Below are 72,089 nucleotides of genomic sequence, written 5' to 3'. Positions count from 1 at the left end.
AAGGCCCGTGGGCCTGTTACTTCTCCAACATGAGGCATTTCTTTTGTGGACTCCAGTCTCTTATTTCTAAGCTGGAATTATCAGACCCAAACATAATCTTTTCATTCGCGGTCGATTATCGCGTGTGCAACAGAACTCAACTCGAAGTTATCCAAAAACAAAAGCTATAGTTTGTATATGGCTAGGCGAGCTTCTAAGTCCCAAACACAATAGGGATGGTCGATTAAAATTTTTAATCGATTAATCGTTAATCGTTCGTCGATTTAGCCTTTCATCGATTAATTGCTTTCTATGTGACGTTTTAATCGATTAATCGATTAATCGACATTTTTGATGGGTGCTTTAAAAAGGATATCTCATTGTTTGAGAGGCATTGTTTGTGTTTGATCTGACCGAAGTCCTTCTATCAGACGCGCTGATATCACATGTGCGCATTTGCGCCTTCGTGAGAATTCGCACTTTCGCCCAATGGTTACAGGGGGCCCGTCGTCTTTGGGTGATGTCACGGATTGAAGGATCAGTGGCCATCATCCATGGACGATTTCGCCGCAGGTCGTATTTCCTCGATGCCTGCCTCCTCGAGCGCACCGAAATCGGAGGCGTTGTCGGCTACCAGACTGGTCGAAAAGACGCACCGGAAACATGCAGCGTGGCGAATTCCCGCGAAAGGGAAAGCAGAGATGAGGAGGAAAAGAAAGTAAATAAGATGCTGGCACTCGTAGGGACGCCATCTTTTCTCCGTTTGTACGTTAGATATTGTGGAAGCCCTCGATAATACTATATTTGCAGACTGACGTGATCTCTTTTTTGAGGTCACCCATGTGAGATTGCACAGCATCATACTGGCCTGAAACGGACCACTTATAATAATAATAATAATAATAATAATAATAATAATAATAATAATAATAATAATAATAATAATAATAATAATAATAATAATAATAATAATGTTATTATTATTATTATTTGTAGTAGTAGTAATAGTAGTAGTAGTAGTAGTAGTAGTAGTAGTAGTAGTAGTAGTAGTAGTAGTAGTAGTAGTAGTAGTAGTAGTAGTAGTAGTAGTATCTGGTGTCTTACGTCCCAAACCACGATATAATTATGAGAGATTATGAGGGCTCCGGAAACTTCGACCACCTGGGTTTCTTAAATGTGCACTTAAATCTAAGTACACGCCCCTCAAGCATTTTCGCCATTCTCGCTTCCACCGAAAAAGCGGCCGCCGCAGCCAGGATTCGCGACCTTCTGGTCGCGACCTTCGGTGCTCGACTGCTGACCTTCTGGTCAGCAGTCGAGCACCGTAAACACTAGACCATCGAGGAGCCCGAACTCTGAGCGTGCCTACAGACATTAGAACATAAACACAAAAAAATGAGAACGTTAAGGGCTCGTTTTGCTTTGTTAAGCAAAAAAAGAAAAACATATATACCCCATAAAGCGGAGCGGGGGATGACCGCCGCTGTAGCTCAGTTGGTAGATCATCGGACGCGTTATTCGAAGGTCGCAGGGTCGGTCCCTGCCAGTGGCAAGTTACCTTTTCGTCCACTTTGCTTTCTTCACATTTACATCATAATTACTACAAATAACATCCCCTATACATTCCTTGGTTTTTTTGTCTGTTCGTTCTCATTAGAACTCGTTGTATTTCGCGACTGTCCTCCTTTCGCGTAACAACAGAGGAGGACGGAGGCCTCTATAGGCTGGCTGACGTGGGAGTACAAGCATTAGTTGAAAGCCGCATTTCTCCAGGGTCTGTTGGACTATTTTCATAATCCGCGAGCGCGCTTCCTTGCGCTGCATCTTCGCCGAACTTACGGCGGCACCTGTAGTGCTTCAAGTGGAGACGAGGTCGTAGCTGCACGAGCTGGGGTTTGTCTATTATGCGTGTTTACGTCCAGAGAGCTGCTGAGTCGACATTTTCCGCATCATAGCGCTGAAAACACAGGGACCAAGGAAGAGGTCCTGCAAAGAGGACGCAGCTTTTTGAACGAATACGAATTAACAACAGTCCAACATTTTGAAACATAAAAATCGCTTATGTAATTGAAGAGTGACCTGATTTTCAAGATGAGTTACCCAAAGGATCTTGGCTAAATGACGAGATAGTGACAACTTACCTGAAGAGGCGGATTCGTGCCTTTGGGAACGGAGTCTTTAACATTGTAATTTTAGTCATGACCATTTTTCTTTGGAGGACGACTCTTTGGAGGATGGCTCTTTGGCACATTAATAAAGTGGGTGAGAAGCATAGTGACATCTAAAGAGTTTCCGTCGCTGGCTTAAAGTAATGCTTACCACCTTTATCACACATCGCAGTCGTCGTTATTTATTCTTCTCTGAACAACGTCCACACCGCGCCCCTCTTGCGATTGCTCGTCATTATGACATGACAAAGGAAACAGTATACACACCAAAATGTAATAATAACGTAATATAGCAAGCAAGGATCACGTGCACTTTGCCGACTGTTAACCAGCACACGACAGAAGAAAGGGGGGCGAGAGGAGGTGAATGCAGTAGGCTGTGAGCGATGAGAAGCGGTCAAGTGCATCTCTGCCTCGTCGGGGTGCGGCCGCCTCCTGCCAGGGCTAGAAGCCTTGAGCAGTGCTTGGAGATAGACGCCGTACGCGACGGAGACCAGGGCGAGTTCATTTCTGCCTCTATGGGATACGGCCGCCGCCGGTTCGGGCTCCTTCTACTAGCGTACAAATATGCGCTGCAGTGAAAAAGAGTAGCTGCGCTCGACTTCTGCGTCTCGGAATCGCTCGCCTCGCACTCATGCGCACCGGCTAAGGGGCGGTACTGGGGGTGGGGGCGTTGCCGTAATCGATTAATCGAAGAGTTTTAATCGATTAATTCGATTAACTGAAAGACGGAGATCGATGACGACTAATCGATTAACAGTGCTCCTTTAATCGATTAATCGATTAATCGTTAATCGATTTTACCATCCCTAAAACACAAGGTTATCCTTTAAATCTAATGTAACAGCGCAAACAAACGTCCACGTTAGAGACACCACACATACATTACACTTAAATTTGAACCAACTCGCCCAGAAAGAAGTATCATTGAAGGTTATCCTGCGCGCGCTGCATGACGCGCCGCGCCAACGCGTTTTGTGCGCACGCCATTGATTTGTGATTACACGTGATGACTTGCTGTGTCTATCGCACGACAAAGCACTCCCCAATAACCTTCAAAAACTGAACAAAGACTGCCCTAAAAAAGAAAAAGATGCGTAGTTTGGGGCAGGAGAGGATACAGGATTTTTCAGAAAGGGCGGAAGGGGTGAGGTTCCGGGAAAACCTGATAGGTCCTCTCCTAGGCGACATAAATTAAAAAAATTAAAGGAATGCGGGGGGAGGGAGGGGCGAGGGGACAGCCGGACTCTGCCTCTGGAACCACCCGTGGTTAGGGGACCCTGAAATGGTTCTGACGATCATATACAACTCCACTGAGCTGGCAGTGTATACGTCAGTCGGATTGTTAACGAACCAATTTAGCCGCACTGCATAAACTGTGTAATTTATTGCAAGATTTTTTAGCATACTTTAAAAAATTGTTGGTCACACACACACACACACACACACACACACACACACACACACACACACACACACACACACACACACACACACACACACACACACACACACACACACACACACACACACACACACACACACACACACACACACACACACACACACACACACACACACACACACACACACACACACACACACACACACACACACACAAAGCAAATATATACTCAAAAGAAAAGTTAGAAAAAAGCTTGTAACCACGAGCAAATAGTTAGTAACAGCAGCTGTTACTATAGCTTTCTTGGACCACTTCTTGCTGCCTTTTTACTACCTACGTTAGCAGACACTTAAAAGTTGCAGCGGTCACTACCTCTTGCGTACCGTTAGTAACTTCTTGCCATGCATCTGTTAAACGAACTTGTCAAACGAATCTTAGAAGTCAATATTACGAGCTTTTTACGACCTATTTACTAGCGCGGGGAGCCATTCAAGTCAATGAGGCGATATTAGTAAGCTTAGTACCCCGTCTTGGGTCTTGTATATTAGGCTATGTTGAGGCGATATTACGCAAAATAGATATAACATTGTTTGTCTTAATATGCTTGATTAAAAGTCCTGCACTACGTTACCTCGCGCACCTAATAAAATTGCGCGCTATATAAATATGGGCGCATAACTTAAACTATATTCATCCCCCTAGCTGCTCAGCGGCACCAACTGCGTACCCCAGAGGTAGGGCTATAAATGCTCCTGGAACCGCTTATACACAGTAAACCACTTTACACCCTTAAGGGGGTTTTGCCGTGTCTATAACTAACACCCTTACACCCTAGGAAAAGGGTGTTTTCAGGTATCAAAACACCCATACCATAGGGTGTTGCCACTGGCCTAACACCCTTATCATGGGGTGTTTCCAATGGCCTAAACACCCTTATCATTGAAAAATGTGAAAAATAAAATCTACCAGTCAGGGATACAAGTAATTACAGATGACATCAGCACAGAAGGTGCACGCACACGCCAAACCGCACACACAACAGAGCGTATTGCGAAATACCACATGGACGGAGCGCTCGTACTACACAGCCTTACACTGACCATCTGGTATATATAGCCATAATATCTTAAGCCGCCGTTCAGTGCCGGTGGAGATATTCCTGTTCCGTATAAATTAACATTAAACATTAAGAGAATAGGCGTAAATTTATGGTACGCTTTTACATATCCCTAAAAGAGACATATCTTTTAATCTAAACTCGCCTAAGATCCAACAACATTTTAATCAGCGAGTCCCAGTTATCATCTGGCACGCTGTGGTGTGGGCCATGGGTGTTTCGATAACCCATAAAACAGGCCTTACCTCCTAAAGGGTGTTTAGTTAGAGCATTACCCCTTAAAGGTTATTTTGGGGAAGGGAAACACTCTTACACCCTATTTTTGCAAATTTTGGTTAAGCAAAAGGGTGTTTTGCTTGCTTGAAACCCCCTTAAGGGCGCAAAGTGGTTTACAGTGTATACTATACGTGTAGCGTAGCCTTGACGTCGTGTATCTGTGCTGCAAGGGCGTAGCCAAGGGGGGGGGGGGGGGCTGGGGGGGTTCAAACCCCCCCCCGAAATTTTTCAGTTTTGCTTGCGTATATAGGCACGCACACATACAAACGCACGCACGAACATACATAAAGTATGGTTGAACCCCCCCCGAAAAAAATTTCTGGCTACGCCCCTGCTGTGCTGTTCTCATTCGCGACATTCTGTGCATAATTATACTTAATGATATATCGCAATGTTGATGTTTGCGAATTTGACCGTTATAAAGACAAGCGATTCGTGAGGCCAAAGGATTAGGTTACTGTTTTTTTCTTGTAGTAACCGTTACTACCTCTATTTTACTAGTTAGAAACGAGAAGGGTAGTAACCGCTACTAATTGCGTTTGTAACGGCGAGAGTAGTAACGGTTCCTAACCTTCCCGTTACTAATCTTCCTTAATAACAGGGTAATAACATATGTGACAAGTAGTTAGTAAACAGAAGTTAGTAATTACTAAAACCTTTTTTTTAAGTGTATGTGTGTGCGTGTGTTTGCGTGTGTGTGTGTCTGTGCGTGTGTCTGTGTGCGTGTGTGTGTTTGCGTGTGTGTGTGTGCGTGTGTGTGTGTTTGCGTGTGTGTGTAGCCAAGAATTTCAGGTTTCCAGTGATATCTCGGCCATCACTGAGGTGCAACGGCACTAGCAACGCTATTCATCACACTATGGTTACGAGGTATCATGACCGTTTCCTTCTATCTGTAGCAGGAGTTGCATTGCGCGAGTCGTCGCGTCAACATGACGCATTTGCATATAGAACATCATCCGATTAGTTCGAGCGCTATGTCATTCAATTATGCTGTCGACGTCAATGCATCGCTTTGAGCGAAACTGTGAATTGGTCTGCTATATGTCCGCCTCGGTGGTAAAGCGGTGTTCGGCTGCTGACCCAAAAGTCGCGGGTACGACCCCGGCCGCGGCGGCTGCATTTCGATGGAGGCAGAATGCCAGAGGTCCCGTGCACTGTGCGATGTCAGTGCACATAAAAGAACGTCACACGGTCTAAATTTCCGGACTTCCTCCACTACGGCGTGCCTCATAATTATGTCGTGGTCTTGGCTCGTAAAACGCCAAAAATTATTTATACCGTAAATGCAAGTAAAAAAATTGGGGGACCCTTGAGCTTCGCCTTTAAGAGTTGAACGCGATAGCGAAATCCGGCCCCTAGTGCGCACTTCAACCACTAAGTGCATACTTATTAATGTGTATTGTTACACACACACACGCACGCGCGCGCGCGAATTTTACAGGCTTTCGATCTAAAGCAAGAGTCGCATGGCTTCCAGGATTAACGCCGCGCGCCGGCCCTCTCGGATGCCATGAAAAGTCGAGACATATTTCTCACAATGCCTCACAGATGACAGCACATTATCTAGCGTTTGTTGCATTGGCTTGATATGTTTTCCTCTAGATGGACATAGTTGTCCATTTTTAGAGCTGTTTGAAAGTTCGTGTGTGTATTTAGCGGCGATGGCTGCACTATCCCGGCGTTTTTCGACGTAGTTTGATGGCCTCGCGAATGCGCCTACCGTATGGGCTCGTTTTCGTCGTGACACCTGCCGAACAAAATGCGTCGAGACTCCTTTCACTACATGACATTTATGTAGTGTTTTTGTCCGAAGCAGCTGCAAGCAACATCGTGGCTTTGTGGTAAGACACCTGCTTGCCACGCGAACGGCCCGGGTTCGATCCTCATTGGGACCGAAGATTTTATCGTTTATTTTATTTGCTACTTTCTCGATTTTTCGCTCACGGATGATTTTCCGCTCACAACCAACGGTGCCGACGCCGACAGCGGAATTTCTGCGACACGAGCTCTCTAACGCTACCGCGTTAAAACACAATGATAAAAAAGCTGGCGGAATAGTTTATTTTTCTGAAGGCCCAAATCAGAGGTTGCGATACGCGACCACTTCAGCGAGTCGCTTTACGTATACTTTCGTCCTGGCGAAGACCCTTCTGTTAAGTGCCGATCTTTTTCTCTACGCTCCTTCGCAGAGTTCTTGGTCAAGCATGCCCCGCTGTCTCACTGAACATATCCTACAAATTAACTGTGGCTCCGCTCCCTCGCATCGTCACTTGGTTAGCAGAAGGTAGCGACGAGTATGCATAGTATGTATGAAAATTCTTAAGGCAAATTTCTTTCTCGCTTTCGTGGTGCCAAAATAAAACAAAACAGAACAAAAAAAACGTGTTTTATTTTACGATTCTTGCTCTGTTTTCATCTACACCTTACACTTTTAAATTAACGAACACCCGCTGTTTATATTTTTCTTTTTTCACATCACACGGTTCGCCGCGGGCAGAACGTTGTCCGTTTGCACAAGCAGATAAAGTTGGCTTCGCTAGGCATTGTTTCGCGCTTTACTGCACATCTGCGTATCTGTATATTGGTGTAGCCAGCCGATTTATCCTGCTAATTTCTTCCAACGACCATAAAAGATTGTCGCTTTTTTTTTTCTCAAACATTCGCAGCCATGCGCTTTCGCCACTGCTTCGTCGCGCGACAATGAAGATGTTAGTGTACGTGCAGAGGGGCAAAGGGTGTGGACGGGAGGCAATAATCATGATGACCTTTAATGACGTGCTGTTTCAAACGGAGTGGCAGCAAATAGCCATCTAGTTAGTATGATGTAATCGAAGATGGAGAAAGCTAGGAAGGTTAGCCAAATTGCCCGTTGGTTTGCCACTCTGTGAATCATAACGTGCGTGTGAAGCAGCGCACGGAGCATCTCGTCTGCCGTTCCTTTCTTCGTTAAAAGATAACTAAATTTTTTTTTGGCTCACGCTACAAAAGTTTCTCGTTTATTTCAACTGGTCAACATTTATTGCTTCCATCCGCATAGAATCACAGAGCTTATTCTAAAAGTACTCGTAAAGCGCAGCTGGTCTCGAGCGCTCCGCACAGTCATATACACTGTGCGTTGGCCCGCTGCGCCACCAGAACCAAACGGAACTCAAAGTTTTGGGACGCAAGTGAATACGCGTACATTAATTGCCCGCCGAAACGAGTTTTTGAGAGTGAAGTTTTGAATGTCCCAACCACATTAAAAATGTGGTTGTGACTTGTCTTTCAATATTTATTTTGCTTTTTATGCTACCTTTCGAGTTTTGAGCGTCGCGCGAACTAGATAATTCTTCGTTAGAGCCGATATCGCGGCGGCCGTCGCGTTTTCGGTTTTGTTATATAAAGAATAAACGCCACCGAAATGAAGCGTGGCCCGCCAATGTTCGTACTTAGTTCGCTATAAGCGATAATTCGCTATATCAGTGTTCGTTATAACGAGGCTCAACTGTATACAACTCCATACAGAAACGCGCGCGCGCATAGTATACATAACGCGAATGTTGTTCTTTCGGCTCCCACTGGCGGTAAGTTGTTCATTTCGTCTACTTCCACTTCTATTTAGCTTTTAATTCTTACATTTGGCTGAGCCTACGATTAAATTTCCCTAAGCAAATTCCTTCGGGTTCTTTATCTCTTGGTTTCACATATGGCTTTGTTTATGAAGCGTATAATTTAAAGCTGCAGTTGCACTCTGCGTTTCCTTTTCATCTATTTCTCTCTCTGCACTTAGGTGAGACACTATACTTGAAGGCTGAAAGCGAAGTCGCTTACTTTGTATATAATGCTTGCGTGACCACCTCGGCAGGATATTATTCGACTACATTAAGCAGAGAACGTATACCTGTCACCTTGAAGACATAGCTTTCCTGTATCGAAACACCGACGTCCTTCATCTAGCCTCCTTGTGGTCCAGAGGACGGTCAGATGGGTTAGATTGATTATATCGGGCCCCGCTCCTTAATTAGCCGTGTAGCGTGAGAATTAGCACACACATATGCAAAGCCGTATGTCTAACACGAAGACAGAAAGAAGGGCAAGCCTTCATGGCAAATGCCTCATCGCGTTCACAGTGAAACGGGATGTATATAGGGAACGAGATCAGCTACGCTCGGTCTTGTAATACGTAATATCATACAGGATGAAAGTGCATACGCATCATTTCATGAACACATCAGAATACGTAACAAAAATTGTATAGCAACATCATTTTAGAGTAAGAACAAAGAGGTAGCTCAATGCCGTATACCTAGAAATACGAGAATACAAATGTTAATGAACCCTTAAACGAGAAGATTACCTCACGATACATAGACCTATATTGGAGTGGTCACGTACCAATTAGAGAAAATGCAATAGACATATTTCATACAAGAACAGGCAGTTCAAAGTGAAATACATAAGAATACATGAAAAAGTGAAGAGAAACAACGAACTCACGAACAAGAGAGCTAACAAAACGCACACGTGTATGTACAGGTCGCCAAAGCCTTTGTCAAGCCGTTCTCGCGGCTTTTACACCGTAAACCGCTTTGCACCCTTAAGAGGGTTTCAAGCAAGCAAAACACCCTTTTGCCTAACCAAAATTAGCAAAAATCAAGGTGTAAGGGTGTTTTTCTTCCCCAAAATAGCCTTTAAGGTGTAATGCTCTAACTAAACACCCTTTAGGAGTTAAGGGTGTTATGCGTTATCTAAACACCCATGGCCCATACCACAGCGTGCCAGGTGATAACTGGGACTCGCTGATTAAAATGTCGTTGGATCTTAGGCGAGTTTAGATTAAAAGATATGTCTCTTCTAGGGCTATCTACAAGCATACCATAAATTTACGCCTATTCTCTTAATGTTTAATGCTCATTTATACGGAACAGGAATATCTCCACCGGCACTGAACGGCGGCTTAAAGGAGTACTGACACGATTTTGAGACATCGCAACCCATTTTCCGTTTCGTTGGTATGCAGTGTCAACGCTGTCCACACACCGGTGTCGGAGAACACGTATAAAATATTTTAAGTTGACTTTGAAGTTTTCGTCGCTGAGCATCTGTCAGCCAGCCCCACTGCAATGGACATTATCCCGACGAGTCAAGACAGTTCCCCCGAGTTTGCGAGTTCTGCGTCCTGCATGCAGCCTAAATCGTAGAAATCACTGTCATTGTCACTTGACGACAGTTCACTCATCGTTGTTTATGTGCACCACGAGCAGACGACGGATTTGCCGCTAGTTCATCGCGAGTTTCTGTAACCCCGTGACGTCATACTGACATGAAACGTCACTGAGAAGCCGCCCCCTCGATATCGAAACCGAAAGTGTCTTTTTAAGGTAGCGGTAATTAAAATATATACGATGCATTCACAGGCACCACAATACTCGTTTTAGGTTTCTCGACACCAGTATTTTTATTTAGAGCAACAATCCGAAAATTTTTAAAATTCGTGTCAGTACTCCTTTAAGATACTATGGCTATATATACCAGATGGTCAGTGTAAGGCTGTGTAGCACGAGCGCTCCGTCCAAGGTTCAGTGCTTGCACCAATATTTTTCTCATTGTACATCAACGACCTACCTTGCGTGGTAAAAAACTTTTCAATATTTATGTACGCTGACGATACAGCTCTCATATGCGCTCAAGATTCCTTGGACCATACCTTTGTGGGTGCGAACTCAGAGCTTGCCGATATCCATAAGTGGTTCTCTTTAAATAAACTAACTTTAAATACACAGAAAACCAAGTACATCGTATTTACTTCATCGCGCAAAACACTCGAGGGACACTCATGCACACTTACACTAAACAATTCAGCGCTAGAACGAGTACACTCGATAAAATACCTAGGCGTTCTCCTTGATGAAAATTTTAACTGGAAACCTCACATCGACGCAGTTTGGAAAAAACTCAGCAAAGCTTGTTTTCTTCTGTACCTGTACAAATGCCGAGACATATTTGACTTACCGACCTTCCGAATAATTTACTTTAGCGTATTTCATTGCCACTTAAACTACTGTGTGGTTACTTGAAGTCACACATATCGCACATACCTAGAACCAGTAATAAAACTTCAGAAAAGAGCGATCCGCATTATAACCAATTCACACTATACGGCACATACGCTGCCACTCTTCCGAAGCCTAAATATCATGCCATTCAGCAAGCTAATTAGTTATAAAACATCACTTATGGTCCATTCTAGTATTAACAACAACTATCCAATTTGCTCATCAAGCCGCAACAAAGTAAACGGAAACTATTTAACTCAGCAAACAAAAAACGTATACGGTAATATAGCCCTGGTGACCTTCCAGTTTATGTCTGGTAAATAAATTTGATTAGGTTTGATATAACGAGAGGTTACGCAGCGTGATATGAAATGATGAGCTGCCGAAATTTATCACGATTTTTTTCCGGAGATGATTGAATCAAGAAGGGTATTCAACAAGCGAATGGAACCAGGAAGCGCCGACCATTTGAACGCGTGAGTGCTTCCGTACACGCGAGTGAAACTGAGGAGATCATACATGTAATCTTGGCGATGTGCAAGGTGCAGCTTCAGGCCGCAAGGAAGTTCTTCTATCCGTATTAACGTATTTGTGGAGCAACGGTGAGCCAAATCGGCTACTTCACGACCTCATCTGGCGATGAAGTTTTCAGGCTGTAGCTCCATGACTACTTCTGGCTACTTTGATTTTTTTTTATTCCGGCGCCTTTACTCGCCATTTTTTCGGTTGTGTTTCGGTCGTAAGCAAACGCGTGGCTAAATATATGCACACGTGAGTATGCTTCAGACGCTGCCTGCCATTTATGCTAGGGAGCTGCGCAACGGTCTCTAATGCCGATGCACAGCGCATGTTCTCTTGTGCACTTAAAAAAAACCAAAGATCCGGAACAAGATGAAGCTGGACAAGTCATTTCCTACCAGATGCCGGAATGCCGGAACTTAATGCCGGAATGGTCCTATGGTAAATGCTCATAAGGTTCGGTCTACGGCTTCATTGAAAAACTGCTTCAGCGTTCAACGTTCCTGCTGAGTTGTTGGCTACAATATTCCAAGATTACTCTGGCAAGAACTTTGTCTATCCTATATAAGTTACTGGCGCACTGAACTTATAAATGATGCCTTTATTTGCAACTTACCTGTCGCTTGAAGACCAAGGAAGGGCGGAAGAAATGTGCTCTTTGTTCTTTGTATTTGCGGAGTCGTAATTATGTTATTGCATGTTAAATAATAAATACTCTATTCGTAGGTAATATCGCTTCTGGTCTTTTTTTTTTTTTTTGCCGAGATATAGCGCCACAGTCGGAGGCGCTGCCTGCTAGCACGCCACGGAAGCTTGTCAGCTCCGTTGGCATTCCACGTGGTTTTACGAGTTCCCTGTGTTAGTGTGCCTTGAGAGGAATGGCGTCTGCAAAATGAAGACAACTCAGCGACCGTGTGTTGTCCACGGAACATGCGTGGAAAAGGTGTCGCCTTTCCGTGCGCCGGCATGCAGACAGATAAGCAGTTTAGAAGCAGGCCATCCCAAAGGCCGACAGAGCTATACAGGAGAATTCGGCCATCTCAAAAAAAAAAAAAACATTTTGACTCAAGGTAAATGTACTGAACCCGTTCAAGTGTTGCAAAGGCTTTTACTTGCGTGTGTGACAAGCACGGGCAAGTGGAGTTAATAAAGGCTTGCAGCGCTCTTGAAGAACTTAGCAATTGCATTGATAAATGCATTCTTCTGAAAGTCATATTTTCTTGTTTGGTTTTATTTTATTGATTATATTTCGTCTATATAGAGCAACGCAGCGATGCTCAGCTTGTGTATTATATTACGGGCCACGTAGTGACAGAGCGATCATGTCATCGGGCTGCACATATAGCAAAAGTGCGTGCATCGTGCCCATATAAAGCACTGCAGGACATGTGCAAAGTCAGATAACTAGAAAATGCGATGTTTGAAGGCTGCTGTGTCCATCAAAGTCACTATACAACTTCACACAGATAATGTACAGTAAGCTGACACATGTGTTCAGCACAGTGCGCTTGTATTCAAAGATAGTAGGCAGCTTGTTACAGCTCTGTAAGCAGCGTGTTGTAGAAATTGGCTACGTCGAACATGTGAAGAAATATCAGTGGTCTAATTCTTTTGCATCGCGATCGAGGGTTCACTTTCTTTTGAAGCGGCTCAACCAGGCAGAAAGCGAGAACAAATTACAAAAAAATTGAACCCATGCATAACATCCAGAAGGACATCCACCAGTGTATTGCTCATAAAATGATGCTAAGTAAATTTTGTTGAAGCCACGGAACTAATTGCTGTCTCAATTTCTATACAACTTTGAGCATACTGGCTCATTGACGGCGCGCCGTCAAGTGTAATGCACATGCAGCATTGAGTAAACGGCAAGGAACAAACGGACAAGACAACTCGCACTATCAAGGTACATTTAGTATAGTACGAGTAAATACATGTATCAAATGTTATCGCGTGGTAATGCTAGAAAACGTCGTCAAAGATACAACGCCCCCGCTGGGAGAATCTTTCGTTTTTACTCCGTAAATGTGTAAACAAACTTTATGAAGATCAAGACAATTTTGCCTTCGCCAAACATGTAAACAGTGGTTCATTCGAAATAACACTTCAACGAAGAATGGTTGCATTATGGGAATTTCAATCATGCCAGGTAGTTTTACCTGTGAGCCAGGGGCGTAGGCAGAAATTTTTTTCGGGGGGGGGGGGGGGGGCACCTCCATGATCTAAAGTGGGGGCAGGGAAGGCAGATGTGGTCTAGTGTCATTTTGTGCTGAGTATGCCATGGCAAAAATTTAAAAAAATCGGGAGGAGGGGGGGCACGGGCCCGGTGTGCCCCACCTGGCTACGCCACTGCTGTGAGCTGCCGAGAGGTTCGCACTATTGTCGTCATCCTTGAGTGAGACATAAGTGTATCGTTCATTTGCAAAAATGTTGTTTATGTTTACGCTGACAACGCTCTTTCCCCGGCGAAAATCTAGCAACGTCCGACGCGAATGCATGGGCGTTGGCAGGGGGCGTAAAAGAAGCACTTTCACCCCCCCCCCCCCTCAAACCACACCAGCGTTCCTCCACTCCACCAGACACGATGCAACACGGGTTTGCATCCCCGAAGACAAAATCCTGCCGACGCCCATGCGCGAGTACACAGCGCAGGCTGGCGGCGCCTCCGACTACAGCGCCACCGCTGCCGGTTTTCGCACCTCCCAATTCTAGCCACCCTATCAGGGTAGAGTGGCTAGAAAGGTAAACCTTTCCAGTCACTATGAGCCCCGAGAACCAACACTGGTTGCTGCAGTCTTGCGAAGCCTTGGAACTGAGTAATGGTTGCGCTCTCCAGCGCCTTCTAGTAGGTCGTTCTCTCTGGCTGAGCCTGAAAGAAAGCCGCTCGCGCTGAGAGTCCGTGAGTACTTAACATCGTGGTTTAGCGCTAAAGAAAGACAGACACATGTGAGAGACAGGACAGGCGCTACAGGTAGCGCCTGTCCTGTCTCTCACATGTGTCTTTCTTTAGCGCTAAACCACGATGTTAAGTACTCACCAACTCGCCCAACAACAAGTTCTTATTGAGAGTCCGTGCTTTGCCTTTGACTGTCGCCATTGCGTATTGCCGCTGAGTGCCGTCAAATAAACGCCTTAACAGGTGCTATAGCTGCCAAACACCAATAAACATTGTGCAAGCTCTCTCATATCAATGTACAGTAAACATTCAACTACTTCTGTAAGGACACGCCAGGACACGCCGTACTTTCGTGTTATACCGATTCCTATGACGGAGGGACCAACCATGTTTTTCATTGATTATTGACCAACTATTTCGCAGTTATCGTGCAAGTTCCGTAGGCGCCTCTGCAAATAATCTGGGCTATTTGACAGAACTGTTCTTTCTGCTGCAGGCGGCTTTAGATAACTTTGTCTAAAAAAAATCGCTTAGCATATTTTAAAAATTCAACAAGGTACTCGTTATAACGTCAGCCACATAGTGCTTTCGGAGATACGAAGATATTGGTACTTGGAGCACGCACAGATTTCCTCTCAACAGTCGTGAGTGATTGTGCAGTCGTACCGCGCTTTGTATGAACAGCTAGTCCGATATAGCGCCACGTATAGCAAACGGCAATCTTAACTACACGTGGAACGCTAGCGCTCGTTTGCAAAACAAACCCTATAGTCGAAATGAGCTTTCTATAAACTGTTTCGACGGCGCACTGAACGACGTGGACCTCAAAAAAAAAAAAAAAAAGTCATTTTCCTCAGTGTGGCACAGGCTTCTGTCACACGCGTTGCCCCCATACCGGTTGATGCTGCTCAGGGGTAACGAACTGCAAGCAAAATTAATTTACGAGCTGGTTATCTAAACTGCAGTAGAGGTCTGACAGTATGCAGCTGCTACGATGCTGCACGAAGCGACAAGCTGACAGCAAGGAGGTTTACCAGTTAACGTCAATTTGTTTTTGTAGTAAACAGAAGCACTAAGACTATGATGTGACAAACGTGGAGCTAAACCACAAAGTAAGTGAACGAGTAGGCAAGAAAAGCTGACACTGCAGCCGGGGCGCTATTCTCGAGCGCTTCCGAGATATTTTGCGAGAATTGACACTGCATGCGTTTTTGCGACTGCGCGCGGATAGCAGACTTAGCACACCGCTACAGAGTATAAGGATGTCTGCAGGTACGCGGATGCGGCCGATGAAAAATAAAACTTGTGGAGGCGAAACCATCGTATCTCCCAAGGAAATCGCTCGAGAACAACGCAACCTAATAAAGTAAATGCGGTGTTTTACGTGTGAAAACCAGGACGTGATTATGAGGCACACCGTATTAATTGTGAACGCACGGGATTCTTTGAGGCGTGCACTCATATCTAAGTACACAGATATGTCTTGCATATCGCCTCCATCGGAAAGCGGCTGCCGTGACAGTGAATCGAACCCGCATCGTCTATACAAGCAGCGAGTCACAACAACGCTACCTGATCACCGCTTTCGAAGTATGTACGGCGGAGCGCGCGCGCACGGTTAATAATAATAATAATATAATAATAATAATAATAATAATAATAATAATAATAATAATAATAATAATAATAATAATTCCTATTTGCACAATAATATGAACCCTCGGGTGACGTGCAAGGCTAGACAGAAAGGAAATTTCCTTACGCTCGTGCGTCTTCTAAAAAGACAGGGCGTGCAAACACGGACTCGTGCGTCTGCTAGCCCGTATATATCGTTTTCTTTTTTAATTTTTAGGTGAAACAACATCGTTGCTGGTTTCGTTATTAATGCGACACTTGATACAAGCAAAAAAGCAAACACAAGAACTCAAACAGCGGACGAAGCGAGCGCGTTAGAGTGCCTCGATGCGCGCGCCCCCGGAGCGGAGGCGAACGAGCGCATCGAGGCACTCTAGAGCGCGTTAGAGTTACTGTATATGCTACCTTTAGGTAGCAGAGTTGCGCATCTGTTTTCCAACGCCGCTAGCAACCATGCATTGCGGAGAAGCTGACGCTCGGGCCAATTTTTGTATTTCTCGACGCCGCCGCTGCAGCTCACTCAATTAACACTAGTCATCGACAGCCAATGTTTACCGCCGGCCTTCGACACGCCAGACATGTTTATCGGCGACGCGGTAGGCATGTCGCCTGCAAAAATGGAGTGCGACTTCACCGCATAGCTGTGGTTGCTAGTTGGACCTATGCGCTACTCTGCTACCTTTGTTATCTCAGCGCGCCACGGCGGGCGTCGAAAGAGTCCGTGCGGTGACGTCATCGAGGCCTCCCGCTAGGCGGCTCCACCCCAACTTCTCGAGGTGAATGCTGAGGGGGCTGGTCTGTCGTCGGAGATAAATCGGGTGAACTCCCAGAGAAGATGCGATATATATATATATATATATATATATATATATATATATATATATATATATATATATATATATATATATATATATATACAACGAAGTGCTACACATTAAACATGAGCAGGTATCGAAATATTACGAAATTCACATCACACATAAACATCCGCGCCACAACAAATGTATGAGCTGATCAAAGCTGTCAGTAATGGAGCAACTATGGGCACCAGGGAAACAACCTGCTTTTACTTGTAGCTATTTGCTCCACTTACAACTTAAAAATAATTTCTTTGGGCGCCACAAAGAAAATTTGAAGAATAAAAATTGAACTTTTCATTGCCTCGAAAAAAAAACAAACAAACAGATAATGCAAATTTTAATGAAAGCGGTACGTTATCTCCTATTATATTACACAGATGGAATCGAAACATACTTTTAACCGTCTTGGCAAGTCATTATGAAAGGTAGATGTAAAGATTTTAATAGTCAATGTTCCTGAGAGGGTGAAGGAATATTCCTTACACATATAACGTTGCTTCAGAACAGGTTTGCGTCGAGAGCTTGCTTTCAAATTTTTGGTTTACGTGTACCTCACGCATGAAAACTCTTTTTTTTATACGCGAATAATTCTTTTATGAGTGGATCGACCCACTGGACTACAGTGTGCTAGAAGAATTACGGTACATTATTCTTGGACTGAAAACTCTGCGCAAAAATCAATTTTATAATTTTTTCTAGCATAAATGCATCGCGCTATTATTAAAATGTACCTTATTTTAATGAAGTACAGTTATTATTCAAATCGAGGCTATAATAATAATAATAAATGCTTTCACTCACTGACTCGTTCACTCCAAAGTTATTTGATTTCTGTAGTAAAACAACCGTTCGGTCGGTATGCAGTCAAAGCTACACAGCCAGGGAGCGCCGTTGCTTTTTGACGATATGAATGCATCGATTCACTCGAATAATCACATTGAGTAACACTGCGGCGTGCTGTTTTGTTTGATGCGTGGCTCCACCGTTAACTTCCTTGAGCCATTCTCAATCGACAACACGCGCACTCTCGGAATACCCCCGAGATGGCGCTACGTTACGGCTTTCAACCAGTGAGGGATTCTAGTGCGGGAAATTCAACGAATTCGCAAGTGACGAGAAAGTCAAGGGCACTGTACGAGACAGTCATTTCCGATGTAGAATTGGTGCGGTCAAGACAGAGGCGATCTACATGTCATATTTAGAGATTATGGCTCATCTGAAAATTTTTAACGCGGCCGCGTCAGAAAATTTCAAATACAGAGTAAATTGTGTACCGCTATGTTTTTTCACAAACGATATACACGGTAATCACATAGTTACATAAAATGAGTCCAATTACATATCTCGTAATTCCTAAGTAGGGAGTAATAGCTCTACTAACCACCACAGCAGCTTCTCTGGTGAAACACCTTCGCACAGTGGAATGACCGATTATTATTATTATTTTCATCGCTGCTACCCAATAAATCTTCTCCGCCTCTCTTAATTCGCGCCCGACCGCTTTGTTGTCCCAGAGCTTACATTGCCGACCGCGTACTTGCTGGTGAGCTTCCTAGTTATTTTTACCACTGTGAATTAATGCTCTTCCTTTTCAAATGCCTGAGCACTTTCTTTAACATTCCTCAGACTCTCTTCGAACCTCATTTTTCTCTGAGCTTCTTTCACCTCAAGGCCTGCCCATCTCATATCGCCATTTACAGCCTCATTTCGTCTTTCCATGAGCGCCCAATGCGAGGCGTCCCATAGACCCTTTATTCACGTCCTGTCCCGATTGCATGCACCTGTGACTGCAGGCACACCACTCAGTTTCCAACGTAAGTCCTGGAACGATCGCACCTTTACACAGACCGCGAATCATGATGCACAGAGTCGTCCCGTCGTCCACATCTAAGGTGAACCGTACCAGGTTATTATTCATGACCACACAGAAGCTGACGTTTAAATGGACACTAAAGTGAAACAATGAATCTGTTTAGATTGATAATGTGTTCTATGAGAACTATAATGTCGTTAATTTCACCATCATAAATATATTAATAGAGGAGAAAAATCAAGGTCAAAGTACAATTTTTAACTTTCGCGCCGAAATCTCCGAGCGTGACGTCACGGATTTTAAAATGTATTCGCCTACTTTGGCAACATTGGCCCTACGAAATCTTCTGAAACTTGGTATGTTAAGAGCATGGCTCGCTCAGAGGTCAATCTAATTTATTTTTACCGATTAGGAGCTACGTAAGCCCTAGTACACGTCGGCAAAATCTATGACGTCACGGTGTTGGGGACAAGAATTTCAAAGTGGCGTCGCTACCTGCATTTTCTTGCGCGTTTTCTCGCTTACCAAGCGTCCTCTCGCGGCAAGCTTGGTGATTTTGGAATTGTGAAAGAGTAATTTACTAAGAACAGAAAAATCGTTTTTCTCTTTAGTGTCCCTTTAACGCATAATTCGGAAAGTTATAATTGTCTTTATCAACACCCTGACTGGACGTCATTTCCCTCCTGAAGTAGAATAAACGTTCCACTTTTACCGGCTTGAATAATGGTGAGGTGGTCACCTTAGATGTGGTCGACCCTGTACATATGGTGACTCCACAACGCTCTGTATTTCATTATTGCGGCGTTCCGCTCTAGTTTACCCATACTACAGCACACAGTACCCACACTCCGAGATACGGCGAAAAAGCTCGTCGTTAGGTTGTTAGGTAGCCCCACCCCGGGAACCCTGACGCCATCTGTGTCAATACTGCGCAACTACGCCGACAGCCTGGACGGCGCATATATGGAGAAGATTGCACGAAAAGTGCGTGTCATGCGGTGAAAACAACCCATCAGGGGATGCTGCAATGTCGAGCATCTGCACAATATTTACCCGCACGTAATTCATTGAACAGTTTGTATATGAATTAAGCAAAAATGAGCAAGCTGTGCACTGGCAAAATATTTATAACTTTTTCCCCTGTGTTGAGAAACTGTCGCAACGAACTTTTGTGTCATGTGAACACACACACAAAAAAATCGGTCACGCACAAAGACCCTGAATGCTTAACTGTACTATTGCGCATAGGAAAATTAATCCTTGGAGAAAGCCTTTCCATCGTCCATAACACAAAAGCGTTCACGGTTGACTTCGAGCCAGAAGAATTTAATTACCTAAACACCTTCACCAGCAGTCGCAGCACACATGAGACTGTTGTAATACTGTCATAGTGCATTAAAAAAGAAATGAAAACGGTATGATGAGAATGTCCATTGCATAATTCATTCACAACTTGTGCACTGCAAAAATTTATTCTCGACAAGATGGCACCAAACGACAGTTTATTAGAAGCCTAATTTGTTACACAAAAGTGGCTGGTAGAAGAGAAAAGGAAACATGGTGGACACTGTAGATATATTGCTGAAATCAGATACTTGAATGCCTATATGGGCCTTTCCCTGCGTAAGAGAAGGAAGGTACACACAGTGCTGACTGAACTTCTCTATATATCTTACGAGCTAAGATTACGCAACACCAACTCACCCTTCGTTCAACGTCGGCAAATAGTTGTGTTGAAAGAAAGGCAATCACAATTGTGTGTTTTATCGCTGGTCTCACTCAAAACAGGTACCGCTGCACTTTTTCAGCAATCACACGAGGAATGCATTTATAAGAAGTGATTAGGTGCCATTTACACGCATTAATTCCACGCTGCAGACAACACCTACAACATCACTGATCACTTGTGCGACTTGTACAACCTACAGCTGCACTTATTTTACCGGATTGAGATCATTCGTGTCGAAATGCTTTAAAACAAAGTTCTTCGTGGGCTAGAAATATAGAGCCGAGGAGGTGGCTGACAGGCACGGCCTGGCAGACTACCTCCCCTTATACCTAGGGTCAATAAACGTTTTAATTTTTCTTCGTGATTTATGAGAAGTGTTTATATGAAAAAAAGTAAGAAAAATATAGTGAGATCCTTGAGAATTGAGATCAGCTAAATTAACCATTTCTTTCGAGTTACTTTTACCACAGAAGTACGAATTTAAAAATGACTCGATGTTATACAGGCAATTATACACATTGAAGTAAGTAACATTTGAGCCGAAAGAGCCGATTGACACATTCGAATGGATGACTTGAAATGCGTACGCATCCAACGAGCTCATAACAGCTTCTAGAAGTGGAAACTATTAAAGGGCCCCTAAACCACCTCCGATAATTTTTAACATTGCTGGCAAGAAGCGACTTCCTTTCTTCAGCGCGCGTCATGAGCTTGATCACTTTCTTTTCTTTGTTGTCCTCGAACGCCCGGCTCACTTTCAGTGTGATCGCGAGCGAGCGCGAGAGTGCTGCGTGTGCGCCCTTGTTACTTTGGAGGGTGGAAATTTCCGTGCTTCAGGTGGAACCAAAGAACTTTCCCGAAAGAGGACAAACGCCTGTAAGCACGCCTGTGGGAGGCGCGATGTTCAATTGGCCACGGCCGGGCTAGACTGCACGTGCGCGCTCGCTTCGTGCGGTCTAGCCCGGCCATGAGTTGGCAAAAAGATAGCGCGACAATCACGCCGACGTCGCTGCACTGTTGAAATGTTGATTGAGTGGCGGCGTTGACGCGTTCGCACACAGTGTTCCTTTGAAAACCGCCGCAAATGCCGCACATACGTTTGTGACGCCATGCTCATTCTTGTAGTCGCTTTTATCGACGCTGCTATCGCGCGCTCCGCGCTGTCTTCCTATCATGAACGCCGTAGTGCGAGCTCGGAGCAAACTCGTGTGCCCGAGAAGCTCGGGCCATCCTGCATAGCACCCAAGATGAGATGAAGGTGTGCCATTCAATGGATTTCGATGTTCTCTAAGGCGTGTGTCGTTACATGGACCGGTCTGGCCGATGTACACGTGACGGCAGAAAAGAGGAATCTGGTAAACCATTCATAAACCGCAACCTACCAAAGTATTCCCATGTTTTTGACGGCATCTCCTATTTCCCCTGCGCCCTTGTGTGCACTATAGAGCAGATACGACCATCTGAAGTGAAGAAAAAGCCGCCTTCATCCCAAACCTCTTCCTTACATTTTTAGGGCCATGCGACATCTTATGATTATATGGTATAATTCAGCCATATTGCGTTTTACGTCATTAGTGAAAGGGGGAAGGTGCCGATATTTTTATTAACGATGCGTATGAGCTTTTCGCACACGGAAACTATTATTCAGCATGTGTGCGCCACTTTGATCTCATGCCGCGCGTAAGCAAGCAAGAGAAAACAATTCCGTGTTTTACAACCTCCAAAGACACTCCAGAACAGCAGAGAATTATTGAAGCACTTGTTGAAGAATAGCACTTGTTCAAGAGGCAAGCTACGCCCAACTGTTTCCATCTAAGTGCAGAGGCTTTGTTCACCGCCACAAACAAAAGTTCATGCCTGAGACAGCTAGCTGTGTTTTGATGTAACTAGGAACTTCACGAATGGCTGGATTCGCCACTGCCACATTTAACAAAGCACATTATACGTACTGTTTTAAAGGGATAGATTAGCAGTTAAAGAACAAACACACAAAGTAGAAAAGTTTAGTGCAACGATGAGGGCCCTTTATTTTGGAGACTTCGTGTTTAAAACGGCGAAGTAATGATCTGATAATTGAGCTTATTATACCGTGCTTGCTATGCCAAACAGTAACTCTGTCGAGAGTCAGTGTTCAAGGAATCATTATAATCATCTTAATGGTAACATTTTTATTACTATTATCAGTTCAGTAGGACAGGCACCGACCCTTTCTACTACTGAGGTTGTAATTTTCTCAACAAGGAAGTTCAAAGCCCGTATGCGAAATTTCACTGGAAGGGAAACGAAAATTCGCGGGTTGCTATTCTTCCTAAACTCGTGTCGTACCTCACAACGTCATCACATTCCCCACGCGAATAACCCGATATTGCGCTTGTACTTACGCCACTGCGAAATATGAAAGTTCAGCGTCAGGCTCACTGATCTAAGAACTGCAGTGAAATGAGATCACTATGCCCCTTTGTATAGCTGTAAGGGCACAAATAACGATGGCAAATAATTAGTTTAATCCACCTATTTATATTTTACTACAGCAACGGTTCAGTGATCGAAATGGGCTTTGTCTTTGTGGGGTCTCGAGAGAGCGCCGCTCTGGAGCAAACGGACGCAGTGCACATCGTAGAGAAACGAACACATGACATTTACTAATGGTTTTTACATAACGCCAGCCGAATCTTACAAATAACTATAGTAACATGCTGTTGTGGCTCCCAATGGACCAAGTCGAGACGGACAGCAGAGGTCCGAGTATGCGGGTTCCCGAATTGTTCGGCCGATTGAAGTTTTCTCGATGTTAATAAACCAGTTTTCCTAAGTTACTACCTCGAAGTCATAACTTGATCAGCAACGCCTAATCGTGGTCAACGCACCAGAACTCACCCATGACGCTACAGTGCCAAATAACACAATATAAGGTCAATATAAAACACACACAAACAACCTAACATACGCAATGTACCGAGAATGCGGCGTCGCAGACGTTCGACTCAGCATGAAAGTTCGCGAATCGTCCCCACGGACCTCCCTCGGGAGACGATTGCTGTTCGTCATTCGCCCGCGTAACCTCTCTCCGCCAGGGCCGCGCCAGCGCCGGAACAGCGCCATCCCTCGTACGCCAACTACGCCGACCCGCTAGGGATGGTAAAATTGATGAACGATTAATCGATTAAAGGTCCACAATCAATCGATTAATCGTCATCTATTTCCGCCTTCCGATTAATAGCATTAATCGATTAACGCTATTCGATTAATCGACCACGGCACCCCCCACTCCCGCTGCCAACCTCCCCCCTTGACCGGAGCGCATGACTTCGAGGCGCGCTATCCTGAGACGCAGATGCCGTACACATGACTTCCTTTTCATTGCTTTCACTACAGCGCATATTACTGCCCTAGCAGAACGAGCCCGGAGCTGGCGGCGGCCATACCCCATATAGAGAAAGATATGAACTCGCCCTGAACTCCAAGCACTCCCCAATGCTTCAAGCCCGGACAGGAGGCGGCTCCACCCCATCGAGGCAGAAATGAACTTGCCCGCTTCGCTCCGGCTCACAGTCTACTGCCACTACTGCTGCTACTGCCTTCACCTCCTCTCCCTTAAGCTGGTTGAGCGTCGCCTGAGTATACGTGGGGCTTACATTGGTGGTTATACTGCTACCTTATTACAATTATTACACATTGGTGGTTATACTGCTACCTTTGGGATGTCATAATGCCAGGCAATCGGAAGAGGAGCGCAGTGTGGTCGTTGTTCGCTGAAGATGAGAAAACGAAGACTGCAAGGTGTAATAAATGTTGCAAGCACTTCTCGAAGCCTGCGACGGAGACTCAAAGATATCACCAGCTGCACGCCCACTCTATTCACGTGCCAAAGAGGCATCTCCCAAAGAAAGGTGGTAACGACGAAGCTGACAGTGTTGAAGAACCCTATCCTGACGACACCAATCCGCCTCTTCAGGTAAGTTATCAGTATCTCGCTGTTTAGCCAACAGCCATCTCCCGACGACGGGCCCCTTGTGTCCAGTGTGCGAAAGGGGGAATTTTCGCACACTGGACACAAGAGGCCCGTCGTCGACACTTTCGAAAGCGGGAATTTTCGATCGTCAGCGCGTCTGAGAAAAAGATTTGGGTCCATATCAAACACGAACGATGCCTCTCAAACAAATAGATATCGGTTTTAGAGCACCCATAAAAAATGTCGATTAATCGATCTAAACTTTCCACCGAAAGCAATTAATCTATTAAAGGCTGAATCGGTTAACGATTAACGATTAATTGATTAAAAGTTTTCATCGACCATCCCTACGACCCGCCGGACGCGCGTGCGCCATGAAGCGAAAAAGACTTTACAGGGGGTGATGGCCCCTCACAACTTATGTGTCCATCCTGCCTGATCATTGGCGTTGACAAACGACGGTTTTCGTCGTCCCACTCAGATTCGCCACTGTCCCAGCGCAAAATTAAAAAGTAAGTATATGCGTGTCTAATTAACTGACTGAACGTCGTAAGCACCAAGGGAGAGCGGAGCTAAGGGAAAGTCTCCGCGATGGAGTGCTAAGTAATGCAAAGCTAGGCAAAGTGGAGCACGGTTTAGCAAGATTTAGAGGAGTTTAGCATTGCCATCCATCATCCACAATGCCCTGTGTTCAGTCTATTTATTAAGATCACCAACTCCCCCCCAGTCTCATCCGTTATCATTTCACTGTCTTCAACCACTTCTGAATCATCTACATCTTCAGTGCCGTCTTCACTATCTTCAAGTTGTGCATTTTCCGCACTTCTGCGCTCAGCCACGTGCACTTCTCCCCTCCCTTGCCTAGACATTTCTCTGCTTAGCTATGCCTCTCTAACCTTCTGTCCCTCCTCCTCTACACCGCTTCCCTTGCCTTGCTACACTAAGCTTCACTCTCACCTATACTTGGCTTATGCTACGCTTTCCGGCTGGGCTAGGCTGCGAACATCGCTGTGCCCAATCCGGAGGTGAGTAGTGGGACTTGCCCAATTTCTGTGGCGCATACCTACGAACATTGCTGCGCCCAATTAAGCTCGGCTTTAACAGCTTTGCTGTAATGAAAACTTCATTACGATAGCAAACCATGCCGTTGAAGCGACGCTCATTAATTAAAAAACCAGTTGCACTAACCCCTGATCTATCGCGCTGCAGCAGCGCTGGGCAATTAACGCATACAATGTTTTGCCCTCCTCTACACAAACTATGGGAGCAGTGACGTATGCGCACGGATTTCCGTGGCTAGAGTAAGCAGTGTCGTGGACATGAATGACGTTATGCGCGCAACGCCTAAAGCATCAACATTGCCAATCTAAACAGCGTCGTTGCAGCGACAACGCCACGAAATTTACTCAGCGACTTAGGGAATTTACAGACTCCAAGTGCCCTGCATAGTAGTAATAAATTAAATCGCACATATCTCTTAGGTGAATCCATGTGCGTACAGATGAATTCGACAACGCGCATTGTATGTATGTTACTTTAGACAACATACGTTTACGCTTCGAAAAAAGTGGTCATCAAAAAAAAAATTACACCATCTCCCGCTAAAGGGGACCATGAGGCGATGCGAAGCCGGAGCACCTGCACGATCGCGTTCCGTTGGCGTTCGCTGGGCATGCTACCGACCTCGCGTCGTGGAACGCGAAGAGGAACACTACGCGCGTCTTGTCTTCCCTCTCGCCTGGTCGTTAATTCTCACAGGGCGTGCGGGGAACGTCGACAGGCGCGCGAGAGAGAGGCAGCGTAGGAGAGGAGAGAGAGGGGGAGGGGACGCGCATGCGCTGGCCCTCATCTCGGCGCTGCGCAGGAGAGAATTTCGGCATGTAGAGCCTGCATTTCAGAGGAGCCAACCGAAGCAAACGCTGGACTGAACGCGCGCAGCGCTCTACTAGTTGAAGGTGAGGAGACTAGAGGAGGAGAGTAGCGTATGCGCCGTGAGAGCAGAAGCGAGAGCGCAGAAGAAGCGCAAGCAGATGCTGGTAGAGAAGTGGAGAGAGTAACGCGCAGCTGTTGGAGAGAGGGAAGGAGGACAGTCGCGCATGCGTAGTGTGAGTGCGGACATCAACGCTGCGTGCGGATTACCACGCCGCCTTACATACCTCCGAGCAAGAGATACTTCGCATCTAAAACAAGAAAAACGCAAAGGAAGTTCACTGCATTGAATGGAAGCGGGCATTTGAAAAAAAAAAAAAATATTCTTGCAAGCCAAATTAAGAACGCAGTCTTTACTGTGAAAAAAAATTATGCTGTCGCAGTGAACGAGTCGAGTTCACAGCTATTGAAATCGCTGCAGTGCCTTTACTTTTTTAACAACAACAACAAGAAAATACACCCTGTCTCTTTAAGGCTGCAATGCAGAATAGTTTAGCTCGACTTTCCTCAGACAACAACATTAATTTCAAAAACAGATTTACAGTATATACTCGCATTGATACAGATCGCTCCAGCGCATCGGCGATTTGAAGAATACTACGTCCACGCGGTATATACATAATGGAGTAAGTGAAATACAGTTGTCCTCACTATTGAGGTTCTTAGTGCAGACAATGAATCACCGATAGCTGACCCTCTTTGCATACAGCTACAGGCTGCCCCATGTGGGATATATTGCCCTCCTCCACACAGGCCCCGAGAGCAGTGACGTATGCGCACGCATTTCGGAGGCAAGAATAAGCAATGCTGTAGTGGACACGAATGACGTTAAGTGGACAAAGACCAAAGCGTCAATATCGACGTTGCAGCAACAACGCCACGTAATTCACACAGAGACTTAGGGATTGACAGCCACCATGTGCCGCGCATAGGACTACAACTTTACACGGCACATTAAATCGCTCATATCCCGTAAGTGAATCCCTGTGCGTATAGCTTGAATTTCACAACTCCCATTACTATGTCTATTACTTTACAAGCATACGTTTAGACTTCGGGAAGAGTGGTTATCAGAAACAAGAAAAACACAAAGCCTCATTACTATAGCTTATACGTTTTTATTACACCGTCGACAGCTAAATCTGCCTTTAAAGTATTATGGTAAATATTTGCTTTCAAGTCTAACTTTGCATCCAAACAATCAAACCACAATATAACCACGGTTGATTTTTTGACCATTTCTCCGCAGAGAATGAAAGCAGGCATTGGGGGGGGGGGGGGGGGGGGGGGAGAAAGAAAGGAAAGCTAGTAAGCGAAATAAGACAATCTTCACTGTGAAAAAAAATCATGCTGTGGCAGCGGACGAGTTCACAGCAATTCAAATCGCTGCAGTGTTCTTACCATTTCACAAAAAAAAAAACAAAAAAAAAACAAGATGTTAGCGCCAGAAGATGCACCTGGTCTATTGAATGGGTTGCAGTTCAGAAAAGTTAAGCTCGAAATGCTCTCCTGTTTTTCCTCAGACACCAATATTATTTTGAAGAACAGGTCTCCTCTACACTCGGAATTATACACAGCTCTCCAGTTGATCGACGATTTTCAATCATACGTCATCACGGTTTAATGGATTAAGTGAAATATGATTGTCCTCGCTGTTGAGGTTCGTGCAGAGAATGAATAGCCGATAGCTGATCCTCATTACGTACGGCTACAAGCTGTCCCATGTGGAATACTGAGAGTTCTCCGACGTAGACACAACAACAACAACAACAGTAAACGACCAAAACTTCATTTATTTCAACAATAACACAAATTATCAAAGAAACGCCCAAACTTGAGCAGAGGCAGCAAACGGCGCAAACGTTCTTCCGGGCGGCGTAGATTATAAAGCCATTTCGGCGCAACATTATGAGCAGCTAGTGATGCCGCTACTGCCGAACCCGAAGCCTTCGGAGAGGCACACGATGGTCGTCGCTGTGCTGCTGCGTGTGATTCTCGTGTCGAGCAGCCATTGCATCGTTGCCGGCGATGTAGCGCCCTGAAGAGGGTGAGCCACTGCACCAGGGTGAAGCACAAGCATAATACCGTCAGCACTGTGTTTGAAGTCATCGAAAAGCTTAAGATACAGTGCGTGATGAACCAAAACCTTGCGAGCTAGAGCATGGTTACGAGTACATAGGTTAACATTCCCGGTAAGCCGATTCATTTTCAGCATGGAAAGAAAGTAAGCGCGCAATGCTAATGTTGTGGTGCTCGAAATGACTTAGCTGAGACTTGCGGTGCCTTTGGCATAGGTCGACAGAAAATGTGGAGCTCATTCAGACGCACTCATGAAATATATTTTGCCCTTAGAGCTCACTCGGACTCAGACTCACGAAAATTTTCCTCAACCGGACTCACTCGGGCTCAGACTCACTGAAAATTTTCTCAGCCGGACTCACTCGGACTCCTTCAGACTTAGACTCACGGCTCTATCCTAGTCTGAGTGAATGAGTGAGTCGACTCATGAGTCCGTTAGCGTATAATTGGTTTTATCGACTATGGTGTCAATGCTCTTTCACACCAATATTTAGCATAATTGGTGCTCTACTTGGCGCCTTTTGATCTCGTAGCTTCAAATATGAGTTATCAGTGGTTGCAATCCAGCAAGGGCATTTTTATTGAAAGGGACGACTCAGACGAAATATTTTAATCAAGAACTTCCCGTGAAAGAGTTTTCGGGGCAGGTCATGGCACCCCCCCCTCCCCCCCCCACCTCTGTAACTAACGCCTCTGATCAATAAATATTGAGCTCGCGTATGAACTCTAGGGCTTTGAAGTATGTGTGAGTCGACGGGACGCGCACAAATACAAATGCACGCACGAATATAAAAAAAGGATGGTTGAACCCCCCGCCCCCCCCGAAAAAAATTTCTGGCTACGCTTCTGCTACGAACTGCTGCTGGGTCAAGCCACGTAAGTAAACCAATTTCCCTTTTGTTTGGCACCGCTTCCTCTCAACGTCGAGTACGGCAAGCTCAAGGCAGCATTGGCGATAAACTGAAGATGAGCTCTGAAATTTGGCAAGACGCATCGGACCGTGTATCCAATTTTGATACTGTTTTCATCGCTGTCGCATAAGGAAGCAGCCAACGTACCTCTCATTCGGTTCCAAGCCTTCGCAGTGGCGCAGCCGTTCGTGACGAAGCCCGAAGAGCGGTGGGACGTTGGCGGTGCCAGGACGGAGCACCCATGGAAGGCTGGCATCCTTTCTGTCTCCAGAAAAGCGCAGCGCAATGACAGGCGCCGTGGCTGATCCCGGAGAGCAGCCCGAAATGGCGTCATCCTGAGACTTGCAGTGGAAGACGTGGCGATGCAACATTGCAACATTGAGACGGGAGAGAAAGCTGGATGGTAGATGGCGACTTCTGGGGGCCGTCACGTCTGAGAAGGACGGTAAAATACAGAGCATGCTGAAGTCGAATCGCCGATGACGGCTTCCGTATAACGTCGGCTGCTTATCCCTGAAGGCGTGAAGGAGTTAAACGTGGTTGCAAGAGGCATACAATGTGCGGTGGTCTCACGCGCACCATCAACCGAAGATGATGATGATGATGATTTCCTTTATGCATGGCTCACACCCACTCTGGGGGATTGGCCAAGAAACGATTAATTTTAGGTAGAAGTGGCCACATATGATTTCTATGACTAATGAATTATAGAGTAGTTAGAAAAAATGCATAATGCTAAATTAAAATTCAGAATTAAAACCGCCCTGATTCAATTAAGAATTTTTGTACAGCGGAACAGACATCCCGGTGACAATGACCTAATGAGGAGGCTCCCAAGGATAGAATATTAGAAGTAATGAAATCCAATCTAATTCGATTAAACGCTGCTTTGAGAATGTTTTTCCTTAGTAAATTGAAACGGTTACATGATAAGAAATAATTTTCAACTGTTTCGTCCTGGTTACAAAACGAGCAAAGAGGGGAGGGAGCCAGACCAGATCTATGCATATAAAAGTTTAGTTTTGGAACACGACATCGTAATTTAGCAAAAATAACTTCATCTTTTCTTGTTGAACAGAAATTCCTAGGCCAAGGGAACAAGAGGTGTCGATATTCGTTTAGATGAGAGATTAATGTTTTGCCGGAGTCTTTAATTATGGCACGCCTTCTAAATCTGTCACGAATTATGAGTGCTGTTATGGGAATAATTGACAATATGGGACCACTGAGAGCGGCTTTCGCCAGAGAGTCCGCCATTTCATTCATTTTTATCCCTTTGTGTCCCGGTACCCAGATTAATCTAATTAAAGTTACATGGGTGGGAACAAGAAAATGAAAAGTACATGATAATTGAGATTCGCTATTTGCAGCGAGTGCTGAACACAAAGATAATGAATCTGTAATTATTGCAACTCTTGAGGTTGATGGGGTCAGATTTCGTAAAGCCATAATTACCACTAGAAATTCCGCCGAAAATACTGATAAGAAATCAGGAAGTCTTAATGAAAATGACCAGTTGAAGGTCTCAGAGAAAATACCAATGCCAGATTTTTCTTCGGATTGTGAGGCATCTGTAGCTATGATATTTGTCGTATGCATCCCCTCTAAATGCCTTTGTAGTAGGCCGTTTAATATCTGGTAAGGTAAATTTTTGGCATGATTTGAATATATATTGTCAAAAATGATTTTAAGGTTGTGCCTTTCCTTGTCAATGGAAGGAACTTCACTCAGTTTAACGTCTGAGGGCCCAATAAGTGCTTGTACGTAACCCACCTGTGGTGTATGAAACCGAGGCCAGTAAGATTGAAAAAATAACGCTGGGTGAGACATGAAAATAATTTTTAGTTTTATAGGATATTCATACATCTTTAGAAAAGTTTGTACCGTTAGTATCCTAAATCTGCACAAAAGAGTGGGCAATCTTGCCTCTAAGTACAGGACACTATTGGCTACTAATTTCGGGAGTCCGAGGCATAACCTTAGGGCCTCCCTTTCCAGCAGTACAAGTGGACGCAATTTATAAGCTGGTGCACCCGAATATAAAACACATCCGAATTCTAATACTGGGCGTACATACATTTTGTATATCATAATTAGTGTGTCTTTTTGCATCCCTGATCGACTGTTGCAAAGTCTTCGTAAAACTCCTAGCGCTCGTACTCCTTTCTTTGTTATGTATTCAATATGTATTTGCCAGAGGATACGAGTATCATAAATTATTCCCAGATATTTTACCGAGTCCACTTGTGGTATGTTCTGCCGGTTTTAAATGGGTTATCCAAAGGGAAAACTATCACTGAGCTCTTTGAAACATTGAGACATAAATGGATATCCTCTAACCAATTTTCAATGGCGCACATATACGTTTGTAAGCGAGTATATAGGGAATGCATATCATAGTCGGACGCAAAGAATGCTATGTAGTCTGCATATACGCATGTGTATACACCATCATGGCTGGGAATATTGCTCAGCAATAAATTAAAGAGAAGAGGCGAGGTGACTGCTCCCTGAGGAACCCCTCTTGACTGACAATGTATACCTGAAGAATGACCTTTTAGTGAAGAATAAAACTTCCTTCCAGTTAAAAACTCACTAAACCACCTCACTATATAATTAGGGATATAATTAAAGTTTAATTGATCCAATAATATTTTATCTTCTACACTATCGTAAGCTTTTGAGATATCCAATGTTACCAGGGCTGCTATTTGTCTGTGACGGCAGTGGACGAAGGACTGTGCTTCTTCTTTGTCTTTTACTCGCATGTGGCTTTCTTGCACCCGCGAGATGTGCTGCTCGTGGAGACGATAATGTAGAAGAAGATCATGATGGCGATGATTGACCACATTTACGGTGTGTACCCTGCAATAAAAGGAGTCAAGAATCGTAATGTAAGAAGTAGCTTGCAATTAAATACTAGACTATAATAGGAGAGGCGCGCGAGAAAATATGAAAGACCGAAGAAGATTAACACTAGAAGAGCTAACAAACAGAAAAACGTACAGAAAAAAATCACACCATCTCCCGCTAAAGGGGACCATGAGGCGATGCGAAGCAGTGTTTGGCATGTAGAGCCCGCGTTTCAGAGGTGAAGTGGTGAGGGGGAAAGGGGAGAGGGGAAGTGGAGAGGCGGAGGGGAAAGGAGAAGGGGGAGGGGAGAGCTGATGTGGAGAGGGGAAGGGAAGAGGGGGAAAGGGGAGGGGAGAGGAGGAGTGGAGAGGGCAAGTGGAGAAGGTTTGCGCATGCGCAGTAAGGGTGGTCACGCCGCACACCACCACCACCACAACCACCACCGGATTGAACTCCGCTATAAGATGCTTCACATCTAAAACGTGAAGGGGGTATTACTGGCGGAGATTAATAAGACCCGAAAAATTACATCAATGACGATCAAATTTCAGCAGTGCTATGATTCTACGAAAAGAGTGAACCTGCCAAACGGAGTTGTTGCGGTAGTCATTTATTTATATTTCGAAAGTTCAAGGAAACACAGAGTACCATATAGTTTCCCAATGTTAATACAAGTATAATGAAACTCTAATATAATAATATCTGGGGTTTAACGTCCCAAAACCACGATATGATTATGAGAGACGCCGTAGTGGAGGGCTCTGGAAATTTCGACCACCTGGGGTTCTTTAACGTGCACCTAAATCTAAGTACACGGGCCTCAAACTTTTTCGCCTCCATCGAAAATGCAGCCGCCGCGGCCGGGATTCGATCCCGCGACCTTCGGGTCAGCAGCCGAGCGCCATAACCACTAGACCATCGTGGCGGGGCAGTATAATGAAACTCTATGCAGTGGAACACCAATCTATGCGAGTATCTATACAGTATATTGTTGCCGCCATATAATGAAAGCATTCCTGGGATATTCATTCCTAATTCAGTCTTGCGAAGTGTGCATCGAGTAGCCACTTTCTCTTCATTTTAGCGATATCGCCAGGGGACGAGATATATACGTGGGCACTGCACAATGTCATCATTTGACGGGAAAATTCTGTGTGTGATGTAGTGCGTTTGTGACCACGCTTCTATTTTATTTCAGTGGACGTAAGGCTGAGCAGGGAAGTCATGAGATCAGCTGTGCATAATAAGAAGCCTAAATTTTCGATATTTTCATCTATGCAGGTTTTTAATAATCTTTATCCCCTCTCTTGGTAAAGAAGGGAAGCATTGCGTTGTTATTACATTTACACGTGTATTTATTTGTATTTTTTTCATGGCGACCGTTTGCATAGCGTAACGAATGCCACAAAGTTACCTCTCAGCAAAGACACATGTTCATGCAATGGTATTTTCTCGAATGTTACTGCCGGTTCTAATCCGTTCGCGTGCGCCTCCCAAATAGTTGTATATTGTTGAGCTTACGGGAGCACCAGCGATAACGCTGGAACACGCGATAATACGTGTATATATACTAGAGCCTACGCGTTTCAGCCGAAGATCACATCACATTTTGACGGCCGGCGATTGTGCTGGCCGCTATCACTATGCCCTGAACGGTGTTTATTAAAGCAAAAGCTTAGATGCCTAAACAAACCTGAAAATTTACCGGCGTCCGGCGTCGGCGTCCCCCGTCGCCGGCGTCAACACGAGTGATGCAAAAAATCACCACGTGATGACGTCGCCATATGACGTGATCCTGACGTCACATATCGCCATCACATGGTGAGGTATCACATGGCACCCTTGCTTGGTGAAAGGTGGGCCGATCACGGAGGCAGCGCAAAACAAGTCGAGGTACCTCCGATCCTGGAGGCAGTGCAAAACCACGTTAGGTGCAGAAAGCTTTCAGAGGGTGATGAACAAATCGACTGAGAAGAAAAAGAAGAGGGCTTTCGTCTTCGAGTCGTTTTAGGTGAATGCATAAGGGACCCCGTGAGTTGTTTTGCTGAGCAGAGCTTCGCAATAAGGAGGTAAGTATGTGCTTAACGATAATGCTGATCAGTTCTTCACCGTCACCGTAACGTTCCATAATTCTCGTAATACTTTCCTGCGTCAGTACAGCGTTGTAAAGGTTTGGTACAGGGTTGGGCAGAGTTGGATAAACGTGGCCTCACTTGGGATGCAATAGGGTATGAAGTGGAAAAAAGAAAGGTGATGCACCGAAATTGTGCAATGCGCAGCTCTATCGTGTTAGCTTCACGTCTTACTTGCTTTTAAACGGGCTAAAGAAATAAGAGGACCCGAGGTGCTGGACTTTAAATGCGTAAGCATTTCTATGCAGACTCAACGGCAAAATTGTCCGTCCGTCCCGTTGTCGCGCAAGATGAATAGCTGTAGGGAAATAAATGTACAGAAAAACCTAAATATTTCTACCAGTGCTGGACTAGAACCAAGGGCCATAAGCTCCGATAGCGAGTTTATTAACCGCTGGGCTGCGCACCCACGCTTGCACAACTTCAATATATCTGAACCATATAGATGCGTTGTACTGGTGGTACAAATAAATGTAAAGGTAGAACACTTTATATGAAGACTTCGTTATCATATTCCATGATGGTGGAATAAAAGCCCTGTCAAGAACAACTGATAACTTGCACGTGACGTCATGGACGCACAACGTGGCTCAAACATGGCGGCTTAGATGATGTCCAGGCAGTAAAATCAGGCGGCGATCGATTAACCTGCTTCAGTGCGATAACGACCTGCTGGAACGTTATTTGGTCTGTGTGCATGAATAACGAAGGAACCAGCATGCGATGTACTGATAACGCTAACGTGACATCAAAAACTTCGCGTCCCACCATGTTGGTGCTCCAATCTGGCTGTTTCAGTGACGTCACTGCAAGCCATCTATACGTAAAACCGGCATAACAGATTGTGCATCATCAGAAAATCTCTGACTTTTCGCAAATTTGATGCCAGGCACGCGTTTCGGTCTTTTCTTTTCCTTTCTGACTTTCTGTACCTTTCATCAAAATTCTGTGTCGCCTCTTTGCCGTGTGCTACACAGCTCCGTTCGTCATCCACATTCACAGAGTTGGATTGGCCCATGAATTTTTTTTTTTATGTTGACATCGCTTCTCTCGCATTACCACAACTTTTTCGGTGTTTAACACGAAATTTAAGTGTTTGATGCCGGCGTCCACCAAGACTTCACTGACATCATTTCCCACACGGATTTGACGTCGGTAAAATGCACACGAACAAATGACAAAGAAAACAAGAAGGAAAATTTTCGTTGTATTGGATGATGTGGGAGTCTAACCCGCGCCCTCTCGGTCTGCGACCATGGGAGTGGGGCGCTTTAACTACTGCGCCACCGACGCTCACGCATGAGTACAAACGCGCCTTATATCTTTCACATCTTCTCCCTTTCACAGTTGTTGGCGTGGGGTGATGTCGCCGTCATGGAGAGGTGAAGTGAAGTACTGCATCATGACACTAACTATCGCCGACAGCACGCGCTTCGGTAGCCTCTGCGCTAGGGAGCATCGATGCCAGGGTTGCCGCGGAGGCTGGCTCGCCGATTTCCATTCCATTTCGTTTCAATACAATTTGAGTGAGTGCTTTGTTACAGCGAGACACGCCAGCCTTCGTGCGTTCACGGCTGAAGCCAACGTTTCCGCTGGCTCAAGCTATACGAGCTCTGCCTCCCGCGTTCCTGAAGCGCTGTATGCACGAGCAGAAGTGTAGGTTATCCAATTACTGGAGAGCGCGCACCTTGTCGTTTCTGTCCACAAATGACGACTCTGTCCATGAGCGCATATCGAGTACTTGTTGATTACGTGCATGTTCATGCTATCTTTGCACCGTAAGCTGTGTTCGGGTTGACAGATGTTAACTACTTCAGCTACCACAAAGATTTTTGATCATTGACGTTAGTCATCGGGATGGAGATCTGCCAACAGACGTCAACGTAGGTGCGTCCACATCAACGGTGCTTTAGCCGCCAAACACCAACAGACCGTTGTGCAAGCTCTCATTTATCAATGTACAATGAACATTTAACTATTTTTGTAAAGACACGTTTCACTTTCGTGTTATACCGATTTCTATGACTGAGGGATCAACCATAATTTTTTTTTTGCTATTTGTAACGTACATATTATCTAGTGTGCGATACAACATTTTTTTTAAATGCGAAGCATTTCTTACCGAACCTTTGGCACTTTGAGCGTTTCTATCTACGTATTTATCTGTCTAGCCGCCTACGTCTGGGTGCTCTCATGATCGCCTCCTTAACTTGGTATAGACCAAAATTGGCATGGCAGGGTAAGAGGATTTGACGAATATGACTGATGGGTTATGACAAGAATAACGTGAAAATCCCGTCGCGTACGTGGTCAAACCCTTTCCTCCAGACACGTGTGGCACATACCTGTTTACCACGGGCCGCGGTGTACGGGTATGCGCCACAGGTGATTGACAGTTTATATCTACCCAGGAACAGCGAGAACAGACATTGGTAATTTAAATGCGAGAGCGTTAAGAAAAACTGACATCGGCAGCGTTGACCCGACGAATGGAAAGGATAAAAATTAGGATCCCAGCAGGAATCGAACCCACGTATTCTGCGTGGCAACCAAGTATTCTCATACAGAGCCACCCCTGGTCTGTAAACTGGTTTGGAAGAACATCCTATGCAGGCGTAATGTCGGTGCAACGTCAATTGTGGCTGTGGTGCTGGCTATGTAATTTTACAAGAAAGCACTAAACGCTACATATGTCCTCTTGCGATACAGGCGTCATATCAGATGAGCGTCTGTGGTTCCAGTGTTGGCTCCGCTTTTATAGCAGTCTAATAAACATGGGTTCTCAGCCTCGCTCGTTCCTAAGTGGCTTGGTCCGTACCGAGTGGAGAAAGCTTGGACTCTGCTCGCGTACTTGCTGAAAGATCCCCTTTCGGGAAAACTCAGCCGTGCCCACATCGCAGACCTGAAAGCCTTTGCGTCGAGGCCTGACGAGCTCGCGCCAGCGCCCAGTGGCACTGCGCGCAAGCGACGGGGCACACCCGGGACGGCGAACAAGCGATTTCGCGCCGGACGGCGGACCTATTTCCTCAAACGAAGGCCCTCACCTTACTGTCTAACCGCAGTAGGCTAGCTTCTTTACAGCCAGTGCTCGCAAAGAAGTCGGCCTCACCTGCCAGCACTCCGGAGCCTGGTGGAGTTCCGCCTACAGATGAGCTGGGACCTTGCCGCCCCTGCCCTTGCTGCCGTCTTGCCTGCTGCTCCGGCCGTGGCGAACGAGACACAATGACACCCTACACATTACCTACACTCCCTCCCCCCCCCCCCCCCCCCCCCCCCAAGACGCTGCGCCGTGCTCCCGACTGGGCTGCAGAAATAAGCGTCTCTTCCTCCACATAACCACAAACAACAAGTCGGCCTCCGCCCAGTTGCTGCCATTTTTGTTTGTTTGAGTGTTCGTGTTTACTTTATGTTTTTTTCGCCTGTTGTGGAATCTCGAGCGACACTTTTTTTTCCTTTTTCTTTCCGTCTCTTTTTTTTTTGCCTGTGGAGGGGGTCGTGAGTGCTTGTGCGAGCGAGTGGAGAGAGTTGTGCCGCCTCTCACGTGGTGTTGGGAGGAGCCCGATTGACAGCCAATGAGTATATAGTGATTGTTGAAGGAAGGATAAGACACTTATTTCTGTCTCCCAGTTGGGGGGGGGGGGGGTGATTCTTAAAAGGAAGAAGGAAATGAAAATGAAAATTGGGTGTAGAGTGCACGATAACTGTCTCTCAAGTGAGGACACCTCAACCGATACACTCACGGGGGACTGGGGATTGAAGGGACAGTGAGAGTGAAAAGAGATGGTAACAGAAAAAAAAGAAAGGTATGAGTGAAAAACAAAAAAAAAGAAGAAAAAAAAACGGGACACGGATCAGTGACTGTGGGATGGGGAAGTGGGGGTAAAGATGAAGGAAGAATGTAGAAGGTTCAGCAGCAGGTCGTCATAGTTCCAGCAGAGTAGACGTGGGGGGCAGGAGGACTGTTGAGGTACAGGGCTCACAAGGTCTCTAGACCGGCATCATCCGCAAACTTCAGAAAAGCTCGCAGGGCGGTGGACTGGTATCCAGACGGGAACAGGAGATCGTCAACGGTGGAGTGGGGTAGGCCCTGCATGCGGTAGGGCCTCTTCATGATGTCGCGCGGGCCATCCAGGGCTGGGCAGAAGCACATGATGTGCTCCAGCGTCTCAGGGGACCCACATCTGCTGCAGTCCGGCGAGGAACAGCGGCCTTTGCTGAGGGAGGTGGCATACGGTGAAGAGACCTCTGGTGCGCCGCATCACTTCTCGGCGTGCGTGACGATTCAGCTACATGGCACCCAGAAAAACCACCGCGGCGGAACCAGCGGCCCGCCAGCAAGGGTCGAAGAGGCCGACCAAGCGAGTACCACGGCCGCGTGGGCCCGCAGCCTCGGCGCCGCCACGACCCAGGCATCAGGGACGCAGCGTGGCCACGTGGACACAACAGCAGGGGCAGGAGGTGCCGCGTTTCTTCTTCAGCGACGCACCATGGAAGGCACACAGACGGGTGCGTCGCGGCCTGCCCCTAGGCCGTGTCCCGTGGCCGTTCCGCGGCTGCACCGTCTTGGAAGTCGATGTGGCGGCCGCGGGGGGGGGGGGGGGGTGGATGCTGCCGTTACCAGCCGGCGTAGCATTCTGTGCCACGTGTGGCGTGGCGGTGCACTTCAGGGGCCACTACCACGGAGACCTGCACGTGGCGCGGACTAAGGAGGCCGTGGAGAAGGAGGCCAAGTCCAAGAAGGCTTCAGGGGCGCCGGCCCCGCTCGGCCAGCGCTCTGACGCCGACCTCGCGGCCCTCTGCCGACGCCGACTGGGGGAAGATCCCTAGTTTGCGGCGCTATTGCCACGCCCACTTCTTGTCTTGTTTTGATGTATTCGGGTTTGACCGGAAGGGACGGTTATCAACGCTCGACGCTGTCCGCGAAGTAGTGTTCTAGAAGCGTCGCGATTGTAGTAGATCGGTTTGTTAAGATTGCGCCCCGCACGCGAATGTTCCAGTTTTGTCTAGAGATGACGCCGCCACCAGCGATATTGCTGGAAAGTTCGATAGCGCCTGTATAAAAGCCAACGCGCTTGATCGCTTGTCAGTTGATCGACGGTCGACGATCTGTACGCCGCTATCAGTGAATACCGTGTGTATTGCTGTAAATTAACTTTCCGTTTTCCCGGCCACAAGTTCGGCCAAATAAACAGTTTCATCTTGACAACGCCGACTGCTCTCTTCGTCGACGTCACGACCACGTGACATCTGGTGGAGGTGCTGCTGCTTCCATGATCCGGACGCCCCCGCGAAGCGCTGACCCAAGCCCGAGCCGCGAGGAGGACGACGGCAAAGAAAACCCGGATCGTCGAACAAGCCGCAGGCAGAAGGGACTACCGCCAGAGCACGGGCTCCTCCCCGAACAAACCAGGCAGCCCCAAGTCCCAACACCGACCGCAGCGACGATGACCGACCCCGTGCAGCCTTCGCCGATCCTACTCCGGCAGCCCAAGGAGCCGCCATTCTTCCGCGGGTCGTCATTCGAAGACCCGGAAACCTGGCTCGAGACTTTCGAAAGGGTCGCAACATTTAACAACTGGAACGCCGACGACAAGCTGCGCCATGTGTACTTCTACCTGGAAGAAGCAGCAAGGACATGGCTCGAGAAACGGGAGTCCACGCTTCGAACCTGGGATCTCTTTCGCAGTGCTTTTTTGGAGACGTTCACGAGCGTCGTCCGAAAGGAAAGGGCCGCAACCTTGCTGGAGACACGGGTTCAGCTCCCGAACGAAAACGTGACCATCTTCGCGGAAGAAATGACCCGGCTGTTCCGCCATGCTGACCCCAACATGCCTGAAGAAAAGAAGGTTCGTTTCCTCATGCGAGGAGTAAAGGAACAGCTCTTCGCTGGCCTTATGAGGAATCCGCCGAATACCGTCCAAGAATTTGTCTCCGAAGCAACAATCGAGAAAACGCTTGAGATGCGAACAAGGCAATACAACCGCAGCTTCTCGACCACAAGCTACGCCGACGTTCAAGCGCTAGGATCCACCGACCTGCGTGAGACGATTCGTGCAATCGTGCAAGAGGAGCTGCGAAAACTTCTACCTTCGTCGCAACCTCAAGTAGATTCCATCGCCGACGTCGTACGCCAGGAGATCCAGCATTCAATCGGTGCGCCTAAGCTAGTAGAGCCGCAGGCGCAAGCTATGAGCTATGCTGCTGCAGCCCGCCGTCATGCTCCTCCTCTACGCCCACGCCAAGGCGACACACCGCCGCAGTACCGTTGCCAGACGCCGCCGCCGCCACCGCCACCGACGCCCTACCGCCCATCTGTCGGCCAGCGCTACACCCCGAGGAAGACCGATGTCTGGCGCGCCCCTGACAACCGCCCGCTCTGCTACCACTGCGGGGAGGCCGGCCACACGTACCGCCGCTGCCAGTACCGTCAGATGGGGCTACGCGGATTCGCCGTCAACGCGCCGCGCCCGCAGCCAGGCGAACGGCCTCGCGACATCGACGACTACCTCACCGGAACACAGTGGCAAGAACGACGACCTTCCCGCTCGCCGTCGCCCGGCCGTTACATGTCACCGCGTCGCCGGCAGTACACTGGCCCAAACCGGGGCCGGTCGCCTAGCCCGTATCCGGAAAACTAAGGGCAGCAACCGATGGAGGTGCGGTTGCTGAACGACGAAATGCTGAAGATCCTCCGCCGTCGACGACGCCACCGCGACGAAATTCCGAGCCCCCGCCACACGCCGAACGACGTCCTGAAGACGATACTTTGCGACCGGAAGCAGACCTGACGACGCAACGCGGAAGCAGCGGTGCAAACCGACGTAGCCGTGACCCGACGCCGCGACGTAACCGCAACGCAAGACGGCGGACTAGCGACCTCGACGTTCTGATCGATGGCCACAACGTCACCGCTCTCGTCGATACTGGAGCCGACTATTCTGTCGTCAGTGGGCCGTTCGCAGCAAAGTTGAAGAAAGTTAGGACTGCTTGGGAAGGCCCCGAGATCCGTACCGCTGGAGGCCATCTAATAACGCCGATTGGTGTCTGCACGGCGAGAGTCACTATCAACAACCGGACTTATCCTGCGAGCTTTGTAATCCTACAAAACTGCTCCAGGGATGTGATACTTGGAATGGACTTCCTAAGTGACCACGGCGCCGTCATCGACTTAAGAACCAAGTCGATAACCCTATCGTCGGAGAAAGCGACACCACCGGATACGAACCCATGTCAACATGCCCTCAACGTGCTCGAGGATCAAGTCACCATTCCTCCTAGATCCAGCATCATAATTCCCGTCGGCACCGAAACGGCTGAATGCATCGAAGGTGTCATCGAGAGCGATCAGGGTTTGCTGCTAGACCGTGACATTTGCGTCGCAAGAGGCATTGCTCGGCTGTATGAAGGGAAAGGAAGCGTGATGCTAACGAATTTCAGCCAGGAATACAGACACCTGAGCAGGGGCACGACGATTGCACACATCGAAGAAATCTTGGCCGTCAGCGATGCGTTTGCCTTTTCAGATTCTGACGAAGCTACGACGACGATCCCTGAGCCACCCTTCGACGTAAACCCAAGACTTCCCGCTCGCCAACAGCAACAGCTTCGACGCCTTCTGCAGGAATACAGGGACTGTTTCTCGTCGTCGTCGCGGGTCCGACAAACGCCCCTTGCTAAGCACCGCATCATAACAGAAGAAAATGCTCGACCACTCCGTCAAAGTCCCTACCGGGTTTCGACGCGGGAACGGGAGGCCGTTAAGAAACAAGTCGATGAAATGCTACGCGACGACATCATCCAGCCGTCCAACAGCCCGTGGGCGTCTCCCGTGGTGTTAGTGAAGAAGAAGGATGGGACCCTACGTTTCTGCGTCGATTATCGTCGCTTGAACAAAGTCACAAAAAAGGACGTATACCCTCTCCCACGGATAGACGACACCCTGGATCGACTCCACAACGCGAATTACTTTTCGTCGATGGACCTCAAGACCGGCTACTGGCAAATTGAAGTCGACGAGAGAGACCGAGAAAAGACCGCCTTTATAACGCCGGACGGCCTGTTCGAGTTCAAGGTCATGCCCTTCGGTCTTTGCTCGGCACCTGCGACTTTCCAACGAGTCATGGATACTGTATTAGCTGGCTTGAAGTGGCAGACTTGCCTTGTTTACTTGGACGACGTCGTTGTGTATTCCTCGAACTTCGACGAACACCTCCAGCGACTTCAATCCGTACTTCAAGCAATCAAGAACTCCGGGCTCACCCTGAAGCCAGAAAAGTGCCGCTTCGCGTACGAGGAGCTCTTGTTTCTGGGTCACGTGATCAGCAAGACTGGTGTGCTCCCAGACCCGCAGAAAACAGCTGCCATCGCCGCTTTCCCGCCACCCACCGACAAGAAGGCCGTGCGCCGATTTCTCGGCTTGTGCGCCTATTACAGACGCTTTGTCAAAGACTTTTCACGGATCGCCGAGCCACTAACGCAGCTCACGAAGACCGACGTCGAATTCAGGTGGCAAACAGCGCAAGTCGAAGCATTTCATGAACTGAAACGACGCCTGCAGACACCTCCAATACTTGCGCATTTCGACGAATACGCCGATACGGAGATTCACACCGATGCAAGCAGCATAGGACTCGGCGCCGTCCTTGTGCAGCGGGCGGGCGGACTGGAAAGGGTTATCAGTTATGCTAGCCGGTCGCTGTCTAAAGCAGAGGTCAACTATTCCACAACAGAAAAGGAGTGCCTCGCCATCATCTGGGCTACGTCAAAGTTTCGCCCCTATCTCTACGGCAGGCCCTTCAAAGTTGTGAGCGACCATCACGCCTTGTGTTGGCTAGCTAACTTGAAGGACCCTTCAGGTCGCCTCGCACGGTGGAGCCTGAGACTTCAAGAATTTGACATTACTGTCGTGTACAAGTCCGGAAGGAAACACTCCGACGCCGACTGCTTGTCTCGTGCCCCCGTCGACCCACCAACGCCCGACGACCAGGATGATGACAGCTTCTTGGGAGCCATAAGTACCGAAGACTTCGCCGAACGACAGCGAGCCGACCCTGAACTGAAGGGTCTAGGGGAATACCTGGAGGGCAGAACCATCGTTGTCCCAAAAGTATTCAGGCGAGGATTGGCATCATTTTCTTTGAAAAACAACATCCTCGTAAAGAAGAACTTCTCTCCGGCCCGAGCCAGCTACCTTATCGTTGTACCTTCGGGACTGCGACCAGAAATTTTGCATGCCCTGCACGACGACCCGACGGCTGGACACCTCGGACTTTCCCGAACGCTCGCACGAGTACACGAAAAGTACTACTGGCCGCGCCTTGCCGCCGACGTCACTCGCTACGTAAGGACGTGCCGAGACTGTCAGCGACGGAAGACACCGCCCAAAAGACCAGCAGGCTTCCTTCAGCCGATCGAGCCTCCTCGGCGACCATTCCAGCAGATCGGGATGGACCTCCTGGGGCCGTTCCCAACGTCGACTTGCGGAAATAAATGGATCGTCGTGGCTACCGACTACCTCACCCGCTACGCCGAAACAAAAGCCCTGCCCAAAGGCAGTGCCGCTGAGGTAGCCAAGTTCTTCGTTGAGAGCATCGTCCTTCGACACGGCGCCCTAGAGGTTCTCATCACCGACAGAGGTACGGCGTTCACGGCTGACCTAACTCAGGCGATCTTGGAATACAGCCACACAAGCCATCGCCGCACCACTGCGTACCACCCACAGACCAACGGCCTCACCGAGCGTCTAAATAAGACCATCGCCGACATGCTGGCCATGTACGTCGACGTCGAACACAAGACGTGGGACGCCATCCTTCCGTACGTGACCTTCGCGTACAACACGGCCGTACAGGAAACGACGCAGATGACGCCATACAAGTTAGTCTACGGACGGAGCCCGGCAACGATGCTCGACGCCATGCTATCAAACGTGACCGACGAGGAAAACATCGACGTGACCACCTACCTACAGCGCGCCGAAGAAGCACGACAGCTCGCCCGCCTACGGATAAAGAACCAGCAGACGACTGACAGCCGCCGCTACAACCTTCGACGACGCCACATGGAATACCAACCCGGTGACCGTGTATGGGTATGGACGCCAATACGCCGACGAGGACTTAGTGAGAAGCTTCTTCGACGATACTTCGGACCGTACAGGGTACTTCGACGCCTCGGCGCACTCGACTATGAGGTTGCCCCTGACGGCATTACGAACTCTCAGCGGCGCCGTGCGCGACCTGAAGTCGTCCATGTCGTGCGCCTTAAGCCGTTTTTTGTGCGTTAGCGAGCCTGGGGACTCTATTTTTTTCCTTCGTTATTGTAATTTATTTGTGTATGCACTTGTTTTGTTTTGTTTTTCTCTCTTCTATGTTCTTTCATAAGCATCGGGACGATGCTTTTTCAGAGGGGGGCAATGCCACGCCCACTTCTTGTCTTGTTTTGATGTATTCGGGTTTGACCGGCAGGGACGGTTATCAACGCTCGACGCTGTCCGCGAAGTAGTGTTCTAGAAGCGTCGCGATTGTAGTAGATCGGTTTGTTAAGATTGCGCCCCGCACGCGAATGTTCCAGTTTTGTCTAGAGATGACGCCGCCACCAGCGATATTGCTGGAAAGTTCGATAGCGCCTGTATAAAAGCCAACGCGCTTGATCGCTTGTCAGTTGATCGACGGTCGACGATCTGTACGCCGCTATCAGTGCATACCGTGTGTATTGCTGTAAATTAACTTTCCGTTTTCCCGGCCACAAGTTCGGCCAAATAAACAGTTTCATCTTGACAACGCCGACTGCTCTCTTCGTCGACGTCACGACCACGTGACACTATTAACCGGACCGCTGACGCCCTCACCGCCAACCAGCAGCAGGCCTCCAACCGCGGAAGACGGAGACGGCGTGGAGACAATGGACGTCGACCGGCTCCTCGAACTTTAGTCCCCCCTCCCCCTTCCGCGGGCTCAATAATATATATATATTTTTTCTCTATTTTGAGCGTGTTGTGTTGTTATTTTTCTTTTTTCCCCTTTTTTATTTGTAGAGTAATTCGCAGCAGTTGTGGGCCTGGGCTGAGGTTAGCTGTTGCTCATTGCATAACGCCTTTGCATGCATGGGCGACGACCGGCTGCCTTTGCAGACCGGTACAAGGTAATTTAAGGAGAGGAGGATGTGGGGATCCGAGGCGCGCCCGAAGCCACTGCGCGGGCATTTCACCGTTCTGCGAATCCTTTCCATCTCCCGTTCTCCGGATGGATGGATGGATGGATGCTATAAGCGTCCCCTTTATAACGGGGCGGTGCCATGTCTGCCACCAGGCTCGAAGAAAAAAAAATTTCCTTGTTTCAAGTTGGCTTAATACCTTATCTACACTGATTAAATCTATGTTGTTATACCAAAAAAAATATAAATTCACGGTCCATCTCTCTGCCTCTTAAGGCAGAATGACCTTATTTTTCCCCATTATTTATTTTTGTACTTTATCTCTTCTCTACTTTTCTGCCACCAATACTCTAATCGTCTCTTACTTATTTCTATCGCGGACGTGTTCAGCTTTCCATTGTTGTCCCTAAAACCCAAGGCTTCATGTAGACACGTGCCCACACGTATACCTGGGTGAATATCGCCACATTAAATCAGTACATGTTCCATCGTTTCCTTAGTTACCCCGCAGCATGTACATTGTTATTCTTCGTTACTGAATCTCGCTTTATAACTACGCGTTCTAAGGCATCCCGACCTTGCTTCAAACAGCAAAGCGCTTCCCCTTGAATTATCATAAAAGCTTTCCCTCCTTTCGGTAGTTACTCAGAGCCGGCTTCTTTTCCATCGCTGCCATCCAATAAGTCCTCTCCGCCTCTCTGACCCTCCGCTTAATGCTCCTTGTTGCCATATCGCCCGCACTGCTAGCCGTATATTTACTGGTGAGCCTCCTAGTTCTTTTTCTCCACTGCGTGTCAACGCTTTTTCTATACAAATACCTGAAAACCTTCTGTGCCCATCTACTCTTCTTCATTTTCCTCAGCCTCTCTTCGAATCTCATTTTGCTTTGAGCTTCCCTCACTTCAACGCCTGTCCATCCCATATCACCCTTTACAGCCTTATTTGTCGTCTTCCCGTGAGCGCCCAACGCGAGGCGGCCCACCGTCATTTGATTTACATCCATTCCTGATTGTACCTCTGACTTCATGCACACCACTGAGTTCCCAAATGTAAGCCCCGGGACCATCACGCCCTTCCACAGCCCTCGAAGCACCTCGTACCTATTGTATCCCCATAAAGCTCTGTGCTTATCCCGGCCGCGGCGGCTGCATTTTCGATGGAGGCGAAAATGTTTGAGGCCCGTGTACTTAGATTTAGGTGCACGTTAAAGAACCCCAGGTGGTCGAAATTTCCGGAGCCCTCCACTGCGGCGTCTCTCATAATCATATCGTGGTTTTGGGACGTTAAACCCCAGATATTATTATTATTATTAAAGCTCTGTGCTTCATAATTGCAGCATTCCTCTTTCCCTTTGCTACCGATGCTTTCTCTTGTACCTCCATATATATGTCCCCCTCATTTACCCATACTCCGAGGTACTTGTACTCGCTTACCCTGGGTATTTTTTGGCCCTGTATTATGACCGCATGGTCTTCGTGATCATTGAATACCATCAATCCACATTTTGTTGCACTAAATCCTAGTCCTAGAGCCTCACATTCCCTTCCGCATATATCTGCCAGTAGCTGTATATCATCTTGACTGTCCGCAAATAAGACAATATCATCAGCATAAAATAGACCTGGAAGCTTCTGCTCAACCATCGTGCCGACCTGTTTGTTGACAAATTAAATCCAATGTTGCTACCTTCTAGCGCTTTTTCCATCCTCACCATGTACAGCATGAATAACAGCGGGGACAAAGGACATCCCTCTCTCAGCCCCTTGCTAATTTCAACGCTGTCCTTGCTACTTATTCCTTCCCATTCTATACAAACTGTATTTTCTCGGTATATTTCCCTCAAAAGCTGTGTTGCGGACGATTGCGGCCGCGCGGCAACAACCAGGAGGACAAAGAGAAGAAAGAAGACGTAGACACGAGCAGTGGAATAAAGAGAAGGAATGCTTGGTCTAGGGCTCGGGTATTAATCACGCGACATTCTTTCTGGTGCCGAAACCCGGGGGTGAGGTCTCAGCGACAGGCCTGTTGCCAGCAAGGCACATCTTCACCCATCTTGTGGTTTCAGCCGCGCATGAACGCGTCCTTCACAGCGGAGCAGAAGCCACGCTTTGCGAGCTTCGAGAGAAGTTTTGGGTTGTGAAAGGACGACAGACCGTCAAAAGGGTACTGAGGAGTTGTTTGCCTTGCAAACGCTACAAGCCTGTCGCTGAGACCTCACCCTTTGCTCCACTGCCACGAGACCGAATAACGGAAGCCAGTCCTTTTTTTTTTGTCGTTGGGTTGGATTTCTGCGGGCCCCTCTACACACGTGACACGGCTGCTACTAGCAGAAAGGCCTACATACTCATGTTCTCCTGTGCTGTCACTCGAGCTATCCATTTGGAATTGACAACCGACATGACAACGACAACAACTCTTCTCGCCTTCCGCCGTTTTATTTCGCGGCGTGGAATACCCGACACCGTTTACTCGGATAACGCACTGTCCTTTCACTGCTCAGCGCAAGTGCTCAAGCCCATTCTGCCAGCTCTGCGAGAATATGCGGCCAACACCAAGATCAAATGGAAGTTCATCGCTGAGAGAGCTCCTTGGTGGGGAGGCTGGTGGGAGCGCCTCATCAGATCGACAAAAAACGCGTTGAAACGGTCGCTTGGGCGCAACAGTCTCGACGCTGAGGCCCTCGCACGGTTTAAACAGCAGACCTCTTACTTATTTTGATAGCAGCCCTGATGAACTGCAACCGCTGACTCCGTCACACTTCTTGCTTGGGAGACGCCTCATCTGCCTTCCGCAAGAAGTCAGCAATTCTTATGGCATGTCATCGACGAGAGAGGACCTGATTTGTCGCGCGCGCTATCGTGAGCGTCTTACAGCGGAGATATGGAGCCGATGGAAGCGGTACTCCCTCCTTCTACTTCGATCTGCGCACAACGCGCCTCATCGTAAACTACCTCGGCTACACGAAGGTGACGTGGTGCTTGTGCATGACGAAGGCACACATCCGCCACTATGGAAGCTGGGCAAGGTTCTCGCAGTGCACCCGGGAAAGGATAACATCGCGCGCATCTGCACCCTTCGACTAGCATCGGGACACACCATAAAACGACCCGTTCAAAAGTTATACATTCTGGAGGCAAGTCAGCGAGATTCAACTGCCTCGTGATCGCCTTGGCCCCTTGGGAGTATGTTGCGGACGATTGCGGCCGCGCGGCAACAACCAGGAGGACAAAGAGAAGAAAGAAGACGTAGACACGAGCAGTGGAATAAAGAGAAGGAATGCTTGGTCTAGGGCTCGGGTATTAATTACGCGACAAGCTGTATACAGTCGTCCCCTATGCCCACTTCTTTCAATATATCCCACAAAATTTCCTGATTAAGTGGCGGCAAGTGGCGCCATCTTGCGCTACGCGCCGGCTCTCGTGGTGGCGCTGCACGCGGTCTCGGAGCCGCGAGATTCGGCGTGACTGACGCACGTGCACGCCGGGACGAATTCGCTCTCTCCTCGGGTGCCGCTGGGTAAGCGCGTGTTTCTTTCTGGTCCGACGTCCCCTTTGGGAATCTCCGGACTGTAGCCTGCCTGGGTGCCTCGGCAGCCTCGGCGGGCGTGTCTACCTGAGTATTAGCTCCTGTTCCGTACGTTAAGCCAAATAGCGGTGCCTAGTGCCCGTGCGCGGTCGTAACACGCCGAGCCGCACTTGCCGGAGGCCCACGCGTACGGAGATTGCCCTAGCTCTCGCGACCAGGCCCAGTGGTCATCGCGAGAGTGCGCAGCATAGCCGCGAGGGACCTTTCCCCGAGCGGCATGTCAAAGCTCGCCATTGCCAGCTGCGACGTGCTCGCGGTCCCCCCTTGGTGTATCGTCCGTGCGGGAAGCCCGTTGCTTCCCCGTATCCCGGGAACGGACGTTGTACTGTGTGTTGGGGTGCCGCCGAAGGCAAATAAAATGTTTGTGTTTGTGTTGTATATCGAACATTGTTTTGCCGCGCGGCGCTCAACGCCTTTGCTAGCTGAGCGCGGATCGGTGCGCTAAACGTGAGCAGGCGACGGTAGACGCGGTACTCTTCGACTCCGGTGAGTATCGAGGCTACCACAGTTCAAAGCCATAAAATACAGCCTAGAAGTACTCGCTGACTGCTTCGCATGAAACCGATTCCCACAACGCGTGGCACCTGTCGAATTTTTTTGTGTGTGCAGCTCCCAATGCAACCTAGAAAAAGCATTTTACAACGAAAGTTGTGATAAGATCACAACAACAGTCGATTCTAATGGCGTAGTACTACGCCATTAGAATCGACTGTTGTTGGACAACGTTGTCCGCCGCCGGAGTCTGGAACCGCTATCGCGAGCAATGAGAAAAAATTGACACTTTTAGTTTGGCGTATACGTAACGAGCCTACGTACGCACCACGGCTGCGAGAGAGAAGTGCGCATGCGCAGTACGTAACGCCCGTAACAAGACGCTGCGTACGTAACGCAACGCTTACTACGTTGCGTTCTCGCGAGACCTCGAACAAACCATAAACGATAGCACAAGGTGGCTGCAGTGGCGTTCCATGCAGACAGCAACAACGAACCCGATGCAAATCGTGTGTACTCTACATGGAAAGGCCATGTTTCCATGCCAGACAAGGTACAATCAAGCGGCACGTTCCGGCGTCCTACGAGTGGGAAGGCTTAGTCTCGTGCACCATGGTCTCGTGTATCACAAAATTCCTCAAGCAACCGTCTTCGACAGGTTGTGTGCGGGAACGCGTTAATCTCTTTCTGCCAGGCCTCTCGGCCAATGACCCCGTAAAAAAAAAAAAAGAAAGCCTGGTCTGCTGCAACATAACGCGCGTTGAGCGTTGTGCGAGCTTTGGCTCCTTGAAAGTGCTGCTAGTAGATAGGAACGTTAAGAGTACCTGGAATGCGACCAGTTTCGGCAGGGCATGCTAAGGCTCATCCACAGCCGCGCTGGATAGAACGCTGCGTTCGATCCAGCACGGCCGTGCCCCAACAAACGCCATTCTTACATACTGCACCCAGCTTCAAACCTGTGTACACATCAGTGTTCAACGGCAAAGGTCGACGCGCGCAACCAATGCACCCAGGGACGACGCTAAAAATGCACACAGCGAACGCCGCGGTCTGTCTTGTATGCTGGTGGCCGTTACCCAGGCCATCGGGAGGTCCTGCGTGTAGATCACAGAGGCCACGTTATTGCTGGGATCTAGCATACTTCTGACGTCGGTGGCGCTGATAAGCATGCGAAATCGCCTACATCTCGCATATGACTTATCTACTTGAGTGAAACGTTTCGCGGTACGTTAAACTAAAAGTGTTGTGGCACGCATCGCTTGCAGCGTACGCAAGGTATTGTGCATAGCGTACGCAACTTTTGCGGACGCCCAACTAAAAGTGTCTATTATCCAGGATCGTGCGAAATTTGAACCCGGGCCACGTGCGTGGCAGTCGAGTATTCTACCACAGAGCCACGCCGGTGCTTGAAACTCCTCCGCAAAAAGACCCTCCTTCGCAAAAAGGAATCGCTTTAACAGATGTAATATAGTCTAGGAGAAGAGTAAAATAACAACCACGCGTCACGCAATGCAAATTGCGTTATGAGTGGGTGGTTTAAAGCTTCTGACCCATCACAAAGGGCTCAGCCATAATTTTTCATCGTCATTAGCCACAGCAGAAACACTAAATCTTTGGTCTTTCTGTTCCGACGTGGGAGCGGTTCGATAGGTGCTAGGGCGCGTTCCGAGGGACCTTAATAAAAGTTTTTCCATCCATCCTTTAGCCACAGCATCAACAAAGTGCACATAATGCCTTACAGATGTATTGCGGGTACCTCGCTTCTCCGCAGAAAGACGAATAATGGCATAGTGGGTGCATCCCTATACTTCGCAAAAATTATGATGATTTATGGCGTAGTGGGTATATCTTGCAACTGTACTTGCCGTAGTTTCCCCAAGAGAGCGTACAACGGGCTCTATGGGAACACCGCTGCTCTAGCTTTCGCTCTGAATGTGCTGCGTGTTCCTCGCAGCCTTGGCGTTTTTAACAGTGGAGCTGCTTAAGCTGTAAAAAATCTCGGCGGGTATGCGCCACAAAAAGCGGGTACGTGCCAAACAGGTAGCATAGCATAGCTACCGTTGCCGTCGTTGTAAAATAATGCGTATCACAAGCCGAATCATGGAAAAATGAACAAGAATTTTTTCACTCCTTATGAAGGAGATGAAGTAGGGAAAGCTGGATGAGAAATAAAGCTTATTCCGTATAATTTATTGTTGTATAATTAATTGTTGTTCTTTTCTCTACACGTGTGCCACCTAATAATAATAATAATAATAATAATAATAATAATAATAATAATAATAATAATAATAATAATAATAATAATAATAATATAATAATAATAATAATAATAATAATAATAATAATAATTGTTGGGGTTTAACGTCCCAAAACCACGATATGATCACGAGAGACGCCGTAGTGGAGGGCTCCGGTAATTTCGACCACCTGGTGTTCTTTAACGTGCACCTAAATCTAAGTACAGGGGCCTCACGCATTTTCGCTTCCATCCACACATGCGGTCGCCGCGGCCGGGATTCGATCCCGCCACCTTCGGGTCAGCAGTCGAGCACCACAACCACCGACCACCGTAGCGGGTGTGTGGCACCTACCCACTGATGGAGATCGCCCAAGAATTGAGCGGTTTGCACTTATTTGTTAGAAGATTAAAATTAATGAATACGACCGACCTTCTTCCTCCCCTCTGCCTCGCCAACCCTCCAAATATGACCTTCGTCTGCCAAGCTCTCAGAAATGAACGCTTGTTTATCGTCTTATGAGGCGTTCGTGACATTTGCCTTCTATTTAGAACCTCAGTATTTTTGCACCAGGGATTTATTTTTACCATACCAAGCGTAACCATTTAATACCCTTCGTCGGCAGGCGCACTTCGTTAAGCGATTGCCATCGCTATCGACAACAAGAACAGCGAAATAGAACCATCGCCTCCTGACCTGATGTCCGCCAAGAGAAGCAAGGTTCATAAGTCGGCCAAGCCGACCCCGGGCATCGCCGCATCCACGTTCAAAAGATGTGGCGAGCCGAAGGCGGCCGCCGCCCCCACCGAAGCATCGCAGCGTCACGCGAATGCCGAGGACGACTGCCATGGTGTAGCGAACACGAGCATGCCGCGCGAAGACCCGGTAAAGCCCGCGGCCGCCGGCGTCGTAGCTGCACAGGTGCCCGCTAACCGGTTACCTTCACCCGGAGCTGACCATGATGAGCCGCGTGAACGCGACACGCTGACACCTTCACGGTGTGACTCTGGTAAGACCTGGAGTTATGGACATTTTATGGTGTACCGGTGAAGCTCAATGTGAGGCCACACAGAAGCTCCTACTAAAGTTTCTTCGCTCTGAAATCAGGAGTGGCGATGGGCCAGGGTGCTGTTGCCAAAATAGTGTACCCGCTTCGTCGAGGTGTGGCTGTACATTGCCGCACACTTTATCAACCAAATGGCATTCGATCACTTGCGGTGTAGTTGGGCAGTTAGCCCTCCAACTGTGGCTCAGGCTGCGTAGTTCAAGTCCACCCAGCTAAAAACCTTCCAGGATAGAAATGTCGCTGTCGCGAGCCGTGGATACAGGTTTACCTCAGCCAGCTGTCCCATGTGATTGTAACAAGGTGTACGTAGGTCAAGCATCCCCTTGTCTTCATCGATATGTAGAAAGATAGCATGACTATCACGAAGGTCTAAACTGCACGCATCACAAGCAACGCTCTGTCGTGCACGGAGAAAGAAAGCGCATTGAAAGCCAGAACTGAAGAAAACGATTATCGTCCTGTGTGTTGGGGGCACGTCTCCCACGTTGCAATGCGACGTATTCCGGCCGCCTCGGCGTCCTCCCGTCACGACCAGAAGTGCGTGGGCCTTCTGAGACGTCGTATAGTTGTTCACGTAAATCGAAGGTCTTGTCAAGATTCACTGCCAGAACTACGGGTCAGTGCTAATATCTTGTATAAGAACAACCGTTGTGAGAGAAGCCAGGGAAGCATAGGTCACCCTAACTAGTAATTTGCTGAAATCATAGTAGCAAGCTGCGTTACGGGTTGTAAAGTGAGACAGGACACAGCCCATGTGTATATGCTGGAATACCGCCAGGTAAACATCATCAGATGTGTGTGTCCCGTCTCTTCTCTGTCCACGTCTTCAAAGCGCATCCACATTGTCGCCATCATCGTCATCATAAGATGGCAGTGTCACTGGTTCTAACACTGTGATGCCGTAGTCAGCCATACAGACGTACGCGCTATATGAATGTTATTTTTAATACGTAAGTATTTCTATGCCGACTCGCATAGAAAATTCACGCATATCCACGAAGTGAATGATGATGAGTGGGCGAAGCACCGGAGTTCATTCGGGTAATCGTGAATCCCCCGTACATTGCCCACTCGAGCATGCAAATGCGTGACAAACACGTGTGTACAGTAAATACGATGTTGTTTTATTGATGTCATAGGCGTATATGGTGTTGAGGTGGCCGGTCCCGATAAGGAACGGGCAGGATGCGGCGCCGCGTGTCTTTTATTTGTTTCGCGCGCCTGCGCATTATCGACTCGACGATCAACTGCGGCGCTCGGCCGGACACCACAGAACTCCGCTCGATATCGCATAGATTCACTAAGCCGAGGACATCCACGTTCTCCCTGTCCATTTACTGCGTAGTCGTGCCGTCTAAGCGTGAGAAACCTTCACCTCGGGGTCCGCTTGTTGTCTGCGTCGCCGTGCTGCAGAAGCGTTGCGAGCCCTCGACTCCGCTTGCAATTGAGCCACCACTTCGCCGTTTCATCCATGTCATAAGCGACCGTTTTCATCCATGGCTGAAGAAAGAGCGCGCGCCGGAAACGCGCGCCTATATAGGCCTTGGGCACCGCAGCGCCCCTTGCGGTCTCGATTCGAACCAGAGCACGCGCCGGGTGCGAGCGCTCCCGGCGAGTGCTCAGCGCCAGGGTTGCCAACGGTGGCTACTTTTCGCCAAATTGGCGAATTTGAGAGGCCCGTGGCTACCTAAAATTATGAATGGCGACATGGCGAATTTTTGGCGATTTTCGGCTTAGGTCTCCACTGAGTTATGCATCCTAAGCTCAGTGAATTCCCAACGAATGAGCGGCAACATTCTCTGTATTTTTTCTTGGTTTTAGACCCACGAGTAGAATGTGCACATTACGCGTCATTCGGTATGTCCGTCCTGTAACTCGTGTGTATCTCCTCAATTCATCTAGATGCAGGAGGTACTAGAACGTCCCACAGCGACGTCCTAGCAAAATTTAAGTCAGCGGACTGCCTTGCAAACCGCGAGGGGGCAGTGTTTATAAGTTTATGGCTTTACGTGCTTTAAGCTTCTCTGAAGTTTCGCTTCTGAAGGGGCTAGACGACGGGTTGGCCCGTTGGCCGCGTGTTCCGACCATTTGTTCCGCCAAAGCACCAACTGTTCTGAATAGCTAGGCGTCTTATTCATTGTTGCAGTACCCCCAATTCAGCTCGTAAATACTGTTTTGGAATAGCGAAGAGAGGCGGATACGCGGCTATTTGTCCAATAAAAAAATTATTTATTGAGGTATTTTCCACTGCCCTCGGTGAGCGTGTGCAATGAAAACAATTGCTATATAACATTTTACATTGTCTACCTGTTCATTAATAACGCATCGAATTGACGCGTGTAGATATAAGTGACTATAAGAAAGGGTTGCGGTGGCGTCCGGTGTCATATTAGTTCCCACTGAAAAGGTGTAAGACTCGCTAATGATCGGTTGCTGTAAGAAGTCTGTCGTGTTACCTTCAATAAACCTTTTACTCCTTTTAATTCATGTAAGGGTACGTAAAGCTACCTACAAACAACGCTTTCACGGTTTTCGCCCAAACTTTAGCACACTTTTACCTTTGCAACGAGCGAACAGGGATGGAAGGATATCATGAGCGTTTCGTTCATTCACCCTTGCGTCACCCCGCGCATCTTGCGGCTAGTCGGAGAAGCAGCACCATGCACTCCCATGGTGAAGCGGGCGGTACGACTGGCATTGAGAAACGTCAATATAATTTATGGGTCTTGGAGGGTACTGTATTCTACGGGGCTATACGTGAGTGGAAATTTTTATTACTAGGTATGCCGCACATATCTAGAATGGCGACCTTTTTGGCGAAATTTGTAAAAAAAATGGCGACTTTTGCCGACTTTTTTGTCATCGTTTGGCGACATTTACTCGAAAGTCAGTGGCAACCCTTCTCAGCGCGCACCTGGCGCGTGCTCAGTTTAAACCAGAGCTACGCTAGACGCCGGTGGTACAAGGCTCGGCCCTAAGGTGCTTCGTCCCCAAAACTGTCCGTCGGACAGTCCATCCCTCTGTCACATAACACGAATCGTTAATGTAAAATCGCCACGCGCGCTTCTTTTTCTATTGCCATGTAACCGAACCGCTACATGTGTAGCCACTGCGTTGCGCGTGACACGCCGGAATGTCAAACATTCCCGATTAATCTAGATTTTTCGGATAAGCTTCAGCGCACAGTGCGAAAAGTAGAGTTTATTCTGGCACTAACACGGCCACCAACGATAAGGCTGGATTCTTCGATGCCACATGTATAAATGCCGACGCGCCTTAACACTGATCAGAATATCCGACGACCGACGACTGTGTGTGCCGATATCGTTGTCATTCTTTTTCTGGACACAAGTTCGTCCAATAAAGAGTTTGATCTTTACCGGCTGCGATTGCTTTCATCACCATCACAACCACGTTACATATGGTGGAGTAACTGCTTCGTTCATGATCCGGACGGCCCCGTGAAGGGCTGACCCCAGCCCAAGCCGCGAAAAGACGACGCTAAGAACAACTCAGATCGTCGAAGTAGCCGCAAAGAGAAGGGACTACAACCAGAGTACGGGCTCCTTCCCGAAAATGCCAAGCAGCCTAAGACATTGACATCGACCGCAGAGACGATGACAGTCCCTGTGCCGCCTACATCTATTCTTCTCCGACAACCCAGGGAGCCGCCAATCTTCCGTGGATGATCATTCGAAGACCCGGAAAGCTGGCTTGAAGCGTACGACCACGTCGCTGTTTTCAATACCTGGAGCAATGAAGACGAGCTACGGCAATACATGTCTACTTCGCCTTGGACCAGAGGCGTAGCCAGGGGGTGGCACACCGGGCACGTGCACCCCCCTCCCTCGTTTTTTTTTTCTGTCATGGAATAGAGAGCACAAAATAACACTCCACCACATTTGCCTGCCCGGCCTCCACTTCAGATCAAGGACGTGCCCCCACCCCCCTCCCTCCCTGAAGCAAATTTCTGCCTACGCCACTGCCTTGGACGACGCCGCCAGAACATGGTTAGAGAACCAAGCGCCAACCCTGACAACGTTGGACGTTTTTCGCGCCAGGTTCCTGGCCACATTCACAAGCGTCGACCGCAAGGAGAGGGCCGAAGCTCTTCTCGAAATCCGTGTCCAGCTCCCAAAGGAAAACGTGGTGCTCTACACAGAAGAAGTGACTTGCCTATTCCGCCATTCCGACCCCGCCCTGTCCGAGGGGAAAAAAAAGGTTCGCATCGTGATGTGGGGAGTGAAGGAAGAAACTTTCACCGGACTTGTGCGCAACGCGCCTAAGACGGTCTCGGAATTTTTTTCGGAGGCCACAACGATCGAAAATGCGCTAAAAACCCACACCACGCAATACAACCGCCGCATGCCCACGACAACCTACGGGGATGTTCAAGCGATGGGAACCTACGACCTGCGCGATACCACCACAGCGATCGTGCAGGAGGAGCTACTAAATTCTTACCTTTATCGCAGCCTCAGGTGGATTCTATTGCTGATGTCGTGCGCCAGGAAATTCTTCAATCACTGTGTGCTGCTCAGCCAGCAGAGCTGCAGCCGCGAGCTATGAGCTACGCTGCTGCAGCCCACCGTCACTCCTCCGCGCCCACGCCAAGACGCCGCACCGCCGCAGTTCCATCGCCAGACACCGCCGCCGCCACTGACACCATACCGTACACCTGTCAGCCAGCGCTACGCACCTAGGGCGCGCCCCTGACAACCGCCGGTTCTACTACCTCTGCGGGGAAGCCGGTCATACCTACCGTCGTTGCCAATACCGCCAGATGGGACTACGTGGCTTCGCCATCAATGTGCCGCGTCCACAGCAAGGTGAACGACCACACGACATCGCCGACTACCTCGCAGGAGCGCTGTGGACCCCCCGACGACCTTCCCGATTACCGTCTCCAGGTTGCGGAGAAAAAGAAGGGCAGCTAAGGTCCTTCGCCATTCTATGCAACCAATGGACCCCTAGGGCTTCTCTTTGCCGCTTTCACTGCTGAGAGCGATGTTGCAGGGTAGGCTGCCGGCTGCGGCGACAGCATTCGATGGCGAACGTTAAAGAGCTTCAAGCTTTCCACATAGGCAACTCTCGTAGAGCGTAAGGTTACTTCCTTCACTCAATCCAACCAGTGAGCGAGTCACCACTCTACTAGGCACTGGTGATTACAGTCTAACTCGTTCGGTCAACCTCCAGCCAATCTCACATGTCGAGGCGCGATATTGTAACGCAAAACGTGATCTCTAATCCAGTGCTTTCAATCGCTAAGCTACTGCGTGCGACAACCATAGATCTTCATGTGACCCTGTTCTGGAAACATTTCGCGCTAATCATTTGTTTCTGCCTCTTCGTCTGACATTTTGACGCCTCTGTGTGCGCATGGACTTGAAAAGGAAGCGACGAAGTATCCTCGGCAGCGCTGGCCGCCGAGAAGGCGACGATACGCCAATCCCCGCGAAGGGTGGTCGCTGCTGGTTCCTCATCTCCTGCTGGATCCCCCGCCCACCACGGGCTCCGTTCCAAGAGAGCCAAGGCCGACGGGGCCAGGAAATCGCTGCGGCGACGAGGCAGGAAAAGGAAGCACAGGGGCAACGTAAGTGTATGCGTCTTCCACTGCTTCTTATGTAAAGGGCGCCTAAACCACGTCCGATATTTTTTTAACATTTAACATTTCAAGTAGACGAGCGCATCGAGTTCAGAGTGCCGTCACGATCAGCATTGGCCAGCGCGGCAGCGCTACGCGCCGCGGACGCGCCACACACGCAAAAAAAAAAAAAAAAAAAAAAAATATATATATATATATATATATATATCGCAGGTTCGGTCCCTGCCCGCGGCAAGCTATCTTTTCGTCCACTTTTCTTTCTTCCCATTTACCTTACATTTACAACTAAAAACATCCCCTATACTTTCCTTGGCATTATTGTCTCTTAGTTCTCATTAATATTGTGTATAACAAAGAAAACGAGCCCTTAAGATTAACACTTCTTTCCTTCATATATATATATATATATATATATATATATATATATATATATATATATATATATATATATATATATATATATATCCCGTGCTCCTATCTGGGCCCTTCGGTATCCCCAGAGTTGGTGGTGACCAGGGGCGTAGCCAAGGGGGGGTTGGGGGGGTTCAAACCCCCCCCCCGAAATTTTTCAGTTTTGCTTGCGTATATATGCACGCACACATACAAACGCACGCACGAACATACATAAAGTATGGTTGAACCCCCCCCCCCCCCCCCCGAAAAAAATTTCTGGCTACGCCCCTGGTGGTGACGTCACAAGTAGATTCTGGTCATGTCATGAACAGAAAGAACCTGTTTGTCTGCCTGCAGGTATGCGCGCTCCCTCCTTTTCCTCGTCACACGGCGACAAGGAACACTCGGCCAGGAGGAGAGACGAGCCAATGAACGGAGCATAGCGAAGGAAAAAGCGAAATGAGCGAGGCCCACTTTTGGACCATCAAACGCGTGTAACTGCGCTATTATGGCACCATTTCGAAAAATTCTCGCGGCCACGTGTTCGTTGTGGACTCGTTAGTGACGCAGAACTGTCGATGGTACTATCGATTCTATCGATATCTGAGTAACTGTCGAACTATCGATGGTGTGAAAAAACTATCGATAGTATACAATCAACCACGCGAACTCATTCAAGCATAAACTAGGTTCCCCGAGTTCGTGGTATATAGTTGAGCAGGAGGAGCAGGTTGAAGGGCAAGGAGGTTGACAAGTTTGTGTTTTTTTACCTGAATGCTTGGCTGCATATGATAGTTAGCTTAAAACTGTTCAGCTGTAGCGGAAGGGACGCCGTTACATGTGGCGGAACTACGCGGCTTTAAATTTATATTGCTTTTTATGATTTCAAAATAAAAAAAAATAATAAGAGCTAAGTTTGTTAATTGTAAGGTGTAACTGGTTGCTATTGAATATGAATTTAGTGATCGACATATTCCGCCATTTTCACTCCGCAAATAATTAATTTCTCTCGCCAAAAATTGCTCATCAATTGAGCGAACGGAGTATTGCTGATAGTACTGATAGTAAGCTATCGCAAATGTTTTGGCAATATCGCCGGCCGGCAACCGAATCGTTACGCACAGCACTATCGATAGTACACTCTTAGAAAAAAAAAAGGCAGACACATTCACTAACAAAATACTAATAGTAAGACGCAGGTTAGTGAAATTCACTACCTTGTCAGTAAATGAATTGCAGTAACTCGAATGGTTAGTCTGTTACTAAATTGTTAGTAACCACACCAGCAACTTAGTTACCGTACTAACTCTAGCGGACTGCAATTAGCCAAGTAGAGGTTTACGCCTATTTCTTATATATGTGCGTTTGCAATGTCATATCACGTTGATTGTACCGCGAAAGCATGTATAAGGTGAAATAAAAAAATGGCACGGCTTGTTGCACCAATTAACAACCGCTAATTTATTTAATTATTTACCACGGTAAGTATGTGTTGTGACCTCAGCAGACGTGGCGTTACACCTAGGCTTGCACAGTAGCAAGGGTTTATTAACAGAAACAGGTCGAAAGAAGGAGTCACTGTGAACATAAGTTGGCTGCCTTTTATAAGCGCAGTAATCGCGATAGTGATGACGTCTGTACAGTCACACACGCGCGCACTTTCCACCGCACCACGCTGCCCTCACACACGCGCACTGACGCATGCGCACTGACACAACAGTATGCATCATAACAGCGTAGATTGAGGCATGAACGGATTGTAAGCGAGAACACACACAAGCACACACAGAATACCAAGGCTTCTACGCACGCGCCATCTACTCTAATAGCAACTTGACGGCTATTTATGTACATACCTACTTTGGAATAGCACACATTGTACCGGTTAGCAGTGATAGAATTTAGAAAGATAAACGATTATTTTTTACCCAGTGTATTGCATCCTAGTCCTAGTACATATGTATGCCATCACGTATCACGATACGATTATTCCAACATAATCTTGAAAATTGAAGTTTTGCCTAAATTTTCCATAAAACTGTCACAATTACGGCATAATAAACTACGGCATCTACGAAGCATCTGGCAACACAGGCATTTCAGTAGTATACTTAAGGACACTAAGAAAGGCTCCCCGGTTAAATTTACCAGCTTTACTAGCTACTGGGTAGTAAAGGGATGTCGCGAAGGTTGCAAAATACGCTCGGTACTAGTAAATGCATGCATGTACTAACTGTTTACTAACTTGTTTCTAAGAGTGCATTAAGGCTAGTAATATTACCGATGGTACTATCGATTGCACTATCGATAGTTTGTTTACACTATCGATAGTTTCAAATAAACTATCGATGCTATCGATAGTCAATTTACCGATAGTTCTGCATCACTATAGGACTCGTGCACAAATGCAACACCCCAACTAAATTTCGACCTCTGGGCGGTTTAGGGGCCCTTTAAGGAAGTTTTCTTTGTGGCGTATTAAATTCTACTGGCGTAGCGCATACTACACAGGACAAAAAAGCAACCCAGAAACACCCCACGCAGCGTTGCCTTTCAAGAACAGGTTTACTTTCATGATCAGTAGTGCGTGTATATATATAGTCTTCACTAAGTGTCTGACTAGACGCATGCTCAGAGCTTGTAGACTAAGTAAAAAATCTTGACAGCACAAGACCACGTGGTACATCCTGAGATATGCATTTTTGGCTTCTTCAAAATCTATACTTTGTTCATGATGACATAGAAGGGTTGCCGATGCATGCGTCACTATAAATAGCTATATATTAATAACTGTTGGGGTTTAACGTCCCAAAACCACGATATGATTATGAGGAACGCCGCACTGGAGGGCTCCGGAAATGTCGACCACCTGGGGTTCTTTAACGTGCACGTAAATCTAAATACACGGGTCTCAAGCATTTTCGCCTCCATCGAGAATTCGGCCGCCGCCAATGGCTATATATAGTGCTCAAATGTAAATTTATTGTGCTCAAACGTAAAAGTGAATCAAATGCTAATGTCAACTGAAGGTGAATTAAACGTGAATAAGTACCTCCTCGATCAACACTCAGCATGCAGAAACAGTAGTGACATCTAGGCGACCGAAACAGAAGAAGTAATATAATAATAATATACAAAATAATATCTGGGGTTTAACGTCCCAAAACCACCATATAATTATGAGAGACGCTGTAGTAGAGGGCTCCGGAAATTTCGACTACCTGGGGTTCTTTAACGTGCACCTAAATCTAAGTACACGGGCCTCAAACATTTTCGCCTCCATCGAAAATGCAGCCGCCGCATTCGATCCCGCGACCTTCGAGTCAGCAGTCGAGCGCCATAACCACTACAGACCACGGTGGCGGGGCCAGAACAAGTAATAGGGAGTGGTAATGCAACCGACTGAGCATTCGTCAAAGTAATTTACGAAGTGTCTCGTGAGTGCATATGTTTTCGCCCGAGCTCTCCTTAGCGTTAGCTAAAGGGATCGTGAACTTTAAATTTTGTCACGGCAAAACGCCTGGAGATGCGAAGAAAATACACAGTGAGCTTCTCCACAGACTAAGTAGTACTGTGGAAGTCAAGCTTCGGGTTTATGGAAGCGTTTCTGCTAGTGTGCTGTTTTTAGAGCGATAGCTCAACTGCCTTCAGATGGAAACTGACAAAAAAAAAACAAAAACAAACATGGCTGACCCCTCTGTCATAGGAATCGGTATAACACGAAAGTGAAACGTGTTTTCACAGACGTAGTTGAGCGTTTGTAGGGCATTCTTTCTTCCAAAAGGCGAAGGAATGAATGCTATAGCAACAAATTGTAATGTCACGCGAAGAACGGCAAGCAGCTCGAAACTTGCAACGCACTGCTCAAGCAGAAAGGACGCACGGATCGAACATACACAGGATGAGCGCGAACTGTCACAGTTGTAACTTATTTTTGTGTGAGCAGCGCGCTCCTTTCGCAAAAGCGGCCGCTGCAGTGAGCGAAGTGACCTTCGTGCTCTCAACGCAAACTTGCGGTGAGAGCACAAGACGTACAAACCACCGTCATCACGAGATATGCGCGCGCACGAGCGACCACGCCATGTAGAGGCGCGCACTCATCGCCACGCGTGGGGCGGCGATCTTTAAAAGCGCGCTCTTCGAGCCCTTCGCGCCATCTCGCTAGTGATAACGAAAACACGCTGATGTATCGCTGATCTCTGATTACCGCCAGCGGCAAATGGTGTATATAAATAGCTCGCCGTTAGCGTGGCGAAGAACGTGCCGTGTGTGGCCTAATCGTCTCGCGCCGCGCGCTGCGGAGCGAGGGACCGTAAGTTCGACTCCCAGTGACGGAACTTTTTCTTGTAGTTTTTTCTTTGCCATTTGTTAATCTTTATATTTTACAACGTCATATCCGTGACGGAAATACGTCAGTGGAGCCGTGGTGAACCCCGGCATAAAACACTTTCGTGTTAAAAACCGCCTGGTTCCACGAATCTGGCCTTCAAGCTCATGCCATGGCCAACGTCGCCGAAAGAGCTTCAACGAAAAACTAGTGTGGCGCGTTCGCGAAAATGAAGAGTGGCCCAAGGTCTGTCCTTCGTTCTGCCACCGCTAGAGGCGCTGTCTGAATTCAAGTTCACTGCGCGTTCGAGCCAAGAGTGCCGACGGCGCTTAGCAGGCCTGTGTGTTGTTTTGTCACATTGGCTCCCTTGTCGCTTTACCGCTTGACCCGGAATTGCTATGCTTGAAGGGATATCCTACGGCAGCTACAAAGTTTGAGCTACCAGTCAGGCTAAATGATATTACAGTGATGAGAAAAAAGTCGTACAGTGTGTCACGGGAGAAGAATGCGTGGCCCCAGAACGAGCTTCAAAAGATGTTGGATGCACAGAGCATTCGTACATCCACGCCTACATTCGCGTCGGCCATTACTATTGCACCTAAGGAAGATGGACTACAGGCAAATAAATAAGCAGACAGAGCTTTTTCCCTTTTCCTATGCCACGCACAGACTTTCATAGATGAGATAGTTGGCTGAAGGTTGTTTTCGCGCACTGAATTATGCAAAGGATTTTGGCAAGTTCCGCTTTCTGAAAAACACAAGAAATATTCTGCCTTCATAACGTCCTTTGACATCTATGAGTATAATCGACTCCCATTTGGATGGAAAAACTCACCCGCTTGGTTCCAGAAGATGATGACGTTTTGCGGCCGTTTCTTGAGAAGTTTTGTAACGTCTACATCGACAATGGAACAGTTTACTCTTGCAACGAGGACGAACACTCAAACTATCTTGCTAGTGTACTTCAAGCACTGTGTGATGCGGAGCTCAAGATTAATTACTAGAAGAATGAATTTTTTCAAAGAAAAGTTGTGCTTCTGGATAGAGTGTCTGATGGCCAAACCAAGGCAACAAAACAGGAATCGGTCGAACGAATCGCAAAAATGCAGAAGCCGTATGACATATACACTCTTTGCGGGTATTTCTGGGTCTTGCTGGGCATTTTCGGTCATTCATTAGAGATTACGCAACGAAAACAAAGTGCCTCACACAAATGATTAAATAAATTTGTGCCATTTCAGTGAACAGCACAGTGCAATTCCGCCTTGTGAGCATCATTTCGTCTGATCCGATTCTGACTCTTCCAGACTTCAAGTTGCACCTCGAGCTGAACACGACGCTCCTTATAATGGCACAGGTGCAGTGTAGAGCTGTGCACGGGCCGTATTTCCGATCCCGAGCCCGGCCCGGGCCCGCTGACTTTGTCGAAGGCCCGCCCGAGCCCGACGGCAAAGGGCTGCGAGCCCGCCCGGCCCGGCCCGACGTACGAAAACACAATCCCGGGCCCGGCCCGGCCCGGCCCGGCTTCTTGAGCGAGATTTGAACGAGCAGGTAATGCATTTCTATATCGAGCGATTTTTTCCCAGAATGAAGGCAATTTTTTTTTATTGTCCTTTTTACCGGGCTTGGCTGGCAGAGGAAAATTGGCCGCGTTCTGCGTGCTTCGCTGCAAATGTCGTGTAAAGACGATAGAAGAGGCGCTGTGTGAGATATGGACGCCATCTGGCAATACGTCGGGAAACATGAGTGCTGTGTTGCGTGCTGGTAGTCCCGGCGCAGCAGCAGGCGAAGACCGGCGGTGACCAACGCGACCGGCGGGGACGCCAGCCAGCCCGAAAACGCGGTTTGGCGGGAAGCGCTGAAGCAGAGAAACGTCCGCACTCAACGAGTACTCTCCACACACTCTTTTATTTACACGTCGCCTGGGTAAAACAGGAGGAACGCCAGAGCGGCGCCCACAACCGGCAGCCTGAAGGCCGCCCACAACGCTGCTTTTTCATTTTTTAAATATTTTTTTTCACCTTCTTGGCCTTCTCAAAACTAAAGTTTTTCAACACCAACCCATGGCATTCGTACAGTGCAATACAGAACCGAAACCGAAACACAACCATGAGCTCGTGCGAAGGGCACGGAGGAAGGCAAATTTCAGCGCAGTCGCATTTTCAGCTTTGTTGAAACAGCGCTCACTAGACGACGACGAAGTAAAAGAAGGCACAGGACAGGCAGCGCCTGTCCTGTGCCTTCTTTTACTTCGTCGTCGTCTAGTGAGCGCTGTTTCAACAAAGATGAACGCATACCAACTCGCTCAAGCTTCCATTCTTATGCATTTTCAGCGCAGCTTAAGAAACTAGGGTCCTTAAAATTACGTATGTATGCATTTTCTATTAAAGGAACACGCCACCTAATACTTACCTAGTGATGTTGCACCTCAGATATGCATGACATTTACTTTTTGATCGACAACGTTCACAAGTATGAACAGCCGTACCAGTTCAAGACGGCTGGCCCTTGGGCAAGTGGTTCAACTTTGGCCGAGTGGCTGAATCGAGGGACGTGCCGACAAACAGAAAGACAGACAGAAAGACAGACAGACCAAAATTTCTGCGTTTAAGTTCCCCAAGAAAGACTAACGGAACACGAGACAGCCGGCGAGTCACATCCGCTCTTCTTGGGTGCTACCAGAGTTCGCGTAGAGTACGAGTAAAGGCCAAACCCCATATGCGCCAAAATGCACGCGACAGCGACGATCGACGAAACGGGCCGTTCGCGCGATGTATCGCGTGCTCGAAATCGCGCGATCGCTCGGTTTTTTCACATTTGGAAACCATCGCTCATCACCCGGAAGTCACAAAACACCCGAACCGGATGTACATCAGCGACGTACTAAGCAATGTACTAAGCACATCAGCTGTACACCAGCAAATAACGTAATAATTATCCAAGTGCATATAAAAAGTACTGCGAGACAACGGTAAACGTTTTACGTACCAACATGCAACAAATATTTTATTTGCATTGCATACCTGCGACAGCGCGGCACTTTTGCTATACAAGTAGACGACCTCATGCCAGCAACAACGGAGTTCGCTCGCCAAAGCTGTCACGAGTATGGGGTATGCCCATGCAAGCGTCAGCTTGCACGAAGGCGATCTACATCGGGTCGCTCGTCGCTGTCGCGTGCATTTTCACTCATATCGGATTTGGCCTTAAATCTATCGCGAACAGTCGGGTGGCGCCGTCACTAGCTCAGGTGGTGTTACATCTCTGTTCGTCGGAGTGCAACAGAGGCAATGCTTTACCTGCTCCCCTTTTGTTTAAAGCAGCGAATGGAAAGGAAAAGCGGTAAAAGGCGGTCGCGAAAGAGGCGCTGTATGCGTGCTGGAAAACAATTCCCGCTCATTCTCTATATTTCGGGCTTGAGTCGGGCTTTGCGCCGGGCCCGAGCCCGGCCTGATAAAACTCCAAGTAGCCCGAGCCCGGCCCGGGCCCGAGGTGAAAATACGTCGGCCCGCCCGAGCCCGGCCCGCGGGCCGGGTCGGGCTTTCGGGCTATCCGGAGCCCGTGCACACCTCTAGTGCAGTGTTTACCAAAGAGACACAGACTCCACGCAGCCGGCAAAGAGAGTCATCGGGTACTATTCGCATACCTTCTCAGAAGCAGAACTTAATTACACGACTACAGAGAAAGAAGCTTTGGCAGTCCTAATGGCCGCACCCTATTTTAGACCTTACCTGGATGGGAGCAGCTTCACGGTCTTCACTGGTCACCGAGCCTTAACTTATATCCTTAACCTCACAGAGCCAAGAGGAAAAAATCGCTAGGTGGGTGGGTGAGAGAACTCCAGCAGTCTGCGTTCGGGGTCCATCGCAGGGAACACCTCAAGGATTCAGATGTACTTTCGAGACTTGCGGTAATTCCTGATAAAGAAAATATCAGCGCAACTCTGCAGTGGGAGATAACTGAATAACTCGAGTTCCACGACAAAGTTCGCAGTCCCAGAAACAATGGTGCCTCGAATCTTTGAACCTTTTCACGGCTCCCCGCACTCAGGCGGACACGACGGTTTTTGGAGGACTTATCGCAGGATTCATCAGCGTTTCCGGTGGAAACGCATGAAAGATGACGTCCAGCGGTATGCTCAGTCTTGTCATAAATGTAAAGTTCACAAGGCCAAGTACCTTTTAACTCAACACTCCGACATACCGTTTGAAGTTGTCCAGGTGGCTTTCGCAGAGCTCAAGAAAAAGGCTACAGGAATAAGAAAAACACCGTCTTTCCTAGCGGCAATAGATGTGCGCACAAGAACAGCGGCTGTACGGCCGGGAAGAGAAGACGCAAAGAGCGTGACTGCCCTTTTGAACCGAGAGATGTTTGAGAATGCCAAGGTAGTGATATCAGACAATGAACCAGCATTTGTAAGCCTGTGTTTGCAAGAGTGGGCGGAGGAACGAGAAGTTATTTTGCGACACTGCGTGCCCTACCATCCTGCAGGAAATGGTAGAGAATCATACGAGATTTCGAGCAGTTTATTTCCATCTACCCAAGTTTTAAAGGCGAATGGAAGTGCTGCTTGGAGGCAGCTGTTGCTCATCGCAATCGGTCGCACACGCGAGCATTGGCTTCGCGAGCACATGCGAGCATTTTGCGGCGTTCGGAAATGCACCAGTGCTTCCTGCTGATCAACAGCTTCGTATTGTTGACCGCCTGAAATTGTGCGAAAAGCGAAAAACCTCGTAAGTATACCAGCGATACCGCGAAGATATGAAGAGACACGTCGACCGCCGCCACAACACGCGGATACCCATATACAGATGAACGATATGATACTCGTCAGAAAAGGCCTTCCCTGTACGAAACAGGTGTATGTGGGGCCGTGTTGCGTGGTGCAGACTGCAGTGCAGCAGGGCGTTCTTAAAGGGGTACCGACACCTTTTTTCTAAGGCGAGCTTACTCTGCTATACAAATCTCCTGTATGCAGAGATGGCTCTGAGCAAGTGTGAAACTCAGAAAATGCTGATAAGATATTTTAATTTGATATTAAAGCCAATTTTTCCCTGGAGCACCTACTGACGTCGACACTAGCTTGACGTCAGGTTACAGTACAAATTCTGGTGACTTCACGCAGCAGTCTGGCTAGTTGTGATGACGTTCAGTACCAAAACTTCCAAGATGGCCGCTTGTGCGTCACCAACGGAGCCACAGTGTGGAGCGGCCGTGGAAACGTCACTATATATTGTGCGAGCACGTAACGAGAAGCTCATACCATGTTGTGACGTCAGCGTACAGTAAGAACCGAAACTAGCTTTTAAAAACCTACTGTAATTACTTTTTTAGGGCACACTCGCGCTAAGCACTACCTTTTCTAGGCTCTTGAGGGCTTGACCCTTCATTTGACAAAAGAAAAAACAACTGAAAATATTCGTGTCAGTACTCCTTTAAAGGTGCCATGACACGGTCGCTCAAAGATTTGTGGTTTTCAGCGAAGACTAGAAGTAGAGGTTTAACAATACTTTACGTATCATTTGGGCTAGTTGGGGCATCGTTACTTGAAATACGTGGCGCAAGGTTGCAACTGCGAAGAAACAAGAAGAGACAGAAAGAACGCCAACCAATAAACCTAGCACGGCAAGAAGCAGAAGCGATCAAGCGCACGTCGTCTTCTGCTTCTTGCCGTGCTAGGTTTATTGGTTGGCGTTCTTTCTGTCTCTTCTTGTTTCTTCGCAGTTGCAACCTTGCGCCACGTATTTCAGGTAGAAGTAGAGAGTCTATTATGCCTATACAGATTTCAAAAGTGGGCCGTGAAAGAATATTTCAGTGCAAAACAATCCCTAGAAGTCACCGGCTGTAAACACCGCTCACCGCCGGCGACCGCCATTTTGCCATGGTGCGTGTGACCTCATGTGCAGCACGGAACGGAGCCGTCGCCTTCTACCAATGTTTCAGCCGCTGCAAATCGTTCAATTTCGGTGCCAAGCTGAAGAAAGGTAAAATATCTCGATATCACGTGCATCTGACCACGGAACAATATCGTTCGCCGCAATGCAGACGCTTGCACAGCTAGCTGCTTGTTACGTCACGGCTCGCGAGTGCGCCAGTGTTGCCTGACTCTCGGGCCGCTCGCGTGTTTATAAATATATTCGATTATAAATTAAGTGCTCTATCAAATGCGCTAAAAATTCGCCAGCTTGTTTGTGAATGCGCAAGGATTAATCCACATAACACAGATTATGATAAAAAATTGGTTGTCATGGCCCCTTTAAGAGGCTTGGTTCCAGCACACTCCAGCGCAACTCCAGCACACCGTAAACGATGACGGTGTGCTGGAGTTTGCGACCATTGGAAACGTCATTGTGTATCATCTCAGGAAGGATGAGTCTTCGAAGAGGGGGAGTGTGCGTGGACATTGTGAGGAAGTTAGAGAGGGTCTGAGGGAAGACGATGAAGATGATGGTGTTCGGAATAAAGAAGATGGCTGACACTACAGCCTAGCCCAACTGTGTATTATTACAATAGACAACCAGGAAGTCTTAAGAGCTGCTTTTGAAAACACTCACAAGTGGTTTGAAGCGTCCTTATTTTGTCTTCTATTCCAGACGGCGGATGCTGCATCTTCTGAACCGACCCCCGTCGGACCGCGAGGAGCGCTGCCCTCCGTGGTGATCTGTTTGATGGTCGTGCTGCTAAGCGCTGCGTTGGTGGCCTACATTCGATCAGCGCTTCTGCCCTCGCACCACGAGCGGGACAATCTCATGTGTCGCAGCCGTGAGTGCCTCGACCACTGGCAGCTTGTTCTGACGAAGGTCAACTGGAGCGTGAATCCGTGCAGCGACTTCGAATCGTTCGTTTGCTCGAAATGGAAGCCGTCCGCGGACGGCTACGTGTACGGCGCGGCACTGGCCAGTCACGCTATTATAGCGTGGTTCAACGGATTCCACAGTTTGATTACCAGAGGAGTCTATCGCTTCACCACAGTTAGAAAGGCGCGCGGCATGTTCGAAGTCTGCCTGACAAACAACGGCGCTAACGGATCTTCCGTAGCTTTGCTTAAGCAGTTCATGTGGGATCGGAAGATACCTTGGCCGAACGATCCTCTGCCCAGCGCTAGTCCATTAGGCGTACTCGTAGACCTGGCGTACAGCTGGGACATTCACCTCTGGTTTCGGCTGAAGCCGCTGAGGATGCAAAAGTCTCACATTCTGCTCTTCAGAACGTCGGACTTTGTCCCTCTGTGGAATGCCTATAAAGAAGAAAACATTAGAGTAGAAAGCGTTCAGGTTTACTGGAACAAATTTCAGGACATATTCGCGACGGACGAGCCCCGTCGTAGCGATGTCGAAATAGAGGCAGTAGACTCAGTGGAAAAAGGTGTACTTGCCCAGCTTCAGCAGCTTCTTGAGGCAGAAAGCGTCGCACCAGGCGAGTTCTTACTGACAGATATATCAAATGTCACAACCAGCATTTCAACGGCGCAATGGTTGAAAGAACTGAACACGAACGCCCCGGTAGACGGAGGTTACGGTCTGTCAGACCTCATCGTGACAAGCGACGTAGCGCTCCTGGAAACTATAGACAGGCTGTTCTTGAAGTATGACCGGCGTTCCCTGTTGCTCCATTTGTCGTGGTTCTTCATTCAAGTTTTCTTCCCACTTGAAGACCTTACCACGAGCTCGGAAGAGACTTGGCTGTCCGACATAAGACGCCGACGACTGTGCGCTATAAAGGTCGAGGATTCGTACGGGTTGCTGGTGAGGTCGCTCGTCGTGGTTTCCCATTTCACTTCCGAGTCTAGAGCTGCAATAAGCGGATATCTAGACCTCGTGAGGCAGATAGCCCGTTACAAAATCTCAGCTCTCTCTTGGTTCGCGGACGACTCGTTCAGGCGCACCGCGTCCTTGAAGCTCCAGAATGCCAGGACGGTTTTATGGCCGCCCGAAGAACTGCTGACGGAGGAAGGCCTGTCCGCCATGTACACTAATTTTTCGTCCAACGAGACCTCGCTGGTCGGGTACTGGATCGAGGCCATGAAAGCGACACACGCACTACGAAGCCAGTCCAAGTACGTAGACGTGCTGGACATTCCGATCACCTACATGCAGCCCCTGTTCGGTTACGACTATGTTTTCAATAAGGTACTCATATCTGCCGCAGCCCTGAGTCTACCGGCCTACTCAGGGCGGGGAACTAGAGCAATGGTGTACGGTGGGCTAGGTTTCTCTTATGCGCTACAGTTGGTCAAGGCTTTCGATCAAGGAGGCCTCAAAGTAAACGCAGATGGACGTGTCGGCGTCAACTCTTGGGCCCCAGAGGAATGGCTGGAAGCACTCGCCAAAAGGTCGGCAGAGTGTTCGGGATCAGCTGCCAACAGAAGTCTCTTCCCCGAAGTTCCGGCTCTGGAGCTGGCGCACGCCGCTTACGAAGCTTCGCCCGGCAGCCTATCTCAAGGTGGTCGCATCACCAAGGTGTTCACCGAAGACCAGGTGTTCTTTATCACAGCCTGCTTCAGCCTCTGCAGCCTTCCACCTATGCTCGACTCGCTCAGAGGCGAGTGCAACAAGGCCGTTGCCAACTTTGCCGAATTCAGCCGGGCCTTCAACTGCGGCCTCCGCGATCCTATGAATCCCGAGACGAGGTGCTCTTTCTTCGCATAACCACGTTTCCTCCGTTCCCTTCTTTGCATGTATTACAACTAGAGGACACCGTCTCCCTCCAGCTTAACAGTAACATTCGCAGTCTCCTTTACAAGGCTCCGCTATGGACACGCTATATGATTTGTTGAAACCTGTCTTATACGACGTAGTTATGCTTGAACGTGGTTCACGAGAGCTCAGTGAACGTATACAATAAACCATATTGGGCAAAAAGGGCTGGGCTTCGGTTGACTGCACATCGTCTTTTTTCGTAGCAATATTCGTCCGTGCGTGGGACGAAGTAGATTGCTC

General features: G+C 48.0%; 1 protein-coding gene across 1 annotated transcript; it reads left to right on the top strand.

The window, feature by feature from the left end:
* Positions 1-57,608: 57,608 nt before the first annotated feature.
* Positions 57,609-71,798, top strand: LOC119389545 (endothelin-converting enzyme-like 1). The gene is made up of 3 exons (XM_049415522.1): positions 57,609-57,654; positions 58,219-58,418; positions 69,744-71,798. Exons 1-3 carry the CDS (start codon positions 57,609-57,611, stop codon positions 71,796-71,798), a joined length of 2,301 nt encoding a protein of 766 aa, XP_049271479.1.
* The last annotated feature ends 291 nt before the right edge of the window (positions 71,799-72,089 follow it).

Source organism: Rhipicephalus sanguineus, chromosome 1 (assembly GCF_013339695.2).
Source record: "Rhipicephalus sanguineus isolate Rsan-2018 chromosome 1, BIME_Rsan_1.4, whole genome shotgun sequence".
NCBI classification, from domain to species: Eukaryota; Metazoa; Arthropoda; class Arachnida; order Ixodida; family Ixodidae; genus Rhipicephalus; species Rhipicephalus sanguineus.
Note: the sequence above shows the minus strand (reverse complement) of the source record. Positions and strands in the feature narration are given on the sequence as shown.

What these genes read in the sequence shown, in the direction of transcription:
- LOC119389545 (XM_049415522.1), top strand. Translation starts at nt 57,609, where the DNA reads ATGGGACTACGTGGCTTCGCCATCAATGTGCCGCGTCCACAGCAAG. An exon ending in TGTGCCGCGTCCACAGCAAG is followed by an intron (nt 57,655 to 58,218) that starts GTGAACGACCAC and finishes GGACTTGAAAAG; the next exon opens with GAAGCGACGAAGTATCCTCG. An exon ending in AAAGGAAGCACAGGGGCAAC is followed by an intron (nt 58,419 to 69,743) that starts GTAAGTGTATGC and finishes CTTCTATTCCAG; the next exon opens with ACGGCGGATGCTGCATCTTC.